At 42.1% G+C, this 70,945-nt stretch overlaps 1 protein-coding gene across 1 annotated transcript; it reads left to right on the top strand.

Annotated features, from left to right (window-relative positions):
* Positions 1-27,719: 27,719 nt before the first annotated feature.
* Positions 27,720-66,874, top strand: BAALC (BAALC binder of MAP3K1 and KLF4). The gene is made up of 3 exons (XM_084622010.1): positions 27,720-28,022; positions 62,088-62,257; positions 65,962-66,874. The coding sequence occupies exons 1-3, from the start codon at positions 27,845-27,847 to the stop codon at positions 66,070-66,072; spliced, it is 459 nt and encodes a 152-aa protein (XP_084478136.1). The 5' UTR covers positions 27,720-27,844; the 3' UTR covers positions 66,073-66,874.
* Positions 66,875-70,945: the final 4,071 nt, after the last annotated feature.

Raw genomic sequence — 70,945 nt, 5'->3', positions numbered from 1 at the left:
TCTGCCTTCCTACTATGGATTGAAAGAAACAGTACATTTCCTTTCAGATGCTAAGGCCCCCCAAGGAAGTTCTATTTAGAAAATACCTAATATCACATGAAGACCACGCAGTGGACTCTTCTATATAGAATCATAGAAAAGGTACAGCTGCAAGGGAGATGTTACTTATTACATAGTGTGAAGCCACCTGTCTCCCTACTCCAGCTACACAGATTTTCCTCTTTTGTTTCTGATAGAAAGTCTGTTTCCTCAAACAATTAGAAACTGAACCTTTCCTGCACCCATACAGGAGTTTGAGTGGGTCTTCAAAACGATATTTTACTAATTCTCACCTCATGTGACTAATTCCTGTGTACCATGGTCACACTCCTATGCACAAGGCAAAATGAGGATTCTGGGGATAATTCTTTGGGACAAACCCTAAACATAAGGGACTCATTTTACGTATTTTACTGAGATAGGAATTCCTCAGACGTTGGTGACTAGAACTTGTCAAATTTGCAAATATTTTATCTCCATTTAAGTTTCCCCTCTCCCCATTTGTAAACATGTAATTTTGAACAATGGAGAATAATAATCATATTGGTAAAATGGTTTGTCACAATAAATTCTGGCCTATGCTCCCCTAGGAGTTTTCACTATTTGTGCAGTATAACTGGTACCTTAGATCACATGGTTTAGTGTCTTTCCTGATCAGACTGCCTATGTTTTGTAAACAGGTGTCTCCTCTTTCTGGTCACAAGTTGCTTCTGAACAGTTAATTGTTTGGCAAACCTATTGTGCAACCCAAAAGAGTTTTTTGTTTTTTAAGAGCTAATATATACCTTACATGTTCTTTTGAACAAGTCTACACAGAAAGAAGGCTAATACCTGTACTGTGTAGCGGTAAAAATAAACCCACCTGTTTCAGTGTTCTCCATTAAGTAAAAAGAAGCAGCAATTTGGTTCACTTACTGTTTTAAGATACTTAAATCTCAGGAACAGAATCTTTGCTTTTAAAACACTAGAGGGTACTCCAGTGCTATTTTCAAATAATTTCAGGATGAAGCATTAATTGGGTATGTAACTGGTTAAATTATTTGAATTAAATTGATACTTTACAGCTTTCAGAGTAATAGCCATGTTAGTCTATATATGCAAAAAGAAAAGGAATACTTAGTCTCTAAGGTGCCACAAGTACTCCTTTTCTTCTTTTTACAGCTTTGTTTCCCTAATTATTTGATGTTTCAAGAACACAAGATCAATTTTATAAAAATTACTCTTCTACTAAATTTTGTGCAGGTTATTTTTCCCTCTAACCATCCAGAGAGGAGTATTTGTTGCTGTGACAATTGATACTTACTTGTTGCTCAAGAAAAACTAGAGTTCTGATTTACAAATTGTTACCTTTAAAGTTTGAAATGTAAATAGAAGGCACCCCACAGCACACTCATGTCCGAAGGATTCACCTTTTAGAATACGCTATTACTGTTTCAAGTGATTTCACAAAACATTGAATTAGGGATTGTTATATTTACTCATTCAAAACAGTGTTATGTTTGACTGGAGATGGTACGCACATGGCAGTGTTATACATTTTGCAGTTCAGTGGTGTTATTGAGGTGTCAATTATGACTCCATAATTCCATCTTTTATTTAAAAACAGGGATTCAATGTCTTTGTTTTGTTGAAAAAAAAATACTTTCCCAAAATTTGCGGTACTTCTTTGGGAACAAAATAAATATTGATAATTTACACATAAATCTTAGTTTAGGTTAAAATTAATTAAAACCAACTCCTTTAATACATACAACATCTATCAGTCTGTTCCAAATGATCTGAACAGAACAACACATACACTTCACACTTTCCATATAGTTAAAATGCAGTTAACTGAAATCTTCTGCATAGACTATATTTGAAAAAACTAGGTTGTAATTAATCTAATTTATTGTATCTAATTGCTTAATTGTATTACCATATTGTGTAGGAGCCCTGGTCACGAACCAGGATTCCATTGTGCTAGGTGTTGTACAAACACAGAACACAAAGACAATCCCTGCCCCGAGGAATTTACAGTCTAAGATGAGAGACAACAAATGGATACAGGCAGGCGGAGGGAGTACAAGATAATGAAACAATATTGGCCAGCATGATAGGCAGTGATACAGCACACTGGCAGCTTAACTGGTAAGTGTTTTTTGTAAGTATCACAGAAAAGGAGAAATTTGAATGAAGCTTTACAGATGTTTGTGTAAAGCTTCTCCTAACTGTGAGGGGCAGCATGGGAGAAAGTTTGAAAATTTAACAAGTTGGCAATGGAGGCTGGAGTCATGGATTGATGAGAATCAAGAGCTGACATCTCTCATTCACTATCAAGATGATAGGTAAGGTGGGAATAGCTTATGGTCGATGCAATAGAGAAAGGGGAGCCAGTGAAGGGAGAGGTGACAAGGTCAAAACAAGGGGCTAGGAAAATGATCTTTGCAGCAGCATTCTGAATGGATGTGAGCAGCACAAGATGGCATCTGTCAAGCCCAAAGAAAAGGATATTGCAAAGTAATTAAGACATGAGAGGAGGAGAACCTGAAAGAGTTTTAGCTGCATGGATGGATAGGAAAGATCATATCTCAGATGTCATGCTGAAGGAATCAGCAAGATTTAGATATAACTTCAGTGTGAGAACCTACAGAGGTCTGAGTCAAAGATGATGCCCAACTTATGGGCCCAGGAGATAGGTGGAATGGTGGTATTGTCCACAGTGATAGAGAGAGGTTGGGGTGAGAGAGGTAAAGGTCTTTTGGGGTTGGGGCATGGGGACAAGGTTAAGGTTTTAGCCATGTTGAGCTTGAGCTGGCTGCTAGATGTCCACAGGGAGGTGTCAGAGAGAGAGAGACCTAGATTTTACTTTGGACAGAAGAGGGCAAGTCTAGAGTAGAGGTTGATATCCTGAGTAGTTGAATTTGTGTTTGCTAATTACCCAGAGATAAGGTGTAGAGGGAGAACAGAAAGGGATCAAGATCAATAAGCCCTGTGGAAACCCCACAGAAAGCTGGAGGGGAGATGAGGAGGATCCGGGGCACGTGCAATTAGAGAGGTAGCAGGAGAATCAGAAGAGGACAGAGTCACAGAAACCACGGGAATATTTTTAGCCTATTAAAAAAAAAAATCAGTCTGAGAGGCTCAGATAATTCTCAAGTGTGCCAATTGTGACATTAGAACTCAACCAATCACTACACTTCTTTAGAGCTAATTTGTATGCAAAATATGGTTGTAATGACTCAATGGTATGAGAGACACTGGACACGTCACTAGTAGATTATCTTGCCCAAATGTCATTACTCTTTAAAGATCCTGTGGCTGTACACTAGCATGGGCATCAGTGCTTGGAAAGCTCCATACCGCACTGCTCTCTGGGTTCTGCTGCGTATTGCAGGAGCACTGCTGGAGGCAGACGTGCAGGAGGGAGCCCTTAAAATGCAGAGCCATTGGGACTTGTGGTCTTGGCTCTCTTTGCTCCTCCTGCACATAGTGCCAGTCTCACTAACACAACTCTGTAAACCAATAAGTCAATTGCAAATTAGGGCCAGATTCGCCACTACTTTTTGGCAGCCTTCTGCTGCTCTAGTGCTGTAAGTCAGCTGTTAAGGATTACGTGACATCTATTCTAATAATTTAAAAATTGTATGGTCACATTCTTTTTAGATGTCTTGCTCAGTGTTTGTGTATTACACTTTTAATTAAAACTTAAAGAAATTCCCAAACTACATTAAGATAAAAGTAAGGTTGAAAGTGTGAATCAGAAATTTGAGTTAAAGAATTACGGGGATGTTGTAGTTCTCCCCAAACCATTACAAACTCAGGAGATTCAGAATTAAGGAATTAATTAAGGATTAAAGGAAATCCAGACATGTTTGGGTGCCTCACCTGTGCATTTCTTACCCAACATCCTTAACTCCACCTGTAGTGATGCCATCAGGAGGGAAAAATATATTTAAAAAAATCAAATATCTTTAAAAATCAATCTAATGGAGTCACAAATAAAACTGGTGTGGAAAATTTTGAAGTTTTTCATCAGAAAGTGCTGATTTGTTTAAATGGAAACTTTTCATGGGAACATACCAATTTCAATGAAACTTTAGTCAGGAAAGGCTTCTCAGATCCAGGATGGATTTTCAGGGGGAAGAGGGGAGAGACACCTCCAACACAGCATGGTTTGGGACTTGAAGCTACATCTCCCACATCATAGGTGAGTGCCCTAATCACTGGGTTATACAGTCTCTCAGCTTTTTTGTAGAAAAAACTTTGAAAGGTGTTAGTTTGTCCTGCTGCAAAATAGGAAATTTTTTGAAATTAAAAATCTTTCCAGGATGGGAAAAATCACTGCACCTTTAATATTAATGTAATTATTTCTACAGTGCCAGAGGTGTTTGTGGTACTTTATAGAGACAAATACAAGAAAACAAGTTCCCTGCCCCAAAGAACTTGCAATCCAATGTAAATATTCAAAATCTAGATTGGTCAGTTCTGTTTGTTGGGGTGGATAGAATCCATCAGGCCTGCTGATCCCTCCCCCAGAACAGGCGCTTCTTGGCAGCCCCACAGTGGAGGGTTTCAAAGAGAGCGCGAGGCATGCTGAACAGCTACTGTTCTCTCAGCTAGATCCATGGTTGGAGGGAAATATGGAGACAATATGAAAATATCAGTTATTTAAGTTTACTCCTAAGGGCATGTCTATACTACCACTTTTGAAAAAAATCACACCCGAATGACACAAATTATGCCGACAGAAGTACCAGTGTGGACAGCGCTATGTTGGCAGGAGAGCTTCTCACAATATGGGATAGCCCCTCTATAAGAACCAAGACCCGTTTTCATGTTAGAGCAACCAAGGACAGAACGACAGTTTCCTAATATAGTTTTTATCTGTTTTATCTTTCAGTAACTCATTGTATACCCTTGATTGAATCTTTTCTGCCTTTTATTATTCACAGATTTTTCTCTTTTCTTCACAATCTACACCTGTACTCTCATTCAGTTTCCCTTGGTCATTGCTTCTTTCTCCTTTTTTCCTGAATTTAAAAACAAACACTTTAGCAAAGGTTGCAGTTTAGAACAGTTTATGTTGCTAAGCAACAACCTGCCTTTCAATGCAGTCTACTTTCCATATAAGCACTCTGTGTTGAATCATGGTCCATGCTCCTCTCCTAGTTACGTGGCAGACTTACATGCCAATTTCACCAGCTCATTTTCAGATGGTATCAGTAGAGCTGGGTGAGAATATGGGGGGAAAAGATTTTCACTTATGTTACTGATTCAGTCTTGTGCGCAGACATTGGGCTGGGTGACTTCATAAGAGTCTTCAGAGAAAGCAAACATGCCATGAACATTAGTACAAATCTCTCTACAAGTATTTGCACTGGAAATACTTTTTCAGCTCTTAAAATAAAAAAAAAAGCTCTTTTGGGTTGCACGATAGGTTTGTCAAACAATTAACTGTTCACAGACAACTTGTGACCAGAAAGAGGAGACTTGTTTACAAAACAGGCAATCTGATCAGGAAAGACACTAAACCATGTGATTTAAGATACAAGTCATACTGCACAAATAGTAAACTCCTAGGAGAGCATAGGCCAGAATTTATTGACAAACTATTTTACCAATCTGATCATTATTTTCCATTGTTCAAAATTACGTGTTTACAAATGGGGAGAGGAGAAACTTAAATCGAGATAAAATATTTGCAAATTTGACTAGCCCTAGTCACCAACATCTATTGAGGAATCCCTACCTCAGTAAAATATGTAAAATGAGTCTCTTATATTTAGGGTTTGTCCTAAAGAATTATCCCCAGAATCTTCATGCTGCCTTGTGAATAGGAGTGACGCCATGGTACACAGAAATTAGTTACATGGGGTGAAAGTTGGTAAAATGTCATTCTGCAGACCCACTCAAAAACTGCTGTGTGTGTGCAGGAAAGGTTCAGTTTCTAATTGTATGAGGAAATAATAGACTTTCAGAAACCAAGGAGGACAGTCTGTGTAGCAAAGGAAGGAAAGACAGGTGGCTTCACACTATGGAACAAGCAACATGCCACCTAATGAGAGACATAACCTTTATAAATAGGGTCAAAGAGAGTAAAAGACTTCTAGTGTAATTGTTTTATTGAAACAGGAGTTGTATAGAATGAACTATCAAGGACATCTCCAAAGCCCTGTAGCTTTTAAAAAAGGATTACACAGGTATTTGAAGAAAGGAAATATTTCCTTGTGAAAAATTTAATAGGAAGAAGAAAAACTTAGTTCTAAATAAACTACCTTTAAAAACACGTAGGATACCACTCTCTATTAAATTATTTCTATAAAAAGCTAGAGTATGGATAGAACTGGATCCTATAATGCAGGTCCTTATCAGCTTGCCAATTAAGTAGTGTGCACATTGAGTTAAGAGACTGTCTGTGGCAGTTCAACACAAGTAATTCTGAAGTTAGAAATGTAAACAACTGCTTTGCTATGGAAACTGCCATTTTTAAAATTAGCTTCCCAGCCAATAAAAATTCATAACCATCCATCTTTTCACACATATTCAAATCTACTTTTAATTTCTTTAGTCTAAGAAGCCATCCATTTCATGTTACATCATAAGTCCATGTTAGCTGAGAAATCTCTGTGTGAAAGTTGCTCTGTTAATGAATGCTTACTTTCTGTTGCCTTCTAACTCCCTGTAAAGTATCCAAAAGTATTTCTACATTGAACTATAGAGTCTCTCACTCTCTCTAGCTCAGTGCCTATTTGATTTACACACAGTGGAATGGCTTCAACAGGAAAGAGTGAGAGCTCCCCACATCAGAACATCCTGTAGTCCAGTGGTTAGGGCAATCACTTGAAAGATGGGAAACCCATGTTCAAATCCCTTCACATCAGGCAGAGGTGGAAATTGAAGCAGTGTGTCTCACAGCCCAGGTGAGTTACCCAACCACTAGGCTAAAGGTTATAGGAACAATCCTCCCTCTCACCCTGTCTTGTGCAGGCTCAGGCATGTACTGCTGCCATTCTTTTAAGAAACAACTTATGCACCTGACTTCAGGAGTGGGTTCTTGGCTATGGTTTGCAAGTGGAGTATAGGTGCCTCCCTCCAGCTAGGACTTAAGTGCCTAACTTCCTGAGAAGGGCAGGGCAGTGCCCCAACCCCTCTCCTTGGCTTCAGCTATTGACTAGCTTAGGCAGCTCCCTGCCTAGGATGCTGGCTTTTATGGATCCCATTCTTAAGCACGAATCTCTCCCCAAGTGTCGCATATGGAGCCTGGGCACCTTATTCAGACTTTGTGGATTCCACTGGGTAGCTACATGCCTAAAAGTTAGGCAATGCAATGCTTAGCATAGCAATGCCCCAAGGTGCTTATTTTTGACAAGTCATCTTTACTGGGAGGAGCAGCTCTTAGCAGCCATCTCAAAGATCCAGTTCTTCACGTGCTAGTCCATATGCATATTCCTCATTAGGTGAATGTACATCCAGTGTGCGTGCATCTGAGAATTTTCTAGTCAGTAGCATCCTTCAGGGCAGCAGATGCACCCTTCCCTTCCTCGTGTACTATGTAAGAGTATAAGGGCCTGAGCTGCCTCACCACACCCAGTTCGTTCTCTACTGCCTATGGTAGGTATCGGAATAACTCTCTTTGGGATTTACCTCTGCTTAGTTAACAGTTCACTTAGGTCTCTGAATGCTTCAGGGGGAAAGAGTTTGTTCCCTCGGTGGTTGCTGGCAGTGTCAGCCACTGTGGCAGAGCATGGAAATGCCTGCCTTTAAGAACTGCCCGGCTTTAAGAACTGCCCTTTCTGTGAGGCAGTTATGCCTCTGAATGATAAGACACACACACATCCAACAAAGTGGGTATTCACCCACAAAAGCTTATGCTCCAATACATCTGTTAGTCTATAAGGTGTGTGGCAAGACGGCCAATTTTAGTCTGGGGGTCCTGTACTTTTCTTGGCAGGGAGCTAAGATGCTACCCTTTGCCCTGCTCTTGGGTGCCAAGGGCCCCGCTACTATCCCGGGAAGGTGGTAGAGGAGGGAAGCAGGGGAAAGGGTCTGGGTTTGCTCCTTGCTCTGAGTCCTAGCCCCTCTCAACCCCTGGGGGTTTCTTACCCTCATCCCCCTTAGGTGGGGTTACCCTCAGTCCTTAGATGCTGGGGGGAAGGGAGTCTCCCTGTCCTGCTAGGCAGGATCTCCCTTACTTCAATTTTTAGGTCTCTAAACTCCAGTCCCTTCTCCTTCCTCCTCCTTTTTTGTCTGCCTGATGTAGGGGGTTTTATTAGGTTCCTAAGAGGGCCTTAATTGACTGCAGGTGCTCCAATTAACCTGCAGCCACCTTCCCTAGTCTACAGGGAACCATGCCTTAATTAGTTTTGAGCTTATATATTTCCCCTCTAGCACTCTCCTACTGCTCTCTGTATCACAGGTGCTACAGGACTCTTTGTGGTGCTTACAGATCCAGATTAACATGGCTACCCTTCTGATACAAGACACACAAGGTATCTCTTCTGTCTTAGGGAGAGATATGTCCCAGAGTGCTGTGAAATCTGCAAGTCCTTGAAGTGGGCCCAGCTCTTGAGAGAGGTATGCCTGAGAGCTATCCTTAAGGAGCAGGCAATGAGGTCAGTTTCTGACTCTAGCCTCCAAGCATCTGGACCCGCAGGAGACCAGAGGCTGTAGAAATGCCCCAGCTTCAATGTCAAAACAGGATGAAGGGTCATTTAGGCCTGCGTCTCCTTTGTGTAGGAAGTACAAGGACAGATCAGACTCTGATCGGAAGTCCTCAAAAACAAACATAGCCCCCTCCAGCTCTGGGGCTGCATAAAACCACCAGGCTCTAAGACACTAAAGGTGCCTCAAAACATAGAAAAAGTTCCCCTGACACTAGACCTGGTGCCAGCCAAGTAGACCTGCACATTAAAGAGGCTTCACACCCCATGTCTTTGGGATGAGAGCAACCAGAGAGACTGCTGGCTGACATGGTACTGGCCAGAAGCCTGACTCTATTACTAGCCATTCTATTGCCTCCATGCCAGCTACAGTATGGTCACCTCCACATTTTGCTACAGGCTTTCCATCACCTCTGGTCACTGCTCTTCCTGGCTGGCTTTGGTAGGCATTCCTAAAGAATTACAAATGACACTGGCGGGACCTTCCTTGGGAGGACTGCTCACTTTTCCATGAGATCCCTCAAAAATTCCAGAGCAACATTCAGATCCCTCGGGATCTACTCTCTCCAGATAAAGGTACTTCAGACCCCATCTCTATCAACAGTGGTCATTCTTCCACTAAAAACTGCCCAAGCCCATAGGTCCCAGGCAGAGGGCAGAGAAGAAAATCCAAGGGGGGAGGGTCTACTTCTCGGTCATACCTCTGCTTTGGCTTTGACCAGGCAGCAAATCTGACTTATCACCCAAGGCAGAATACCTTCATTCCATGTTCTTCACCCTCCCCTTCTTTTCTGGCAACTGTCTGGCTCACTTCCAGTGGACCTGGTCATAGGTGCTGACTTTCCAATGTGCTAGAGGGTGCTCGACCCCTGGCTCTGCCCCAGGCCCCACCCCCATTCCACCCCTTCCCCCAAGGCCCCACCCTGCCTATTCCTGCCCCATTCGGCCCCTCTCCCGAAGGCGCTGCGTCCTCGCTCCTCCTCCCCAGAGCCTCCTGCACATAGTGGAACAGCTGATCGTGGTGGGTGGGAGGCACAGCACGGGGAGGGAGAGGTGCTAATTGGCAGGGCCTGCCAGTGGGCAGAAAGTGCTGGGAGAGGGGAAGGTGCTGATAGGGAGCTGCAAGTGGGTGTTCAGCACCCACCATTTTCCCCAATGGGTGCTTCAGCCCCAGAGCACCCACGGAGTCAGTGCCTATGGACCTGGTTCAACATCACCTCAGACTGCTGGGTCTTAGACATGGAGTAGAGAGTCTATGCTATCCAGTTCCTCTCTTTGCACCATCCACCTTCCTTGTCCCTCTTTCGGGATCACTCCCACAAGATTCTGCTTCAACAAGAAAGGCAGTCTCTCCTTGCTTTTAGGCATTGTAAAGGAGGTTCCCCCCCCAGCAAAGGAGGAGAGGAGTTTCTATTAAACGCACTTCCTCACCCTGAAAAAGATTAGGGGACTTCACCCTGTATATAGACCCCTCAACACCTATTTCAAGAAACTCCAATACAAGCTGGTCTCCTTCACCTCCATCATATCCTCCCTGGACCAGAAAGACTGGTATGCTGATTTCAGTGATAAATATTCCATATTGTGATAAACTCAGCACACAAATGCTTCCCAAAGTTTGTGTTGAACAACTAATACCAATATTGGGTTTTGCCCTTCAGACTTCTTACAGCACGCTGGGTATTCACAAAGTGGCTTGCAGTTGTGGCAGTGCACCTCAGAAGGATGGGCATTCGGGTTTTCTTGTGCTTTGGTAACTGGCTGGTCGGGGTCCCTCACAATCTCAGGTCCAAGCCATCAGTGTGTCCATCCTCCAGCTGTTCACATGTCTGGGCCTGCTGGCGAATGAGAAGAAATCCACACTGACCTCTATGTAGTACATAGAATTCATCAGGTTCTCAATGTGGAGACGGCGACTGCCTACCTACCACTTGACAGGTTTCTTATGAAACAAGACCTATGTTCCTGCCTACTGTCCCACCCCCTCATGTGAATGAGAACTTAGAATTATAGAAGATTAGGATTGGAAGAGACCTCAGAAGGTCATCTAGTCCAACCCCCTGCTCAAAGCAGGGCCAATCCCCAGCTAAATCATCCCACCCAGGGCTTTGTCAAGACAGGCCTTAAAAACCTCTAAGGATGGAGATTCCACCACCTCCCTAGGTAACCCATTCCACTGCTTCACCACGCTTCTAGTGAAATAGTTTTTCCTAATATCAACCTAAACCTCCCCCATTGCAACTTGACACCATTGCTCCTTGTTCTGTCATCTGCTATCACTGAGAACAGCCTAGCTCCATCCCCTTTGGAACCCCACTTCAGGTAGTTGAAGGCTGCTATCAAATCACCCCTCACTCTTCTCTTCTGCAGACTAAATAAACCCAGTTCTGTCAGCCTCTCCTCATAAGTCATGTGCCCCAGTCCTCTAATAATTTTCATTGCCCTCCGCTGGACTCTCCAATTTGTCCACGTCCTTTCTGTAGTGGGGGGCCCAAAACTGGACACAGTACTCCAGATGTGGCCTCACCAGTGCCTAATAGAGGGGAATAATCACTTCCCTCAATCTGCTGGCAATGCTCCTACTAATGCAGCCCAATATGTTGTTAGCCTTCTTGGCAACAAGGGCACGCTATTGACTCATATCCAGCTTCTCATCCACTGTAATCCTGAGGTCCTTTTCTGCAGAACTGCTGCTTAGCCAGTCGGTCCCCAGACTGTAGCAGTGCATGGGATTCTTCTGTCCTAAGTGCAGAACTCTGCACTTGTCCTTGTTGAACCTCATCCGATTTCTTTTGGCCCAATCCTCTAATTTGTCGAGGTCACTCTGGACCTTTCCCTACCCTCCAGCATATTTACCTCTCCCCCCAGCTTAGTGTCATCCACAAACTTGCCCCACACTGCTTGGTCTCATGGCAGCATGTACGTTCATTACCCAATTTGTGGGGTTGTTGGTCCAATCGCTACCAAAGATGAGGGGTTGGACCACGAAATTTGCTTGCTGCCATATGTCCTAACAATTTCCTATAGAAAATGCAGGTTACTTAAACATTGCTTCCAAATAGTGTCCAAAAATACCTAAAAATTCTTGAGATCCTTGTATTGGCCTTATGTGAAAGGTGTCAGAGAAGGAGGGAAGACACTGGGGGCAGAATTGTGCTCTGTCAGATCCACCTCCTACAGGGCTTCCGCTACTGAATAATATTGGGAGCTTCAGCCCTTCCTCCTGAGCTCTGCAGTGAAATAGAGGCACCAGGTGAGTAAAATAGAGAGAGAGATTTCATGCATCTTGTACACTGGGAGTGCAATGTTCTTTTTTTAAGATGAGTATTAATACTAGCTATCTCACCTTTCTATGGAAATCTAATTTTTGAATTGTCCCTTTCATGTCCATAGTTATATTGTCATTGGAATTGTTTACCTGTGATTATGCAGTCCTTACTCAGACAAAACCCTCGGAGGACAGTGGAAACTTTGTTTCAGTAAGGACTGGAGGGTTCACAGATTAAGATCAGAAAGGTCTTTGAAATTTTCGTATACATTTTCACGCACCTGGTGAAGAGTCAGAGTCCATAACTTCTAGTTAAGTTAATGTAGACTTTTAAAAATAAATATCCAGTTTTACAGATTTCAAGTAACAGAGACCATACACCACTGTAATTTTTCCATTGGTTAATTACCCTCACTTTTAAAAATTTGCCCCTTATTTCTAGTCTGCATTTTTATAGCATAAGCTTCCAGCCTCTGGCTAATGGATAGGTCTCAAAATGTTACTATAAACAGGGAATCATCATCAAGCGAGTGTGTTTTCAGTGGCATCCTGCAGGGATCAGGTCTTAGCCCTATGCTGTTTAACATTTTTATCAGTGATCTGGAAGGAAACTTCAAATCATGACTGAAAAAGTTTGTAGGTGACACACAAATTGGGGAAGTTTTAAATAGTGAAGAGGACAGGTCATCCATTCAGAACAATCTGGATTGCTTGGTAAACTAGGTGCAAGCATAGGTGCTAGGGGTGCTGCCGCAGCTCCTGGCTTGAAGTAGTAATAACAACCCAGTAGAGGGGTTTGGCCGGGGTTTGTTCCACTCCGGGGTGGCGGGGGACCACGCTGTCTCGGTACATCCTTCCAGTTGTTGGTGGGAAATTAGCCTAGCCGCGGGAGTCTCTCGCCGCGGCAGCAGTAGAAGCAAACAAGATAGTTATTCACGCCCGGCCTGTGGTCGGCAGGCAATAGTGAGTCCAGGGCTCAGGTCTTCAGGCAGGAGCCCTGGACTCACTATTATATATTTATATTATATAATTAGCAGGCCCAGGCCCTGGTTCAGGGCAGGGCAGCAGAGTCAATGGCTCAGGTCCTCAGGCAGGGCTGAGCAAACACAGGTAAACAATCAGCCCAAGCTCTCAACTCAGAGGGGCCTGGGAGAGGAGGAAACATACCCTGAAGGGATAGGCTCAAGGAGCTCAATCTATTTAGTTTAACAAAGAGAAGGGATGACTTGATCATAATCTGTAAGTAACTATGTGGGGAACAAATACTTAATAATGGGTTCTTCAATCTAACAGCAAAAGGTATACACAATCCAATGGCTGCAAGTTCAGACTGGAAATATGGTAGACATTTTTAACAGTGAAGGTAATTAACCATTGGAACAATTTACCAAGGTTTGTGGTGAACTCTCCATGGCAGACAATTTTTATATCAAGATTGTGTTTTTCTAAAAGATCTGTTCTAGGAATTATTTTGGGGAAGTTCTATGGCCTGTGCTATCCAGTAGGTAGACTAGATGATCATAATGGTCCTTTCTGGTCTTGGAATTTATGAATCTGTGAAACCTCCCATTGAGGTTTGCTTGACTAAGGCTCTCACGTCAGTACAGACAAAATGGGCAGCACAGGTGGGGGAAAACTCCCTTCACAGGAAAAGGATTTAGCCAGACAGTGAAGAGAAAGGAAATTATCTTTGCTGATACTGATGGGCCAGAAATACTATGATGTAACTAGAACAGGAGTACTTGTGGCACCTTAGAGACTAACAAAATTATTTGAGCATAAGCTTTCGTGATGTAACTGACACACACTTGGTTTTACTGAATGAAACCACATTCAGAAAGTTCATAGCCCTCAGACTTACAGTACATCTGATCTGATATTAAAACATACACCGAGCATCGTCATACAGAGAAGGATTAGGAGGAAGGAATAAATAATTTTCTGGGACAGGAATGGATAACGGAGATATATTTTGATACTGATGTAAATAAATCCTAATCAGTGACACTCTGATGAGTCAGCACAGTGGGTGGAAGTGATTTTTATATAATAACAGTATCATCCTTTCTCTTCTACTGCAGTGTCACACAGCAGCAAACACAGGCACTGCACAGCAACCAATGAGTCAGATCCTGTGTACCAAACTGACATGGATGAAACCAAAATATTTACAGTTACATTCGTTATATTTTGTACAGTAAAGAATTAGTAGTTGGTCCCAAGGGACCACTACCTCCTGCTTCCCTAGCAGCTGACCACACAGCAGCCAGAACTTTTGTGGTAATCTAACAGAAAAGATGCTGTGGATTCAACCAGTGTCAAATAGAGAAAGAAGGAGAAATTATTGAGGCTTTGGGGAAACAAAGGCTTTTCCTGAGTCAGGTTTTGTTTTTGTTTTTTAACAGCAGCCAGAATAACTACAGTATGGTAAATCCCCAATTCCATTTACCCCCTTCCAGTGATGAGCTGCTAAAATCTTAACGGGTTCCCTCCTCACCCCCCGAAGGGGTTGTTGCCCACCCCCGCCCCCCAGGACTCCTGCCCCAACCAACCCCCCTGCGTTCCTTGATGTCCCCACCCCAGGACCCCTGCCCCATCCACCCCCTTTCCCTGTCCCCTGACTGCCCCCAGAACCAGGCAGGAGGGTCTCGTAGGCCACCATAGTCGGTGCCCACGCCGCCCCGCCCCTAAGAGCCAGAGGCGCCTGCCGGGGAGCAAGATGGGGAGTCCCAGAGGTGCTTACCTGGGGCAGCTCCCAGGAAGCATCTGGCATGTCCCTCTGGCTCCTAGGGGCAGGGGAATGTAGCTGTGGGGGAGCAGGGGGAGCGGCCGCTCCCCCACTGATCACATCAAAAATGGCGCCTTAGGCACTGACTCCCTGGGTGCTTCAGGGCTGGAGCACTCACGGGGAAAATTTGGTGGGTGCAGAGCACCCACCGGCAGCTCCCCACCCCAGCCCCAGCCCCAGCCCCCGCTCACCTCACCTCTGCTCTGCCTCCTCTCCTGGATGCACCGCCTTCCTCTGCTTCTCCACCCCACCCCTCCCCCGGCTTCCCATGAATCAGCTATTCGGCAGGAAGCCGGGGAGGGCTGAGGGTGGCGGAGGTGAGCTGGGGCGGGGAGCGGTTCCCCTGCACGCCCCCCCCCCAGGTTACCTGCTGCGGCGCGGGCAGCCCTCCTCATGCCCCAGCTCACCTCCCCCTCTCTGGGCCTGAGTGCGATGCCGCCGCTTGCTTCTCAGCCCGCCCTGGCTTCCCATGCAAACAGCTGATTCGCGGGGGGGGCGGAGAAGCAGAGCAGGGCGGTGCTTTCAGAAAAGGAGGTGGAGGTGGAGCAGAGGTGAGTTTGGGGTGGGGAGCTGCCGGTGGGTGCTCTGCACCCACCAAATTTTCCCCTTGGGTGCTCCAGGGCTGGGAAGGGTAACCACCTTTCTGTATACAGAACTATAAAATCCCTCCTGGCCAGAAGCAAAACCCTTTCACCTGTGAAGGGTTAAGAAGCTAAGATAACCTCGCTGGCACCTGACCAAAATGACCAATGAGGAGACAAGATACTTTCAAAGCCGGAGGGCGGGGAACAAAGGATCTATCTGTCTGTGTAATGCTTTTGCTGGGAACACATCAGGAATGCTCTTCATAACTTCTCAGAACTTCTGTTGTTAGTAAGTAATCTAGCTAGAAGTGCATTAGATTTCCTTTTGTTAAATGGCTGGTAAAATAGCTGTGCTGAATGGAATGTATATTCCTGTTTTTGTGTCTTTTTGTAACTTAAGGTTTTGCCTAGAGGGATTCTCTATGTTTTGAATCTGATTACCCTGTAAGGTATTTACCATCCTGATTTTACAGAGGTGATTCTTTTACTTTTTCTTTAATTAAAATTCTTCTTTTAAGAACCTGATTGCTTTTTCATTGTTCTTAAGATCCAAAGGTTTGGGTCTGTGTTCACCTATGCAAATTGGTGAGGATTTTTATCAAGGCTTCCCCAGGAAAGGGAGTGTAGAGCTTGGGGGGATATTTTGGGGGGAAGACGTCTCCAAGTGGGCTCTTTCCCTGTTCTTTGTTTAACATGCTTGGTGGTGGCAGCATAGGGTTCAAGGACAAGGAAAAGTTTGTACCTTGGGGAAGTTTTTAACCTAAACTGGTAAGAATAAGCTTAAGGGGTCTTTCATGCAGGTCCCCACATCTGTACCCTAGAGTTCGGAGTGGGGAAGGAACCTTGACAGGAGCCCAAAGAATTGAATTGTCCGGTACCAGTACATGCTCAACCTATAACTAAGCCAGCATAGTTACGGGGATTTGCATTGATATAGGAGATTAGTAGCTGCCTTGTGGTGTTTGTGTCACATGCTGGACTGAAACCAAGACACAAACCAGCATCCTGGTGTTTCACAAAGCTACCAAGCCAGAGATTCTCTGTTAGGCAGTTGCCTAAGGAACCTTCATTTAGGGGGTGTTATGATGTTAGTGTTTTTTTGCAATTAAAAATAATTCACAATGTTAATGCAAAGTTAAGTTTGACAAATTAAAGCCACCACAGCCAGGAAATTCATTTAAGGGTCCAAATCTGCCTTAACCCACTTGAACATATGCAGCATATTCAGGTCTTTTCAATACATTATCACCTATGTGACATACTACTGATTAAATACCACTTGCAATGGAAATAGAAATGGCTGAGGTGGCAGAGTCTGGATCCAAAGATATTTTAGGCTAGTATTTCTTTTCCAGATTAAATGAAAGCTAAGTTATTAATTGTATTACTATAGCCCCTAAGAGCCTTATTCATGGACGAGGACTCCATTGTCCTAGGTGCTTAGAAACAGAATGGAAAGTTCCTGACCCAAAGGGCTTACAATCTAATTATAAGACAAGAGACAACTGATGAATCCAGACAAATGGAGTATTACAAGGAAACAATGAGACAATGTTCGTCAGCATGATAGGAGTGGTCTCAGCACCCTAGCAACCTAACAGTTGTCAAGATTTTGGTAAGCATCATGGCAAAAAGAAAGAGTTAAGGAGAGATCTGAAGAAGGATATTGAGGTAGTTTGTGGAGGTTGACAGGGACCTCCTTGCAAGGGTTACCAAGCTCTCATCATATCATGGCTTGATTACTTCAACATTGTTTGAGTTGTATGGTGCCGAAAACTTTGGGGCTGTCCTTGTGAGATTCCAGTCCAAGGCGGTGATGTCTTGTTAGAAGAAACTACTTACATGAGGTGATCATTCAAGCTGACAGTATTTGGTCTTGTTGAATAGAATAAATCTTGTCAGATCAGCTATTTTAACAAGACATCTGCCATTTTGGGCTGTGTCTAAACCATTTCTGGAAAAGAAGCCTCAACCAGTCTGGGATCTGATCCTGGACCAAAACTCAAGGAACAGGGCAGGATCCAGGAAATCAAAGTCAAACCTCCATATTAAAATTTGGGGGAAATGGCTCTGAAGTTCTGGTGTGAGCTTATTTCTGGACAGAAGACTACCACATGGAAAGATGCAAGTCTGAAAAGGATTATGGCTGAAGTAGGACGTCGGTAGGTCCTCATCAAAAACAGAATGTCTAAGCTTTCCAGTGGCTGTATAAGGGCCCAATCATGCAACCCCTAGCTCAGATGAAAAGTCCACAGTTCTTCTGACACATTTCTTCCCTTCTGTTAAGCAGGAAGTATGGGAAAGAATCAATAGACTTCTAGGGAGTAAAGAGAGCAATTAGGAAAAATAAGGACATTGCTGAGAAGCTAAGTGATTTCTTTGCATCATGCTTCATCACAGAGGATGTTGGGAAGAGACCTGCTCTTTTCTGGTAAAGAATCAAAAAGTTCAAGGTAAGTGGAATGTTTAGTGGACATTTTGAAATTCATGTTTGAACACTGTTGTTGTCAATGAAATTAATGAACTGACAGTGCTCAGAATTGTCATTGTTTGATCTTTGAGTTAAAAGTCTATTTTTATTCAGACTGGGCAAAGTGATTATTGATCAGAGCAGGGCCATATTTGTGGACTAAATCACGTATTTTAGTTACAGTATTTCACTACAAAATATGACAAACTGTGACATAAGCGTTTTTATTTGCATTCTTCTATTTCAGAAATTGCTCAACCAAATTTAATCAAACCTTTCCCATTTCTCTGTTCATCCCTCCATCCTCCTCACCCTCCCACCCCAAAAAGAAGACAAAGAAGCAGCTCTGAAACAAAAGAATGGCAGGGTTATTTTTGCAAAGTTTATGTGTGGTTGACTAAATGGTGCTTGTATGAAATTAGGATACCCCCTTTAGCCTCACTAATGTAGTGCTGTAATTACTGCAGTGTACCTATGTGTGCATTACCCTGTTACTGACTGGATTTATTTCACTGACTTATTGCTTTATGAAAGAAGCAAATAGATTACCAATAAATAATCAAGTGAAAACATGCCTGTTTATTTTTAAATATTAGTAAATCAGTGGATGTGTCTAAAGGTAAAAATCAAGGATATTTAACTTTTACCAATTAGGAACATAACACTTCTGAGATACCTAGTCAAGAACATCCTAAATGATCAATGGATTTAACGTGGTTGCTTATTTACTTCAAATGCTAATTTCATAATGATGTTTTATAATATTATATAATAATTAATAATAAAACCCTAGTCCTTGTGAAGAGCTTGAGGTAAGCAGGCTCTTTGCAAAGGAGTTCTGCAGACGCAAGGGGAAATAAGAGAAAGTGAATCCTCTTTCAGGCAGTGAAGCTATTCCACAGTTGATACTCCAGCCTCACCTCTCCAGTAACCCTAAGGTGAGTTCCTTTACCCAGCCTCTACAGGCAGACTGGTGAGTATGTAACACCGACGGACCCTGTTCATCGGGTGGGCAGAATTGAACCTAGGGTCCCTGGAGCCTCTACTGCATGAGCTAAAAGCCATGTGGCCCTTAGCTAAGGTTGTAGAGCAGACTCATTAATTTCTCTCTAAGTGGTCTCAGTGCCACTACATGGGACAGAGCACCACACCCAGGAGGTGTGTGGGTTACAAGTAGGTCTGCATAGTGATGGATTCACCATTCTTAGCCCCTGAGGTCTGCTTCCCCAGAGCTCTGTACTTGAGCAGGAAGCCTGCAGAGAGCACATATCTGAGGCTTGAAGGAAGCTCCTATGTGTGAGATCCTGGCTCTGCTGGTAGGAATTGCATTGGCTGGGCAGTAGTCAGGGCCCCCTTTGCACTCAGAGGCCACTTTCAACCAGTATATAAACTCTATCAGATACTTACAGCAAAGTAGATATCTAATCTGTCTTTGTTTGCAGAAAGGACTGCTTTCATCATCCATCAGTTTAAGTCTTTACTCCTGAGGGCATTCTGTGCCAAAAAATTAAAAATTCTCTGCACAGTATTTCAAAATTCTGCAAGCTTTATTTGTCAATAAAAAAATATATGGAGAGGCTCCAGCATGGCAGTGGGGAGCACAGGCCACTGGTTGTACCAAGATGGGAGATCACCCTGCAGCCTCCCTGTCCCCTACCCACAGAACATGGACTCAGCGATGAGGCTGCACCTGACCCTGACTCAGCGCAAGGCCTGGGCCTACCCCAGAAACACCCTGGAGCCCTATCCCTCTGCACCATGTGTGGGGCAGGAAGGCTCAACCAGACAGGATCCAAGTGTGGATGGGCTTGGTGTGGGGTGAGAGGATTCTGTGTGGGACAATCTGGGTGCAGGCAGCGAAGTGGGGGAGGGGGGTCTGGTGTGGGGGGATCTGGAGGCACAGAGGCTCATTGGGGGGTTCCAGGTGCAGGGACAATGGGACTCTGGAGGGGCTTCCAGGTGAAAGTGGTTGGGTCTCAGCAAAGGGGTGTGGGTGTCTCAGCTGGGGGAGTGGGGCTTGGTGGGGTGGGGGTCTGGGTGCAGCTGGTTGGAGGTAAGTGGCATGGGGGTCTGGATGTGGGGGCTCAGGGTGGGGGTTTGAGTGTAGGGAGCTCAGTGGTGGATGGTCTCGGTGCAGAGGTGGAGATCCAGAGGCAGGGGGTCTGGGTGCAGGGGGATTTCAGATCAGATGCAGTGGTTAAGGTTCAGTGGGGTGGGTTTCGGTATGGAGGGCTAGGGGGGTTCTGGGTATATGGGGTGAGACTTGGCAGGGGTGTTTGGGTATGGGAGGTCTGGATGCGTGGGGTTGGGAGGATGGGGAGCAGCTCCCCCTACAGTGACCTCTCCCACTGCAGCTGAAGAGCAAAGGGGGCAGGAAGCAAGGGAGGGTGCTGAGCTTCCTGCAGCTGTGGGAGGTCTGACACAGCCCCAGACACCCTTTTCAGGGGAAGAGGAAATCGCATCCTCCCCTGCCTCCAGCCCAGCCAGGACTAGCAACTGATCCCAGCTCAGGGTAGGAACCACTGCTCTGAGTGCTTGAAACAACGTACCTGCGTAGCTAGGGTGTGGTGCCTAACTGCTCTTGCAGCTTCCCTTTGCTTCTCTGTCAGAAAGTCATTTTTCTGAGGGAAAGCAAAGAAATCTGCCAGGGACATGAATTCTGCACACACGCAGTGGCGCAGAATTCACCCAAGAGTGTTAGGTATAGGCCTAGATTCTGACTGTCCCTGTGCCATGGGTACACCAGGGGGAAGCGAAAGAGGGCTTGGAGTGCTTTGCTCCCCAGATTATTTGAGTAGGATGCATCTAGAATGCCAGTCCTTATGTACCTGCAATGTAATGGGAAAAGGGAATGGCTACCTAGAACAACCAACAGCTCTTAATACTACAAATCTGTGCGGCCAAAGCATCATCTTCATTCTCTCCTTACCTCCCTTCTGGACCTGCTTGCACTCAGTGGCAGGTGCTGTGAGAATACATGCTGCACCTTTAAAAAGGAGGAATAATTATCTCATCAGAGCACACTCCTTGGGCCTTCATCTGTCTTTCACAGGCAGAATGCGTCCGGCTATTGCCACTCCCTCCTCCTCACTACGGGGGGGTGGGAGAGAGAGAGAGTGAGTGTTCTGGCTATGAAGCCAAAATGCAGCTCATCATTTGCAAATCTCTTTTAGTGGTTGAAAACAAATTGAATTACAGCTCTGAGTAAATATATTGTATTTGTAATGCAGAAAAAGCACATTGAATTTTCTTTCTACATAAAGCATTTCTTCTTGTTCTCTTTAAACCATTTAAACTCCCAACTTTATGCATAGAAGTTAGAGATGGAAAAATACCTTTTAGGCCTTATCCTTCCACCTGCCAATACTGGACATTTCCCTACAGATAGCACTGAAAAAAGTGATATGCAACTCCATGCAAAATATGCATTCCAAACCCAAGGGCAGACAAACATATCGATAAAAATCTTTGGCAAAATATCCCATAGTGATGGAACTTCTAAGGCTGCTGCACATCAGTTTTGCATTATTTGCACAGAAAGTTGTGATTATTTCCATATAATTCAACAGGGTATGTATTGTCTCTAGCAACTTCCATCACTTAGGGTCCTGATTCTGTACTCCTTGTGTATCTAAAACTTCCACTGCCATCAATATAATAATTATTTGTAATACTTAATGGAAGAAGAGATGGGGCAGAAAGGTGGTGACCAGAACTAGGGATCAGAATTTAAATTCAAATCTGGTCCAGAGCTATGTTTCAGAAATCTCCTGAGCTGTCCTTGTGAGAGATCAGCCCAAATTGGTGGGATTTCCATGTTATTAGCCATTCTCATGAGATTTCCACCATGTTGGGCTAAACTTTAACTGGATGTGAAAAACAGTCCCTTTTTTGTTTTGGATTCAACTTGGAATCAAAAGCAGTGTGGCAGGCCCAGATCTGGGAATTCAGATTCCTTCTCCCTAAACATCTCAGTGTTGGGATTTGAAATTCTGTTTTAGTCTGATCTCTAAATGGGAAACTATGAAGTGAAAAGGGTGAATTAATTATTTGATAACTTTAACTTTCTCTTCTGTATATTAAATGTCTGCTGACAGATTACAAATTCTCTGACTTATTCATTAGTCAAAACTTGCAAATTTCTTCTGCAATTAATTTTTGGCAATTTGCAAAGAGTTGGTTGCCAATAGTCACAATTTGAAATTCACCGTCTTTTGATTAGTTCCATAAGTCACATGGTATCGGTGCTGTTTCCTGGTTTAAAAACATGCATATCTAACATAGCACAAATTGTAAATTGTAAATTACACAAATTGAAATTCATTTTAGGGAAATATTTGAGCAATCAAGTTAAAAAAACACAAAACAGTTCACAAGTATCCATGGCATGCTATGGTGCTTGAATTTCCAGTCAAGGCAATTACATTTATTGGTTCCTTTCGTTCCCATCTTTCTTTTTTCCATGTTTCTTTCCACAGGGAAAAAAGAGATTATCCACAGCTATGAACAATAAAGCAAAATACAGTATTTGTAATGGCACCCTTCTCTGTGCTAATAGGTATTTGAGCCAAGAGACGATGCTCAGGTTAAGCTCATTTGCCTGTTAGATCAAGAAGAAGAAATAAAAGAAAACAAACAAACAATTGGTTGCCTATATAAATGCTACAAAATGCAAAGGCAACCGGATTTGAATTCAAGTCATTCAGCTCCAAAATCATAGTCCTGGTGTATGAGATACTTCTAACCCATAGACTAGCTTAGAATCACAAAAGTAAGAAATGGAAAGATGCGGTCCATCACCCTGCAAATGCCATTCCATATACCTGTCTAGGTTCTTATGTGCCTCATCCCACATCACTGTACAGTAGTGAAGGGAAAGAAATATACTTTTAACAGTGTAGTGAAGAGAAGTAGGGTACTCAAATGACATCTGCTTAGAATGTACAGAAAATGTTGTAGGAAAAAAACACCTGGTTCTCAAGTGATCTCATATTTGGAATATGTTGACACAGCTGTTACTGAGAAGTACAGAGTAATTGCAATAGTGGCTTTAAGCTACCCCAATCGTGGGCTGTGTCTGGGGACTGCTTTTAGTTATACCTAGCTGTTTATAGCCCCAACAGACCACTCCAGCAGCTGGAAACAGTTGGGAATGTAGTGGTGCTTTGACCACACCCTCTATACCAGTGGACTAGAAGAGGGAAAGTGTCTATATTCCCCAAAGGAATCCTCAAGTAGCTAATTAACTGGCTTTCTGACTGCTTTCCATTACAAAGCACACTGATCATAGGCGAGATCCGGGGGCTACATGTAAAAAAAGATGTGTATGTTAAACACTATGTAACTGAATGAGGAAACATATAATCTAGAAATTCTAAAGAGAACATGACAGGTTTTGGAGTAGCAGCCTTGTTAGTCTGTATCCGCAAAAAGAAAAGGAGTACTTGGGGCACCTTAGAGACTAACAAATTTATTTGAGCATAAGCTTTTGTGAGCTACAGCTCACTAATCTCCCCACTGTATTTTCCACTGCATGCATCCGATGAAGTGAGCTGTAGCTCATGAAAGCTTATGCTCAAATAAATTTGTTAGTCTCTAAAGGTGCCACAAGTACTCCTTTTCTTTTTAAAGAGAACACGTAACATCTTGTACCTTATTTCAGTAACTACTGTTTCTTCAGAACATAATTATCAAAGGAAATATAAAAGGTCAATTTCATCCATAGTGTAACTCATTTGACTTCAGTGGAGTTACAAAGTGATGAATCTGATCCAATAATTTGGGAGAAAATTATTATTAATGAGACTCATTGTAATTGTGCATGGTGCTTTACAGAAACACCTCCCCCTCCATAAAATCCAATTAAAACCCATTTTGAAAAATTTAAAATATGAAATGATTGAGGGGGTTTTTTTGGTTGGTTGTTTCCCTCCCCTTACCCCAAGCCTTGTGAACTGTTTGGAGGTAAATGTCCCTTCCTCAAAAGACAATGATAACAAACAACATCTACAGAACAGCCTTTACTGACCATCTTTACTCAGGTGAAACATTTGCCCCATGTAACAGGATGGCTTGCCCATGAACTGGACAGCCTGGGGCTAAGCCAGCACTGATTACACAATGTGACTCACCTGGTAGGAATCAGAGGTTGCCAGTATAAAAGGCAGCAGGAAGCTGTAGGGGTGGATAGGGACAGAGGAGGGGAGATTGAGTGCTAGACAGCTGCTGAGTGGAATACGGTCTCCGTGGCTGACAGGAGTGTTGGAGATGGGTATGAACTATGGGGCTACTATGGTGGACTTTGTATTTGGGGCACTGAGGACTATTTTCAGTTAGGGCTATTGACCCAGTGGAGTGCTGGTGATAGTCCTTAGAGAGACTATATGCTGTTCCCAAGGGCTCCTAAGGAGAGGAAGGACCTTGCTAAGACACCTCTGGCCATAAGGTGGTTCCTGGGAAATGGCACCCGTATTACACCAAAGAACTGAACAGGCAGCATAAACATAAAATGGCTAAAAAGCTATGCAGATCACATTAGTGTGCAGTACACGATTGTACTTGTGTTAATGGCTCAAAGAGAGAAATCACAATTTACTTCTATGGTAGCTTCCTGGCATTGTGGCAACAGCATGACAAATGAAAGGTGACAATGAGAAAATTTTACATTCTCAATCTCACTTTCTGGTCTGCTAAAACACCTGGGGCGTTGAAGCAAGGAGAGAAAACAAGCTGTGAGCTTTCTCCACCACAATCTATTCAGATTGCTCTTCTATAGTCACATGTAGCTCCCATTCTTTCTTGCTTCTCACTGAATGCTCCCTACCTCTCTTCACAGTGGATCAATGGTTCACTCCAGGGATGAATTTGCCTTTATATGCAAGCATAAACTTTCTTTTTATGATGATATTACATCTCCTTTCTCCATTAGTACAATTGTGATCAATGCTCTTATTTCAGAAGTGCTGTAGCTCATGAAAGCTCATGCTCAAATAAATTGGTTAGTCTCTAAGGTGCCACAAGAACTCCTTTTCTTTTTAGAATGTACAATGTAATTCTAGAAGACTAACTCACTTGTCCCATTTATCACACTATAACCTCTCTCTTTCTTTATGTAATACATAAGTTCTTTTCCCCACACTTCTCAAGATACAGTTAGGTTTATTTTACTACTTGTTTTTCAGGCTGGAATAAAATAAATGCTATTGTGTTGTCTTATTAAGTATCATTAAACTTTGCCTTTATGCTTGTCTCAACCAACTAAAAGACTGCATTTGCTTTTGACATGTTGTGCTTTCCAGACATGGTCATGGACCACTCAGAAAGCGGTATTTGTCCCAGAAGTCCCTTTTTAGCTTGGGGACTAAATCAGAAGTGCACATATTGGAAGTTCTGTTTTAGTCCCACCCCGTGGGCCAGAAGTCTGGTTTTGATGTGGAGGTATCTTTGATTCCTATAGGGCAGTTTTATTAAAAGAAGGGTACTGCTGAAGGTACAAAACTTAACATGTTGTTTATATTATTTAGTAGAGTTAGTGAATGTAGGTTGTTAGCTAAGGTTGTCTAAGCTTTTTCATTCCAATATTTTTAACTGTTTATGATCTTAGTCAAACTTTCATCTTTGAGTCTGAAAGTTAGCAGGTCTTGTCTGTCTTCTTTTCTTTCTCTTTTTTTAAAGTTGGTATAAAACTATTTAGCCATTTGAGTCTGAAGGCAGTGAGGGGAAAATACACTTTTATATTATAGAAGAAAAATGCAGAGGTTTTTAAAAATAGCTTCAGAGACTCAATAACATTTGGTAGAAATCTGCAACAGAGTGAGATAGCACTTTTAAGTGGTCCGATCCAGTGAAAATTAATTTTGATATGAGCAAGTCATAATGGTTAAAAACCTATTTCACCTATGTACACTAATTCTACCCTAACACAATCTTTTTGTTTTTAAATAACCTTCCCACTGTTCTGTCACTTCTTCTTTCTTTTGTCCTAGCAAACTGAATGGAAACTTCAGTCTTTGAAGGAACATATGGAACAGTATTCTATATGATGACTGAAGACACCTATGGAATGAGCCGGGGCCACATAGGAAGCCTTTGATGTTTGAAGGTGAATATGGAATAAGGCAGGGCTTACAAAAGGCACACTCAGGTAAAACACCCTCTTCAGGACCCAGTACTCTACTGCTGTCTAGAAAGTAGTTCCCTATGAGTACAATGTACTTAGATTTGAAACATGATTAAAATCCACAGTAGTGCACAAATTTTCATTCAAAATCTTAAACATTTCCCCGAGGAGCCTTTCCCTAGAATCTCCTGGTTAGAGGCATATGGGGTGCCACCAGACTCCACTGTTCTGCTTAGCTAATCTGACCCACTGGGTAAGGTAAAGAGTCAGAAGGGGTCCTCTTTAATTGTACCCACAGGGAACAGAAATGTCTGCAATGGCACCATGTGTCAGATCTCATGAGTTCAGCAGAACTATAGTGAGTCAATACTTGGATGAGAGCTTGCTAAGTGGTTGGCTGCTACTGGAACAGTTGTGTGATTCAGCAATACGGGTGGCACTCTTCATTCTGAGTCACTTCTGAAGCAGAAGGCACTATTGGATGAGATGTAAAACTGAACCCCTTTGTTTATTAAAGATCTCATACCATAGTTTGAGGGCTGCTGACATAGATGACTTAGTGTGTTTAATTCTAACTGTTAATTATATTCTGGTGATCTAAATTTCCCCAGGGTTCTTATTGGATATATTCCCTTGCCTACAATTGTGTAGCTTTGCTGTGTGCTGCTCCTGCATTTCAGTAGTGGATGAAGTGATCCCTGTGAATAATTTGTATTCCCTTTTATAAAGGGCTTTAGGAGGAAAGGTGATCTTTAAATATGACAGGTTTCAGAGTAGCAGCCCTGTTAGTCTGTATTCGCAAAAAGAAAAGGAGTACTTGTGGCACCGTAGAGACTAACCAATTTATTTGAGCATAAGCTTTCGTGAGCTACAGCTCACTTCATCGGATGCATTTAGTGGCTCACGAAAGCTTATGCTCAAATAAATTTGTTAGTCTCTAAAGTGCCACAAATACTCCTTTTCTTTTTTCTTTAAATATGAGTATCCTATACCTGGTTTGCAGCCCTGTACTGATGAATGATTATACAAGAGAGAAATTATCTGGGGAAAAACCTTTCTCTCCTACAGCTCCCCAGAAAATGGGGCCTCTGAGAGTTGTGGTAATATAAACATGAAATAACAATAACGAGTCAGAACCCTATTCATTTCAGCGGTTCCCTCCTCTGTCACTATTCACTATGGCAGATATGATTGCTGGTTGCTATCAGTGAAAGTCTTAATGACCCTTACTCATGAATGGAGTGACTCGTTGTCTGTTGCTCTGAGAGAAACGGGTTGAAGTGCACAATCCAGCGCACGAAGGAGCTGGCATTAAAGGGCTGAATTACACGTGTTGCCCTTTTAACAGCAGCAACAGAGTTAATGCAGCAATCCAGCGCCAGTCGCTGTTGCCCTCGCATGCTAGGAAAAGGAAGGGTGGATTCATGAAATGGGGCGCCCAAGGTTTGTTATGGCTAGTGCCTGCCAGGTTTGCCCATCCCAAATATTAACAATGGATCACCCGTTAATGTAAGGAACCAGCATCTCTGGGCGGCCGCTTTCTCCCATCCCCGCCTCTTCATGGGCTGGAGGCTGAGGAGTTGCGGAGGTCAGACAGCTCGCTGAGGAGCCTCTTCCAGAGGCGTCGCCGCAGGCTGTGCCGCGTGGGCCAGGGCTGCGCAGAGCCAGGAACTCCCGGGGAGCGAGGCGGTGCAGACGGCGGGGAGGCGGGAGACCCCAAGGCCGAGGAGCGGGAGGGGGAGGCGAGGAAGGGAGGGGCGGCTGCCTGGCAGAGGGCACAGCGGCGAGGACCGGCGCGCTGCTCCGGCGGGTCTCGGCCCCCGGGCGGGCTGGCGGGCGGAGGCGGAGGCGGGATGCGGTGCTGGCCGCGCCCGGCGCACTGGCACTGAGCGGCGGGCGCTGGGCTGCAGCCGGCCGGTCCCGGGGCCGGCAGGATGGGCTGCGGGGGGAGCCGAGCCGATGCCATCGAGCCGCGCTACTACGAGAGCTGGACCCGCGAGACCGAGTCCACCTGGCTGACGAACACCGACACCGAGCCTCCGCCGCCGGCCTGCGGCCACGAGAGCGCCCGCGCCGAGGCCGGACTGCGGGAGCAGGGCGCGCCGCACCCGGGTAAGTGCTGGGTTGGGCGGGGGGGTCCCCGGGGCTGCCGCCAAAGCCCCTCACCTCCTGTCCCGCTCCCCTCCCTCCGGCTCGGTCCCCGGGGCGAGCTGGGGTCCCCCGCCGGCTCTGAGCTGGGGCGGGTGGGCTGCCCAGCTGTCGTCCCTCCGGAGCCTAGGGGCGGGGACAGCTCCGTGTTCGCGAGCCGCAGACCCCGGGCGGACCGGCAGGACAAGCGGCTCCGACTAATGCGCCGGGAACCTGGCCGGCGAACAGCGTCTGTACGCCGCGCTGAGACAAATGCGAGGGGTCGGGGAGATCGCCGGTTAAGGCTTACTCCTAGCGATCTGTGAAGTGTGGGCCGTTTCTGTCTCTCATGAGTACACCACGGTGCTCCCCAATTCACCGAGCCCCAGGTATTGGAAATTCCCGCTGAACCCTAACATCGGGCACATAGAAAATGTCCTCACTTATGTGAAACACCACATTTGAATCCAGCATCCCCAGGCTGGACGGACGAACTGTCTGAATCTCTTTATTGTTCTGTTAAGAGTTTAATCAAATGCGTGGACACGGGTTTGCAACTAGCACCAAAGCGGTATTCTATAGAGTCTAGTTCTCTTTTTTCCCTTGGGAAAAGATGCTTTTTTACGCCTATGCAGGCATCTAAGTCTGCACTTTAAAAACTTCGTGTTTGCTGCAGCAGCACTGCATCGTGTATCAAAAAAACCCTTCACTGGTCTCATAATTTCTTGTAGTTTCCAGTGGACATGGAAAAGCAGGAACATTCCTATGCTTTTATTAGAAAAGGCTTGTTCTCTACCTACCACACTTTGATAATGATGCTTAATTTTTTGAGGGAGAACATATAAATGGCATTAGTTTTGTGATAATCTCACTGGAAGAGAATGTGACTGTATGGTCTCTTGGTGCAGAATAAATGACCATGCAAAACAAGGTATTAAGGAGTATATTTTAAAAGTGGCACAAATCAGCCAACCCTCCCTTCCTTAAAACCCCCATGAAAATAAAATTCCATGGACCATGACATTGCAGAAAATCAAGTTGACCCAACTGTGTGAAATAAGGCAGTTGGCCTACAATTTCACTTTTTATGTTTAAGGTTTGTCACATTGTTAACCAGCAGTGGACCTAAGAATTTACAGTGGGGAAAGACAGAGTGAGGGAGAAAGGGGAGGAGAGATTCAATATGCAAGTGTTAGATAAATTAGATTCTGAGGGCATTTCAATCTGCTTATGGAATCATAGAGAGGAGAGAGAAAAAACACAAGTTGTTTTTCTGTCAGTTTGGCATTGTTCATAGAATACATTTTTTTGTATTGTTGGAGCTCTGTTGGTCCCAGGATGTTAGAGAGACAAGATAGGTGAGGTAATACCTCCTATTGGATCAACTTCTGTTGGTGGGAGAAACAGGCTTTCTAGCTCCTGGAGCTCTTCTTCAGGTCAGCTATAACTTCATACACCTTCTCTCTCTAATATATATAGTCTAGTGTTTTGTCCACTCAAGTTTTAAATGCTCCAGATGATGGAACTACCACTACTTGATGGTAAGTTCTTGGGGTGATGTGCCACTATGAGACAGGGTTGCTGGTTGCTGCTCCTAATACATTTTAGGTATTATCACAGTATAAATACCGCAATAATAATAATAGTTAACTTAATTCTATTGGGAGACTATTCCTTAGCTATATCTCACTGTCAGGAATTTTTCCTAATATTCAAACCTTGATTTTCCCTTTCCTGGTATCCTGTCATTCCTGGTAATACTCCCATGTACCACAATAAATAATCAACCCCATCCTTGGTATTAATAATACCTGTCAAAAATATTTTCAGAATGCTAGTACATCTTTCTTTCTCTCTGCCAGTATATTTAGCTCTGTTTATGTACTTGCACTATAGATAAATGTGTGTGTAGCCAAACCTATGATATTTCATAACATTTTGGCATAACTTCTTATTAAATAAAATTACAATTCATTACTGTATGTCTTTTTTAATCTTCTGTCCCCCTCCATATTTCATCTTTTCTTTCTTCCTGTTCTAGTTTTTTTCTTTTTAGCATGAATGTTTAAATAAACTAACAGAGATGTTGAAATTTTGTATTTTTCCCAAGAGTAAATACAGAACAATATTCATTGTTAAAAACCTGTAAGTGAAATACTGAAAACTGTAAAAGAACAGATCCTCTGTCCTCTGACCAGGATCATAACAGAAGTAAAATATACTCAGTAGCCATTCATGAAAGTCCAAAGCTGAGCTTTTGATAGCCCCAAACAGCCTCACATATTGAAGAGGGAGAGAGAGATAAAAATACAAGTAACATTATGAAGCATTGCAGGTGGTGAAATTGAAAGAAACCTTTTAAAAGACAAACTTGTCTAAACTTAGGGTGTGTGGTTTCCAGGAGTGGGAAATGAGAGTTTCTAGCAGAATACTGATAAGAGCCTCCATTTAATTGTAAGCTAAGAACTTGTCACAGAATCTTGGTTTCTCAAACCTCCACCAATGCTCAGTCTACAGTTGGGCATAATAATAGTACTGTTTTCCCATAGAAGTACATAGGGCTTCATCATGCAACTCATTACACTTGGTTCTCCTCTCTTGAGTTGCCTCATTGACTTCAGTAGAACTACTAGCATGAGTAAGGGTTTACAGGATCAGACTCAGTCACCAATAGGCTAATCCCCCACAAGAAAACCACCGGGTAAATAATTTTTGAATAACCACCAAAACTGTAATGTCTCAGTTCATATTTATGTATAACTTGCTGCAAAAACTATGATAAACATCTAGTGGGAATGTAAACAGTCTATTAACTGCAAAACACAAACCTTTATCAAAAACCCTTAAGAGTTCCATTAACTCAATTACAGCTGAAACCAAACTCAGTATTATTGCTCAGAAGTAGCTCCTTTTAAGTCATTCTATTCCCACTCTCTCCCAAATCAGCAGCCGTGTTAAACTCAGATTTTGCTTATTCCGGAAAATGACTTTGACTAATAAAACAAAATGCTGCCTCTTGCTCAAAAGGTCATATAGTCATGATCTGTCCCTTTTGATTGACAGCTCCTCAGAGCAGATACCGGCTCTTACTATGTATTTTTACAGCATCTATCACCAACGGGCCCAAATTTTGTCCGAGGGTGCTGCTGCATTATAAATAATAATTCATCTTTAATTGATCAAAAAACTTAAGAGCACATCAAGTAAGACTTCTTTTTAATTACTTGAGTAATTTTGTTGTTTGACTTGGGAAAAAACAAATAAACCTTTCTGTATTAGTTTTTGTATACTTTACAGTTGTAACCTATCAAAGAACATTATCCACAGTATATTTTATGCAAATCAGCCTAACATACTGTAGAGCAGTGGTTCTCAAACTTTGTTTTTCCATGGACCACTTGAAAATTGCTGAGGGTCTCAGCGGATCACATAATGATCTTTCCAAATGTTGTTTGTACCATTAGCTAACTATTGTAAAGCGCTTTGGATAAATGCGCTATATAAAACCCCCCTTAATTAACGGTTTTTTTGTTCTACAAATAAAAGCACACAACTCATATTAATATCAGTAGTCTTACCTTTCTAATGCAATGGATGTGCCCTCTCTGCCCCCCTGCAGCAGCCCTGGAGCTGGGTCTGGGAAGGAGGGCCATCTCTCCCTAGCAGCTGCAGCCCTGGAGCTGGGGAAAGTTGCCTCTTTCTCTAGCTGCTGCAGCCCTGCACATCCCAAATTGCCCCCACCCTCTCTTCTCACCCTACTGCCCCCTCCCACCTATTTCCCCCAAGACCACCACCTCACCTTACATGTGCATCTTCTCCAGGGTCCAGCCACCCAATTAGTGAAGCCACGCTGGTGTGGCTCCACTGATTAGGTGGGTGGCCCTTCATTCTCTTGTGTGCGGCCACCCAGGTGCGCACCTTAGAAGGAACTATCTGCGGACCACCTGAATGGAGCTCACGGACCACCTGTGGTCCACGGACTACAGTTTGAGAACCTCTGCTGTAGAGGAAAACATATTCATGATGTTAGCAAAGGTGCCTACTCTCAGTGGGCAGACTTATTAGCAGAAAAAAGTATATACCATGGGCCAAATCCTTCTTCTGAAATCATTGGCAAAATGTCCATTAAGCAGGATCAGGATGGGGCCCTTCATGAACTTGTAGGGAAATTCCACCAGAATAATAGGAGGGAAAACTCAACAGTGACACAAAAAAATTAATAAATTAAGATCAGCTAATCAACAATATCAGGCTGATATTTGGCATAATTGTCTCTATTTAGATGCATTTGTGTGTGTTTATGAAAAAATATTTTTGTTCTGTTGCATTTACTTAAGTAAAATACCAACTGAGAATGATGTAGTTGTTCTACAAATGTGTGATCACTCACAGCGCCAGGAAAGGCTGATAGATATCACCTTGGCTCTTAGGCTGAGGATTCCTGCTCAAGAATCAGCATACTTGAAATAAAATAAAGGGGTTCAAAGCACTGGCCAATTTTTTTATGGAAGTTTCTGAAAGTTGCCCTTCCCTTGTGTGTTGCTTTACAATAGGAGAAACTGAAAGGAGTTGTAGAAAACCAGGGCTGTTTGAACACTAGTTGCCATAACAACAGAGAGCAGTATTGGTTATAACCACAGCTGCAGTCATCTGCTGTTCCATTGACCAGGTAAACATGAAATTAAAAGTTTAACGTGAGTAAACAACCATGAGGTTGCAAATGAAAATCTCATCTTGTGAAAAAGAAAGATGCTTTATTAAATCATTATATCTTTAAATATATTTTACAATAAACAATTTCTGCTGGAGAGCCCATTAATGCAATGTCCAGTTCAGTAATGCATAATAAGGGTATATCTATGCCGCTCTCTGTGTTCTTATACCTGCCTTTTCCTCCCGCCCCCCCCCCCATAAGATCATTTAAACTCTGGAATATATAAGGAATGTGTCATAATAATTACTCTGATGTTTAATCGCTAAATAAGAAGGGGTGACTTTATTACAGTCAAGTGTTGTAGTGACCAGTGGATAATTAGGACATCCTTACTGAGTGTAAATGTGTTCCAGAACTTTAGTATAAACTTTACTGTTCAATTAAATTACTAGATAATGTGGCCCATTTTTTATTGTCAATGTATTTTATTCTACACACTCTTTCAACTTCCATTCCCCATAACTTCTGCTGGGAATATATTGTGTTGAACAGGCCCAGTTCTCAGCAATGAAGAAGAGAGCAAAAGGGAGGAGGAAGAAAGGAAGAAGAGATGGCAGGAAAATAGTGTCTAGTTTTCAGAAAGTGGCCATTTATGTGTACGCAAAGTTGAGCAGACACACTTTTCAAGCATTAATATTTATAAGTGCAGGTGATATGCAAAACCTCGGTAAATTTTATTTGTACAGTGGGTTAGTACAGATGTTTGTGCGTGCATAAAAGGATGGGTTGCGATAATGCATGGGTTGAGACCCCTTTGCAAATCAGTCCCTTAAATCATAATTTGATGGGGATGTTCTCCAGATCGGCATGAATGGCACCAGGGTTTACAGAATACTTAGCACCCAGGGAAGAACATATAAATAAACCTCTGTGCTGCCAGTACTGTAAGTACAAACACCGTATTAAACATAAAAGCAAGCCAAAAGCAATCTGAAAGAGTGCAAGACCCTGCTGCTTCAGAGGAATTAATCTGAACATGTCATTCACATATATACCTCATCGTTCAGTGACAGCAAATTCAATTTTTCACAGACTGTCCACTAAAGATTGATGGGAAGTACTGCATGGACTGAAAAGAAATAACACTGATGCACAGCATAACCGCCTTTCTCCCTCAGTTTTCCTGCCAAGAACAAATCACATCTTTAGTTCAGCCCATGAATCAGGGAATTATAAATAACCTTAAATGGCAGTAGATGAAAAGAATAGTTAACTGGATATAGTGTGTAATAACTGATGGGCGCAAACCAACCGGAATTGACACTACATTGAACATTTGCATTCTTCATTCAAATATATATATATATATATTGTATTCAACTTGGAATCCAGTTAAGGTTTCCTCTTTGTAGCCTAAACTTATATTTACAACACATCAGTTTTAAATTAGATGTTGTCCTAGCAGATAAAGAGGAACTGATCACTGACGTGAAAGTTAATGGTAGCTTAGGTACAAATGATCATGACTTCATTACATTTATAATGTGCAAACAGAATAAAGTTTAGACCAGTAATGTAATGTAATCCCCCCACCCCACCCCACCTCACCCCCGGCACACACACACATACACACACAGCACTTTAATAGGGCCGATTTCACAAAGCTGAAAACAAGTACGAGCCAAATCAGCTGGGAGAAATAATTTAATTAGAAAAAATATGAAAGATAATTTGGGAATCACTTAAAAACACCTTACTAGATGCCCAAAGAGCCACAATTGAGGAAGATGGCCATGCTAGTTAAAAAACCAAAACAAACATGACCGAGTTTACAGGGAAATGAAGGTAGCTATACAACAAATGGAAAAAAGGGAAAGTTGATAGTAAGGAATGTAAATCAGAAGTTAGGCATTGTAGAAAATGATAAGGGAAACAACGGGACAAAAGGAGAAATTTATGGCCAGCCGAGGTAAGGACAATTTTAAAAAGTTTTTAAAATGTATTAGGAACAAACAGAATTCTGACAATGGTATTGGTCCATTAGCAAATGGAAATGGTAGAATCATCAATAATAATGCAGAAAAGGCAGAAATAGTCATTTATATTCTCTATTTGGGGAAAAACAGATGATGTAGTCTCATCATATGATAACACTCTTGCCATTCCACCAGTATCGCTAGAGAATGTTAAACAGAAGCTACTAAAGTTAGATATTTTAAAATCAGCAGGTCTAGATAATTTGCATCCCAAGAGTTTTAAAAGAGCTGGCTGAGGAGCTCACTTGATTGATAAGGTTAATTTTCAATAAGTCATGGAGCACTGGGGAAGTAAATGGGATAACCCAGGTAATGATGTCATTCTGATATCAATCCTAGACATGATAATAGAGCAGCTGATATGGGAATAGATTAATAAAGAATTAAAGGGGATTAATGTAATTAAAACAAATCAACATGGGTTTATGGAACTCAATCCTGTCAAACTACCAAGATATCTTTTTTTGATGAGATTACAAGTTTGGTTAGTAAAGGTAATAGTGTTGCTGTAATGTACTTAGACTTCTGTAATGTGTTTGACTTGGTTCCACATGACATTCTGATTAAAAAATTAGAATGATATAAAAGCAACATGGCATACATTAAATGGATTAAAAACTGGCTAACTGATAGATCTCAAAATGTAACTGTGAATGGGGAATAGTCATTGAGAAGGTGTGTTTCCATTGGGATTCTGCAGGGATCAGTTCTTGGCCCTGTGCTAAGTAACATTTTTAATAATGACCTACAAGAAAACATAAAATGATCACTGATAAAGTTTGCAGATGACACAAAAATTTGGGAGGAGAAGGTCACTTATTCAGAATAATCAGGATCACATGGTACACTGAACACAAGCAAACAATATGTATTTTAGTACAACTAAATGAAAATGTATATATCTAGGAACAATATTGTAGGCCGTACTTATAGGATCGAGGACTCTATCCTGAGAAGCAGTGACTGAAGAAGATTTGGGGGCCGTGATGGATAATCATCTGAACATGAGCTCCCACTTGATGCTCTGACCAAAAGAACTAATGTAGTCAGGCAACACGTGATCAGGGGAATCTCGAGTAGGATTAAAAAAGTTATTTTATCTCTATATTTGGCTCTGGTGCAACCAGAGCTGGAATACGGTGTCCCGTTCTGGTGCCTGCAATTCAAGAATGATGTTGATAAATTGGAGACAGTTCATTGAATAGCCATGAGAATGATTAAAGGATAGACTAAGAAAATAAGAATGGCCATATGGGGTCAAACTAATTCTCCATCTAGTGAGTATCCTGTCTTCTGACAGTTGCCAGTGCCAGATGCTTCAGAGGCAATGAACAGAACAGGGCAATTTTGAGCGATCCATACTCTGTTGTCCGGTCCCAGCATTTGGCAGTTGGAGGTTAAGGACTCAGAGAGCTCAGTCTATTTAACTTAACAAAGAGACAGTTAAGGGATGACTTGATTCCAGTCTATTACTAACTACATGTTAATAATGGGGCTCTTCAATCTAGCAGAGAAAGGTATAACACAATCCAATGGCTGGAAATAAGCATGACTTTTTAACAGTGAGGGTAATTAACCTTTGGAACAACTTACAAGGATCGTGGCGGATTCTCAATCACTGACAATTTTTCAATCAAGATAAAAAAACCTCTAAAGATATATGCTCCAGGAATTATTCTGGAGAAGTTCTGTGGTCTGTTGTGTACAAGAGGTCAGACTAAACATTCACAATGGTTTCTTCTGGTCTTGCAATATATTAAGCATGTGGCTAGATTCAACGTTTTGATGGCTCAGGGCCATAAATGTAAAACATCCATCCAATTCTCCATATATTGTACAGCAATTTTTCATGCCACTCTCAGTTGTATCTCTTCAGCGATCACACAGACACCAGCATCTCTGTGAAATTAAGATGGCATTATGTTAATGACCTATATTAGAAGCTGGAAATGTGTAGATCAGGAGAAGTAATAGTAATGTCTGCGTTGAGGAGCAGGGATAGTATTGAAGCAATATTTACTTGGTAAATCTGATTTTTCTGAAAAGCTTTTATATTGGTTTGATTTATTTATAGCTTCATAGATTTCAAGGCCAGAAAGGACCACTGTGATCATGTATTCTGACATCTGGTGTAACACAGGCCATAGAGCTTCCCCAAAATAATTCCTAGAACAGATCTTTCAGAAAAACATCCAATCTTGATTTAAAACTGGTCAGTGATCAAGAATCCACCACAACCCTTGTAAATTGTTCCAGTGGTTAATTACCCTCACTGTTAAAAAGTTATACCTTGTTTACTGTTTGAATTTAGCTAGCTTCAACTTCCAGCCTTTAACCTTCTGTTTGTTAAATAGATTGAGCTCCTTGTGTCTATCATTGTAAGGCATGTTTCTAATCCATTAATCATTCTTGTGGCTCTTCTCTGAACCCTCTCCAATTTCAACATCATTCTTGAACTGCAGGCACCAGAACTAGATGAAGTATTTAAACTCTGGTTGCACCAGTGCCAAGTTTAGAGGTAAAATAACTTTTCTATTCCTACTCGAGATTCCACTGTTTATGCATCCCAGGATTGCATTAGCTCTTTTGTTCAGAGCATCACATTGGGAGCTCATGTTCAGCTGATTATTCGTCACTTCCCCCAAGTCTTCTTCAGAGTCTCTGCTTCCCAGGATAGAGTCCTCTACCCTGTAAGTGTGGGTAACACTAAGTGAGGTTTACAGTTCAGGAGGTGGTACTCTTCCCTAAATCAGTGTTCTTGTTTTGAGCTACTGTGCTGGTAGAGGTGGGGACTTTAGGATGCATTGTATAATCAGTATCCTCATCATTTGTGGTTTATCAACAGACCATACCATTTTTCACAAAATCCCAGATGAATTCCAATTTGTATAATTACAATCTGTCTCCCTAAATTCCCCCTGCATTTCAAAGTAGATGGAGTGGGACTGATTCCACATGATCTTCCACCTTGTGTAGTCATTTGCACGTGGGTAAAACAAATTCATTGAATGTGCCTTGTGCATAGGCCCTCAGCAGAGGGTCTCCCTAGCTGTCTTGGTATCTCCAGGAGAGAGTCTAGTGGATACTGAACTACAGATTAAAAAAACAAAAACAAACAAACAAAAAAACCCCATAAAATTGAACTTGGAAATGTAATGGAAGTTAGTCCCAATCACAGAGTACAGGTGTAATGTGTTTCATATATAAACACTTCTAAGAACGCAGGCTGCTACATTCTGCATTAATGAAACTTCCTAATGGTGTTTAGGGATAGCCTCATGTTGAGCACATAATTGTAATCCAGTGTCAAGGTGACAGAGGTTTGGATACCTGTAACAAGAACAGCATTATAGACACAGAACAGTCAAAATAATCATGCCAGTCCCACTTTTGGTGTAATGCACACCTTAAAGGCAAGGGAACTTAATTGCAGTGTAAGAAATTCTGAGGTTGAAAGTTGTTTTTTATTTTAAGCTCTGATTCAGTTAATGTCAGGACTGAAAAGCTGTACAGCAATCCTGCTAATTTTTCTTTTACATCAGGCCTCATGTTTGGCAGAGATGGAGCAGTGCTATTTTGTTGGATTATGCCAGTTCTTCTTATCAAATGCAGAGCTTGCCAAGCCAGTTTGCGGCACCCTCATCAGCAAAGTGCAGAGCCCTCAGACCACCCTCAAATCTGGTCAGAGGGCAGCTGTCAGTGCTATGTGACGTTGTCTGTCTTTGGCCACAGCTGTATGTGAGATCCTCTCATTGTTCCTCAGGTGCAGGGGTGCTGGAACAATTTGTATAGTGGGGGTGCTGAGGGCCATTGAACCAAACTGCAAACCCTGTATATGATGGAAACCACTTCAAGCCAGGGAGTGCAGCAGCACCCCAACCACCCCTAGTTCCAGCACCTGTGCTTAGGAGTGAAGACTGGCTGCACATTGACCCTGGTCCATTCAAAATCTGTTCAGAAGGACCCATGAGCAGCATGGCAAATCAAAGCTGGGTACATGCACAGTCAGGTCAGTTATAGGAGAGTGGTTTCTGACATCAGCTCCAGACTATTCTTCATGCCACATCAATGTTACAGAGAAATCTGGGCACGGCAAGTAGGCCTGCAATGGGTGCTTTGAAGACAGGTGTGCTTTTGGGTAGTCAAAGAGGACTGTATGATGGCAGGTTTGGGTTTGCCCTGATCTTCTCACCCATTGAGGCTGTAGCATCCTCACAACAGATGTGTGGATGAGTGGCTTACCTCGGGGAGTCATAGTGCTGGGATGGACGAAATCATCCCAGTTACGATGTGCATGGTTGAATGTATCTGTGTGTCAACCAACTTGTTGTAAGACAGATGGAGCCAGACCAGAGTACAGCTGCAGAGTAACAGAGAGCTAACTCAGATGATCAGAGAATTTGAGTGTTTGCTCCCCATGAAGTCCTGGTCATTTTGCTTAGAAGATATGTTCTGAGTCCTCACGTTAGGTGCCTTTTCCTCAGGTGGTTAAGATATGTAAGAAATCTATCAAGGATTATGCCGAGGTAGTTTGGCTGGGATTCATATTTCAAGTGATGAGAAAGATGTTCAGCATTTTTTCGTGAACCCATGAGTACCTGGTTCATACCAGGGAAACTGATGATCCAACCAGCAGACAGCATTTGAAGTCCTTTCTAGGACTGAATCTTGGTCACTTGCCAGCCAACATTCCTGATGTAATTCTGCCTACCCCCCGAACATTTAAGCCTTTGAACTAGCCCTGAGAATACTACAGCTCAACACTGAGGGATTGTCGACAGCTAAACATAGCATTCTCAGTGATTAAGCCAATGATGCTACATGTTGTGTGAGTATGTATATTTCCCACCAATGGACTTGCATGGAAACAATGGCTTGTCCCTGTTTTGTACCGTAATCAGTAATGCGCTCTTCTCCAACAATTTTCTTGGCTATTGGCTTAAGTACTTATTATTTCTTTAGTATCAAAAACCTATTTTGCCTTTTTTTTCTATTATGATCAGTAACAGTGTATGCTTTTAAAAAAGGAAATGGGTAAATGAAGGTGCAGTTTTGTACTGAGGGAGTTTGTAACTGTGAGCTTCACTGCAGGAGGTAAGGTTGGGTTTGTTTTTTTTTAAAGTTGTTGGATTTATTTTTAAATCCCTCTAGTCAGTTGATTGAAGAGTCAAGTTTTCTGCTTTGCCCTCTGCTGGTTGACTCTTAAAGTCTTATGTACCTCATCAAGCAAAAGTTATCTTGAGCCTTTCTGTCTTCCCAGAAGATCATGGATTCTGACTGTGTTGCAGGGCAACCTATCCAGGAGAAAGACTGGCCATCTGCAGAAGAGCAAAATAATTTTCCAATCTCTCTTGTTTTGATTTTTGGCCCTCCATTTTTCCAGCAATACATTTTATTGTGTTTCGGTTCCTGCAGCTACCAACCTTAACATCCCATTCGTGTCCTTCCATTCCCAGCTCTGTGCCTCCCACCCTGCTGATCCTACAGAATGACTTCTCACTCCCAGTGCCCCAAAGCCTACAATCTCTTCTCATTCAAATCCTTCCTAAAGTCTCACTTCTGGAATTCCCACAAACCTTAACCCACATCAGTTGCCTTCCTTTTACCAGTCCTTTCACACTGCCTCTATTGCACCATATCAGGACTTCATATCAGGAAGATCTGACTCTCAACATCAAAGAAAAATTAAAGAACTCTAGATCTCACAAACTTCCAGCACAATAAGGTGGTTGGGACTAGCCTAATGGTATAGGGGTAGCATAATGTACTACTGTGCAATGAATCAGGATTCAGACAAGTTCTCTGATACCTGAACAACACATTCAGCTTTTGGGAAGATGGACTACTGTAGCCAATTACTTCATTTTATCATTCATTTATTGTGTAATGTTATGATTAACTAACATGTCATGTAATTGTAAGCAGAGTCAGAATGAGCTCTACCCTGACATCTGGTGGAGAGCTGTGGAAAAGGACTTCAAGGGCTGATCTCGTTTGCATGGGCACACCCACCCTGCCTAGAATGATGGACTGCTTGCCCAAATGGTAACTTTGGCTGCTGTGGGATCCCCAGTCTCTGTCACTGGGGTAGAAGTAATAAAGCATTGTTATCGTCGTTATGTGAATCAAGGACAGTAGAACTATACTTGGCATTTTATGAAAGAGGGACTCGCCCTCAACTAAGTAACACTCACTAGGCAACGAACATGGGTTCCAAACCCAGTGAATTGAGAGAGACTGGGGACAGGTATGTGTACCTGATAGTCTGGGACTCTTCTGAGGGCCTGAAACGCTATTTTGACCTCTCCTCTCTCTGCTGTGTAATAGCAGAGCTAATTTTTGCTCTATTAGGAGTCTCATTACATGCTGCAGAGCTGAAATCACTGATACCTAGGTCTAAGTATTAGACCTAATTTGGGGTAGTGGTGCACAAGCACTAAGGCTCCCCTACTACCAGCTAAAAATCACTGACAGCTGAAATCACTAAAGAGCTGAAGTTATTAAGAGCTGAGATCACTGAGAGCTGTGTTAAGTGTGTGTGGGGGTTTGAAGACAAGTTGGTGAGCGGACAGCAGGACGGCTAGTGTGGAGAGCGGAGCAGAGTGGCTAGCCGGGCAGCTGGCAGAGAGGAGCGGACAGGAGCATGTAAGATGTCCCCCATACCTCCCTCCACTTCCACCCAGGCTGGGAGGTAAACTCTGCAGATGAACTTCTGAACTCTGCGGGGGCTGCACTGACCAAGGACAGAAACTGTGTGTGTGTGTGTGTAGGGTGACTACTGGGTTGCTGGACTTAAGATCTTGAGGGGAAAAGGACACTGCCAAACTTACTTGGGAGTGGGTCTTTTGCTTATGGTTGGTGTTATGAATCCTGTTTGTGGTGTTTCCCCAACATAATGCCACATTGTTTCCCTCCTTTATTAAAAGGCTTTTGCTTCACTCAGACTCTGTGCTTGCGAGAGGGGAAGTATTGCCTCTTAGAGGTGCCCAGGGGGGTGGTATGTAATTGTCATAAAGGTCACTGGGTGGGGGCTCGAGCCGGTTTTGCATTGTGTTATTGAAACGGAACCCCTAGATACTGAACCCGGCCCTTGTTGCTGCCAGCTCTGATGGGCAAAAGGGTTACATAATGTATACTCATTGTATGCTAAATAGATTTAAATTGTAGGATTATAGAAGTATAAAATTGATCAGTAGTCAAAAGGGATAAGAATGCATTAGGTATCTAAGTAAGTAGGGCTGAAATGCAAGGCCTACAGGCAGAGGCATGTAAAATGTCAGCTTAACCATACTAGGACTTAGGCCTAAGAAATGCTTGACATAAATAAGTGACCAAAGAATGACCCTGTGCTACAAGATTACAGGAAAAGATGTGCAAATGGCTTAAAAATTAACCACAAGAGTAATTTTGACTACAAGATACCTGGTAGTCGCATTGTTCTAACACGGGCCCTAACTGCAGGGTATACATTATGCATAAATGCTAATGAGAATAACCAACCTATGAAAAATGGGGTACACCATTATTCTTGGGGGAACAAATACAAATAAGGAAAAAGAGGGTGGACACCTTCACACATTTGTGCAGAGTGTAGGTGTAGTCAGAATCACAAGATAAAAGAGGGCTCCCAGACTGGGTAAAATGAGTTCCCTACAGGAAAACTCCAATAGGAACTATCCCTCTACTGATGATCAATTGGCAAGGCATCCATCAGACCTTAGAAATATTGTTAAGCATGCGAGTATGACTATATTTGTAACTTGTGCTAGGTCTTTATATAATTTCTATATGCATGGGTAATCATAACCTTAATAACCTTTAATAAAACTTGTAAAACAGACCAGACCTTGTACTTGTGAATGTATGTATGGCCACTAGCCTTGGTCTTTATGTGTTCCTAGAGACTCTAAATCTGAAGCAAGTAGCAGAGGTGACTTTCACTCTCTTAAGCTTGAAACTAGCCACCAGAGCCAAACCTACAGTGGCATAATACCACATTACTAAATTCACTTTAAATAACATAAAAGGTTACAAACACCCTGCAGAGATTTCTAGTGATTCCAAAACACTCAGAAATTATATTTATGGGCTCCAGAAGAAGTGAGATCCAATCCTCATGAGTCAGAAAAGAGTCCAACACATAGTTGAAGGTGAGGAGGAGAGTCAGAAAGGGGGAATGTTGTGAGGGGATGCTATGGTGACTCTTACAGATCAGAGCCGGTTTTGTATAACCTCTCAGATTAAAAAAAACTCATTGTTTTGTAATTTAAGACATTCGAACTGAAAATAATTGTTTACCTCCCTCTGTAAAGAGGAATTAATCCCTATTTGCTGTTCTTTACCAGAGTAAAATAATTGATTTGACATATGGATGTGCAGAACATAAATGCAACATTAAGCCAGGATTATATGTACGTTACTATTGGAAGACTTTGCTGTGGTAGCAAGTGGAGATCTGATATTTCTGATAATGTAAATACATTTTCCAGTGGCTGAATAATGAAAATGGACTCTATTTTGTTTGCCTATGGATTATTTCCAAGGTGCACAATAGGAAATCCTTGATAAGAGTTGTTGATTGAAGTGTTACAGCTAAAAGGATTTCAGCAAGATAAATGAAAATTAATGTTATATTCTAGTACTTTTATAACCAGAAACAAGAAAAACAATCATCCCCAAAGTTACATTAATATTATTGTTTTAACCCTTTGATTATACCGAGGGAATACTGAATCCCTAGTATTTCTTTAACTGGTTTAAACAAATACATTTTCACCATAGCGACCAAGGAACATGTCAGCGGAGTGATTCAGAAGCACTTTCTCTCATTCAAAACCATGTAATTTTTCATCACTAATTGACTTATTATTGCAGAACCATTTGTGTTGCTATATTTAAGGCTATGAGAACAACATTGCCCAAACCCTGTGGGAGTACTCAGAAAAGTTAATAAAACCTAACACTGTTTAATGTTTCTGCTACCTCTCCCTGCACTGTGGAATCCCTTTTCACTCTTAAGGTGCTTCCAGAGGACACTCTCCAGAGAAGAAAGCCACAGAGGACTGGGAGACAGCAAAGAGACACCAGGCTACCATACAGGGGGCCCTGGCTTTCTGAGTGTGGCTCTCAGAGGATCCACAGAGGGTGAGAGATTGAACCCCTGCTCTTCCAGGAGCAAAAAGGGAAGGCAAATGCCACCCCAAAATGGAAGAATTAGGAGGGAACTGTTTTTGTTTCCTTCTTCCTTGCCCTCCTCCTATGGGCATATCAGCAGAAGAAAGGGGTCTAGGTCTTAGATGACTGCTGTATCCAGTAAATAAGAGCCAGAGTAAGGGACCAGGAGCCGGAAGGTCATGCTGGGATCTAGCCCTGTCTGGCACTGGATTCCTCTGTGGCTTTGGGAAAATCAGTGAAGCTAGTAATGTTTACCAACCTCCCAGAAGTGTTGTAAGTGTTTGCAGAGTTCTTTAATGACATAAACCTCTCTATGTACTAAGTATTTATTATTTAAGGCCTAATAAAAGGTTATTGTCAAGGCTGACTGGCCTCAATTTAACTTTGAAATTGTTTTTATTTTACTGCTCTCCTGGACCTGGAAAGTTGTTCCACTCCTTAAAATGAAGATCACAACTTAAATTCAAATTTATGTGCTAGATGATTAGACAAGTTTTAAGCCTGTTATTTTGTGTGTAGTGTGTGTGGGGTTGTGATCACAGGCAAGTTGTTAAGTTCGGTACCATCTGTATTTTCCTTCCAGAACAAATATAGCCACGATATTTGCCTCTTTATTTCTTGATGGTGTATCAGTGCATGGGGGGTGTTACAGGGTGGCACCCACCTCTCGCGAGCATCCCAGGGCAGGTGTGCATCTGCTCCACTCTGTCTGTGGTAACCTCTGTCAGTGGTTTTTCAGGCAGTTCTTTTGAGACTCAGCCCTCTGACCGAGTCACGCATTGTTGGTGTGCAAACAAAACAAATCCCTTCTGCAGCATACAGTCCAACTGGGTCTATTTCAGGGCCCTCCATAATGTCCTGCAGCCCTCCTCAGGCTCAGTCCTTTAATAGTATGACAGTCTTTACCTGGCCTGGGTATTGAGCCATACCCCAAGGCTTCCTCCATGGAGGCAATGGCTTTGCCCTCTCTGGATCCTTCTGGCCCCAGCTCGCCAGCTGAGCCACTAAGCAGTGCAGTTCCCCTTCTGAGAGTGTATCACATTTCAATATTCAGGCCACTTCCCCGTGGCTAATGCGGGGGAGGGAACCCAGACCCACCCACTACTCCTGGTCTCAGCCCAGGACCCTCTGAATAGCAGCTATGTGCCACTGTGTCCTCTTTAACTCTTCACTATGCTGCTTCAATTCCCTGGGAAACTTCTCCACAGCCCCAGCACCTTCACATATGCTTCATTCTTACTGTAGGGTTGAAGTCTTGTACTCAGTCCAGCAGCCAGCCAAGAGCTCCTCCTTGATCCCCTGGTCCCTGCCAGCAACTGTTCTGTCTGCAGTCCTGTAGTTCCCTCAGCCATCTAAGAATGCCATCCACTCTCCTCCAGCTCCAGGCAGCAAGTGCTTGTCTTGAGCGTTGCAGCTCTTTTTATACGGCCTACCTGGGCCCCGATTGACTACTCCTTGCAGTCACTCTAGGCAGCCTGTAGGAATTCTTTACTGCTTCTTTCTGGGACGGTGTGTGGTAGTATCCGGAGCCCTCCAGAAAGGGCCTCTGGGCCTGATACACCCCATCACAGGGTGCAACACCAAACATATCAGTATCAAGGCATTATTCTGTATCCAGACATATCAGTGGGGGAGAACCCGGTCCCAAAAATTTGCAAAGAGCTCCATGTTGTAGATGCCTGTACCTGCAAAAGCACAGGGATGAATCCACATGGAGCTCACTGCAAGATCAGAGTCTATACGTGCTTGATCCTGTCGTCGGTCATTCATTAGGTATCACCTGTCATACTATATTTAAAAATCACCAATTGCACTGCAGGGGATGCATACACTTCATATGACTCATGCTGAAAATGCATGAGCTACTTTCCAAACAGAAAAGGTGGCCCTGTCCAGGCTCTGGAGACAAATTAATGTCGGACAAACATACAGAGGTTAGTCCAAAGGGTATGACACACAAGAAGAGTGGTGATTGGCCATATCTTGATAAGTTATTTATTTTGTATACACACAAGTTATGTAGCTTCCTGCTGCTTTCCAAGCTTTGTGGTATTATGCTGCCAGTCAGAAAGCAGCACTGAGCCCTAAATGTTTGCAAAGGTAGGTGGAGTCTCCCCTCCATAAATATATATGAAGGGGCACAACCCCAGGCAGATTTCCCTCTGTCTGCACAGAATGCCTTCTCCCTGGCATGTAGTGGAAGCCCTTCCAATGGGGCTCTGTACAGAAGGGACTCCTCAAGGGTTTGGGACAGGAGAAGGTGCAAATGGCGCTTCAGGATTTCATACAGATCAGCTTGATTTCCACAATCGAAGGATCCAGCAAACTGCAGCAGGGTTCCTAACAAAGTCACATGGAGGCACAGCTGTCCTTCTGGATGGGTCCTATCTCTGTGGATCTCATGGCTCCTTTCCTTCTGGATCCCAGATTGAGAAGCTTCACCTGCTGCCAAGTCAGCGAGCCCTCAAATTCTGCCCCCTTAGAGGATGCTTTCCAGGAAAATCTCTGACGTTATCCTCATGGAATGTTCCTGCCTCTCTGCCCCCTTCCCTTAGGTTTGTCCATGGTAAGAAGTGACCTGATGCTTCTAAATTTACCTCTCCTTGCATCCCCACCTACACTCATTAAATTAAGGGTGGGAGTATGATCCACAGATCATTTTAATTTGAACAGGAGAAGCATATAATATGTATGTACCAGTCCTCATTTCAGCAGCTCTGTAAAGTTTACCCAAACAGCAATAGCTTCTTAGAGAAGCAGAGGGGGAGAAATAGGAATTCCAACTTGTAATACATAAACTTTGCTTATGTCACTAAAAATATTTTAAGACTAGAAGAAAGAAACTTAACTAAAGTCACAGATAAATACTTTCTCTGGTAGAAACTGTCTGTGGTAACAAAACTAGCTATTCCTTCTTAGCTGTGAAATATTACTCAAAATGTTCATCTTTAATGTCTAAAGCTCTACAATACCTTTTTATGACTACACAGCATGACACATAAAAGCTTATACATTGTTCATGAGACATCAACCACAATAAATAAGTGGTGCTGCTGAACCAGAAGAATTTAACCTAACCAGACTGTACCACAGTCAGTTCCAAAAATATAGCATTGTTAATTAAATAACTCCACACTTCCCATCATCTGGAATTAAAGAATGCTAGGTGGCACATATGCCAATATTCAGTCACTTTAAACACAGGTATGCCTTTAATTCAGTATTATAGTATCATGTTTATGATATCATTGCTTGATTATATAGGATCATAAGAATTGCTGTACTGGATCTGACCTATGGTCCATCTACTCCAATATCCTGTCTCCATGGCCAGCACCAGATACTTCAGAGAAAGGTTTAAGAACCTTGCAGTCGGCAGATGTGAGATAATCTGCCCTTAAGAAGTTCTCATCCTAAACTCTAATAGTTAGAGATTAGAGATTTAAACCCCGAAGCATAAAGTTGTAAATGCCTTCTAAATGTTTTGTTAACATTAACTTTTATAACTCTGACTATTCTTGTTATCCATACAAACATTCAATCCCTTTTTGAATCTTGCTAAATTCTTGGCCTCCATGACATCTTGCAGTCAATGAGTTCCACAGTCAAATTTTGTATTGCATGAAAAGGTATTTTCTTCTGCCAGTTTTGAATTTTCCCTTTCAGTTCCATTGCATGTCCCCTTGTTCTTGTGTGATAAGACAAGGAGGATAGAAGCGCCTGATTTAGTTTCTCTAGACCATTAATTATGTTATATACTTTTACCATGTCTCCTGTTATTTCTTTTTTTTAAGATAAACAATCCTAATCCTTTCAATCTAATTATTCTCATTCCCCTTCTCTTCTTCTGCATTATCCTTTTTGAGATGAGGTGACCAGTACTGCATATGGTATTCAATATGAGGGTACATCATTGGTTTATATGATGGTGGTATAATATTTTCAGTATTATTCTTGTAATGGGGTCAGCACCCATTTCTCGTGTGTGCCCCCTTTTCTCTGGCCAATAGTGCCTGCAAACACAGTTCTTTTCATGGGGGAGGGGCAGACAACACCCACCTCTCATGGATGGCCCCCTTTCTCTCGGTTACGTGTGAGCCTGCTTTTCTTTTCTGGTGATACATCAGGGTGGCTCCTGCCTCTCGCAAGCGCACCCCCGGCCACTGGTTCTCTCAGCTGGTCTTCAGCAGCTCAGTCCTCAGCTGAGCCACACATGCTGTCCCCCTTCTGGGGTATACAGTCCCAAGTTCTCATCATAACCTTGGTATGGGGACGTTGTTCTAAGGCTTCTTCTCTGAGGGACCGCCTTCTTCAACCGCCTAGCTGGGGCCCACCTCAGTACCCTTGAGTCAGCTGGTGTCCTTTTCAGCAGCCCTTCCTGGGCTAAGTCTGCAACCAGACCAGTAGCGCCCATCTCTGTACCCTCGCCTGGTCTGGCCAGGTCCTGGACTCAGTCCCCTGGGCTCAGTCTGCTCTCACTGACCTTTTCATAGTCCTGCTGCTGTTCTATCCAGCCACTTGGTCTTGGCAGCCTTCCCTGGGCTCAGTTCTGCTGGGTGAGCTCTCTGCAGTGAGCTGTCCATGGCCGGCTGCTTGTGTAGCCCACCAGGCACTGAGTCCTCCCTCGTCAAGCTCCACACAGCAACCGAAGGCTCTGCTCTGCTGCTGCTTGCCTTTTATCTGGCCCTTCTGGCCCCTTATTGGTCACTCCAGCAGCCCCTCTGATTGGCCGCTCTTCTGCAGCCAGGCTAGGCTGCCTGGAGGACTTCTTGCTGCTCTATTCTGGGACAAGGTGATACACAGCCGTGAGCCTCCAGCAGGGGGCCTCAGACCTAGTCGATCTTGCCACAATTCTCCATTCCATTTCTTAAGTAGCCTTATTGCTTTTTGCCCATAGCTGAACATAGAGCCATGGTCTTCATTGAGCTGTACATAGTGATGCCCAGGTCACTTTCCTTAGTTGATACAGATAATTTATAACCCTAAAGCTAAAGTGTATTAATAATTCAAATGTTTCTCTCCAATGTGCATTACTTGGCATTCATCAACTTTGAACTTCATCTGCCATCATGTTGCCCCATCACCTAGTTTGTCAGGCCTGCTGAAGTTCCTCATATCTTTTGTGGACTTGACCAGCCTAAGGAAGTGTCATCTGCAAGCTTTGCTATCTCACTGTTCACCTCCTTTTCCATGTCATTAATAAATATATTAAACAACACTGGACCTAGTATAGAACCTTGAGGCATCCTGCTGTTAACTTTTTGACATGATGAAAATTGACTCTTTATTCCTACTCTTTGTTTCTTGTCTTTTAGCCGGTATCATCCATGACAATACTTTGCTTCTCACCTGATGGCTACTTTACTTCTTTTGCAGCATCTTGTAAGGTGTATTGGCAATTGTCTTTTGAAAGTCGAAATAAATTATATCAACTGGTTCTTGGTCAGATATGTGAGGGTGGGACACTGCTGCTTTGGAATTTCAGAGAGCTTTTTTTTTTTTTAATTAGGATTTATATAGTAAAGTCCCATCCTAAGCATCTTTAAGGATGTCTCACATGACAGAGTGGGGAAAGGGACTTGGCGTACATCGCTGTTCCAAGTTTAAAGTGCAGCATGAAAGAAGAGATGAGCGTAGCAGTTGGACAGGGTGAAGGGAGCAATCGGAACAGAAGGTCACTGGCAGTATACAGAGCAGTAAGTGTGAGATGGGCAGTGCTCCACTCTGGAGACGTCTGAGAATTTCCATAACACATTCAGATGGCATTTGATGAATTCTATGAGTGGGATTATTTGCTGATTAGAATTTTGTAAAAGAGAAGTCTTTTGTGCTCTTAGAAAATGGGATGTTCCACTTGTCACTGATACATTTCTTTTTAGTCTGAAACACAAAGGATCTTGATGACAATGACTGTGGTTAATCAATAAAGACTTTTAAAGTAGAGATACAACTAAGAATGCACCATGGTTTATGTATTAGGATTCCTCCCCTTAAAAGCTCTTTTTTTTCCTCTTTTTTTTTTTTTTGGGGTAGCTTTCTAGGCAGGGCACAGAATGAACTCAATACAACAGCTGACTGATCAGGGCATTATACTGTGCACTCTAAATTTTGTGGACTGGAGTTGTATTTAGTGATTCCTGCTAGGAAATGATAACAAAATGACCACATGCCTATAGTAAGCCAAAGATACTCGGCATAATTTTGAGATTTATTTTTTTCATTCAGCTTGTAACGCAGTTATGTGACTATCCCAGAAAACAGAAAAGTTTGAAGTCCTACTGGAAGTTTTCATAGATTCCAAAGCCAGAAGGGAGCATTGTGATCATCTAGTCTGACCTCCTTTATAACACAGGCCAGAGAACTTCTCCAAAATAATTCCTAGACACATCTTTTAGAAAAATGTCCAATCTTGATTGACAAATGGACAGTGATGGAAAATCCACCATGACCCTTTGTAAGTTGGTCCAATGGTTAATTAGTCTCACTGTTAAAATTTACACCTTATTTCCAATCTGAATTTGTCTAGCTGCAGCTTCCAGCCACAGGATTGTGAAACAGTCAACATTATGATCAAGCATTGGTTATGAATGGCAGATGTTTCTGGAGAGACTATTACATTAAAAAACTTCCCCTTTCTATGCTATTCACACTATTTACATAAACCATTTGAATATGCTCTTGACACCTTTACAAATATATTGATAACTTGAGTTTCACATTTGTGTTTGCTTTAGGTTTTTGTTCTTATTAGATTATACTATTTTAATGTATATATCATAGGGAAAAAACAATAGACATGTTAGAAGGGCCAATATCTTGCTGTTCTTGGTCTTCATGTTGAAGCACATTAGATTCTAAGCAGATTTCTCTGTCTATTGCACATGAGCACATTTGTAAAACTAGTACAGTGGTATGCTTTTTTAAAATTGTGTGTAACCCTTCTGCCCGTCAGAGTTGGCAGCAACAAGGGCCGGGTTCAGTATCTAGGGGTTCCATTCCAATAACACAATGCAAACCGGCTCGAGCCCCCACCCAGTGACCTGGGACAAATATATACCACACCCGCTGGGCGCCTCCAAGAGGCAATACTTCCCCTCTCGCAAGCACATAGTCTGAGTGTAGCAAAAAGCTTTTTAATAACAGAGAGAAACAATGTGGCATTATGTTGGGGAAACACCACCAACAGGATTCATAACACAACCCATGAGCAAAAAATCCACCCCAAGCAAATTGGGGCATGCCCTTTCCCTTTGGTTCTTGAGTCCAGCAACCCCAAATCACCCAAAGTCCCAAAAGTCCAATGACCCAAAAGTCTCTGTCCCTGGTCAGGGCAGCCCCAGAATTCGAAAGTTTATCTGCAGAGCTTTACCTCCCAACCTGGGTGGAGATGGGGGGGGAGAAAGAGAGAGGTAAGGAGCACCTTACATGATCTGAAGCTGACCGCCCCACAGCTCCATAGGCCTTCGCTCCGCTCCGCTCCACTCCACCAGCTGCCCCATGAACTGTTTCGCTTGGCTCAGCGGCCCACAAGCAGCTCCCGCCAACCCACGAACTGCTCCACCAGCCTGTTCACAAGGCACTCCAGCCATCCCGCAAACTGCTCCACAATATATCTTCAGGCTCCCCCACTAATTAACACAACACTCAGTGATTTCAGCTCTTAGGTGAATTCAGCTTGTAGTAAGGGAGCCTCAGTGCTGGTGCACCATTAGCCCAAAGTGAGCTCAGCAGCCTGCAACTAGACTCCTAATGGAATCAAAATTAGCTCTGATATTCCACAGTGGAGAGAGGAGGAAGTGCAATCAGCATGTAAGGCCCTCACCAAGGGGCCCATACCACCAAGTATTAATACTTGTCCCCAGCCTCTCTCAATTCACACAGTTTTGGAACCCATGACCCTTGCCTATCGAGTGCTACTTAGTTGATGGTGAGTCCCTCCATCATAACAAAAGGCCAAGTACAGTTCCAAGCACAGTTCCCATAATCAGGGTAATTACAATTTATTCTTCCTGCCCCAATAACAGAGACACTGGGGATCCCACAGCAGCCAAAGTGACCATTTGGGCAGCTATGGCCTCATTCTAGGTGGGGTGGGTGTGCCTATGCAAATGAGATCGGCCCCCGAAGTTCTTTTCCACAACTTGCCACACCTCACCACCGGATGTCAGGGTGCAGCTCATCCTGACACTGCTTATATGTGGAATTGTTGAAACATTACCCAGAGCTGAGGTTCTCTCTGAAGTTCTATAAGAACTAAAGTAGTGCTAAGGAGGACAGGTTTTAGTTTTGGTTTTGCAAAAAAAAAAAAATCACTGGCCAGAATTGGTTTGAATCCATGTTCTAGTTTTTCCAATCCACCAACATTTGGGAGGTTTGGATAAAAGGGTCTAGGTTCGTCCTATCTCTACTAGAGACAAATCTGGGAGGGGATGGGGGCCTTGGTTCTGCAAAACATAATTCAAGTTTTCAATTTGTAAATACCAAAACAAGGGATAGTTTGCAAACAGGCCCCATTTGGTCCTGTTTTTAGCTGTGAGGGAAGTTTTAGATAAAAGGTTATTTTTTGGTGTATTTGTAATCAGAACCAATACTGGTCATGGCTAGTGCTCTAAATATTTCTGGAGATTTATAATCTGGACCAGAAACATGTTAGAAGATGATTTGGGCCATAGTATTGTTTCTATTATGCTGTGTTGTGCTGCCATCAAGAAGGTCTTTTATTTATAGACAATCACAGACCTCATTAAAGCTGATGGGTAGTGAACCATCCTTCATTCAGGCTAAGTGGAAGGAGCAATTAAAAACCACTTTATATAATGATAACTAGAAACAATAGTGACAGGTTTCAGAGTAGCAGTCATGTTAGTCTGTATCCGCAAAAAGAAAAGGAGTACTTGTGGCACCTTAGAGACTAACAATAACTTTGTTAGTCTCTAAGGTGCCACATGTGCTCCTTTTCTTTTTGTAGAAACAATAGAAAACCACCACCCAAGGCAACTGGCTACATGGCAAGGTTAAAGTCAGAAGTTAAGCCACATGGTCTCGGGATTCTCTGGGACTGATTGCAAATGCAGGGGCTAAAGGATTGTCTGATGTGTGTCTGTGTGTGAGAGAGACTCAAAAAGTTACCGGTAACTGAGAGAAGCAGTGGTGAGCATGGTCCTGGGAGAAAGTCGAGAGATAGAACTTCTTTTGGGCACAGTACTTGCTGGAAAGGCAGATGTGGCTGCTGTTGGTTCATACTGTGAACAGAGAACCTAGAGTTTGCATACATTTTTTGCAAATAAACTGGATTGTACCAAAAGAAATATTTGACTATCATCGATTTCTGCTTCTAATGGAAACAACTCAGCAAGGCCCCAAATATTGGATATTTGTCAGGATAAAAGGAGCAACGTTACATTATTTGAGGTTTGATAGTCTGTCAAGGGGTCAGGATTTGGGAGAAGAACTACAGAGTCTGTCAAGCATGCTAATTCACTTAATAAAATAGATGAGCTTCAAAGAGCATGTTATGGACTATACTACTTATCCAGGCCCTGGGAGGCTCTCAGACAATTTGAGTGGGCTTGTCCTGACAGAGAGAATTGGATGGTGATAAGGAAAGCATAATTATGCTTCAATTCCTGCTTTGAGAGCTCTGCAAGCTTACAGAGAGGAAGGGGTGTGTGAAAACAGGCACTCTGATGATATTACTATGATAAGGACATAACAATGGCCATACTGGGTCAGACCAATGGTCCATCTAGCCCCATATCCTGTCTTCTGACAGTGGACAGTGCCAGATGCTTCAGAGGGAATGAACAGAACATGGCAATTCGTTGAGCGATCCCCCACCTGTCATCTAGTCTGAGCATGTGGCAGTCATAGGTTTAGGGACACCTGGACCTATCCTCCATGAACTTATCTAATTCTTTTTTGAGCCCAGTTATACTTTTGGCCTTCACAACATCTCCTGCTAATGAGTTCCACAGGTTGACTGTGAAGAAATACTTCCTTTTGTTTGTTTTAAACCTGCTGCCTATTAGTTTCATTGGGTGACCCCTAGTTCTTTGTTATGTGAAGGGGCAAATATACTTCATTATTCACTTTCTCCACACCATTCATGGTTTTATAGACCTCTGTCATATCCCCCATAGTCATCTCTTTTCCAAGCTGAACATTTTCAGTCTTTTTAATCTCTCCCTATACGGAAGCTGTTCCACACCCCTAATCGTTGTTGTTGCCCTTCTCTGTACTTTTTCTAATTCTAATATCTATTTTGAGACGGGGTGCCCAGAACTGCACCAAGCTGTGGGTATAGGGCTTTATATATTGTCATTATATTATTTTTGTCTTGTTATCTATCCCTTTCCTAACATTCTGTTAGCTTTTTTTGGCTGCTGCTGCATATTGAGCAGATGTTTTCAGAGACACAGTGACTCCAAGATCTCTTTCTAGAGTTGTAGCAGCTAATTTTAGACCCCATCATTTTGTATATATAGTTTGGATTATGTTTTCCAATGTGCATTACTTCGCATTTATCAACATGATGATCATGACATAAATGCCTAAGCAGTTTGGTTTAAATTATACTTAGGCAAGACTCAGATACAGGATGTTTCTACCTTAACAGCTTGCAACTTCCAGATGGTGAAAGGAAAAATATCTAACCAGTCATTCCTTTATTTGTGACACGGCAGTATTCTGCTTCTCTTATAACACTGCCAAACGCTTGCCATCTGGAGAGCAAGAAGTTTTGTGCCTAGTCCTTTCTTTAAGACCTTGTCTGTTCTCTAATTAGGATTCATATATGAATTCATGAAATAGCTAGCATCTAAATTATGTTTCATTTTCTGATTTGTCAACAGAATCTTGTGCTCTAGCTTCCATTGCTAATGAATTGTTGTTCTGACTTCACACCAGTGTATATGAAGAGGAAAGTGAATACAATAAGTTCCTAAACTTGCAGTGGATGATGCTAGAATTTCCAAGAGTCTTTTTTTCTCTAGTCTTGTGAGTGTTTTATGCTTTGTTGTGTCTGGGTCTTCTGACACATAAGGTCTCACTCAGGGTTTGTTGTGGCTGCTTACAACATGGCTTCTTCAGCCTCCTGAGTTCTCAGACAGTTCTCCAGCAACTGTTGCTTCCAAACAGTTCCTCCCAGGAAACAGCATGCTGCCTGAAAGTGTCTTTCATATTGTTACAGCCGGCTCAGTAAATCACTCCCTTGTTGATGAACAAGGGTTCTAAAACAGTTTCTTACTTTTAGAAAAGCAAACATAATAGTGTCAGACTAAAATAAGGATAAAGCCTGCAGTACATCAATAGACCCCGATAATGGCAATGTAACTAATAACTGGGCTCAATGGAAAGAGAGAATGGAACTGATATTTGCAGTCCCAGATGCTGATAAGTGGTTAGTTTCAGATAAGTATTGGACAAAATGTCTAATCTCAGCAGAGTGTGGCACTTAAGCAGCAAATTAGCAGATACACAAATGAACCAAATCTACCATTTCCAGTGTTTATGGTTTTCCACAATCCCAAGAAAGATACATCTATTCCAATAAATCTGTTCCGTGAAAGACAGAAAGCGGCAGCACAATCAGCCGATGAATGGATAAAACAACTGTACCTAATAGTGCTACAGTAATACAAATCAATACAACTGTGCTTTTCATAATAGTACTAACACAATAAAATAGTATTGTTATGGGCTCAACCTCCAAATAGCTGCATGGTGAAAGTAGTGCAGGAGAATGAACCCACAGAAGAAAAAACTGATAACCTGTGGGTCATGGGACACTCCACTCATCACTGGAGCACCTCCTTCTGGCTGTATCTGGGAATTAGCTCTGCCAGTCTGATACCCTTCCTGCAGTTGCTCACGCCATCACTCTCTCAGCCTCTCTGTCTTGGGACTCAACTACTCTTGCTTCATGGCTTGGCCCTCCACCCAGGTCACTGTAGTCCTCACCTTCTGGGGTATCAAAGGACCCACAGTGCCAGGCATTCTTCCCTCTCGCTGCCTCTTAACGCCCGCTCCCCAGGGGCTGGTAGGGGAACCCAAGCCCACTCTCAACCCTGGGTTCCAGCCCAGGGATCCTATAACAAGCAGTCAAGGTCTGCACTGTCCTGAACCTTGCACCTGTCTCCCTCAGGTACTTCCTACCTTGCCTTCTCTCATCCTGAGAGTAAAGCCTCCTTCTACTCTCAGGTCCTGGGCTTATGCCGGCCCCTCTTGTTCCTGTCCAGCTAAGCTTCCTCTTTAATTAACTCTCTTTACTCCCTGGCTTCTCCTCCAGGTGCAGCCACTGTGCCACCTAGCTACCTTAACTCCTTCAGGCCTTGTGTGGGGTGGACACCCCATGACACCATATGTTTGAAATGTCCATATGTCCAAATACTTAACACTTAAAGCACTGTGCATCTTCAAAGACCTGTAGTAACACATGCTTACAACACCCCTGTGAGATAAATAAGTAAGTATCCTTATCTCTGTTTTCAGATGGGGAAACTGAAGCCGGGAGTAGAACCAATATACACAAGACCACACTAAGTCAGTACCAGAGTGGGGCATAGAACTTGGGAGTTCCTGGCTACCAAGCCTGCATTTGTTTCCATAGGCTATGCCATAAATACATAAACAGTTCTTGAGCCCTTGTTCCTAAATAACTAACTGGCTCCTCATGTCCCTTCCCACAAATCATCTGAGTGTGCAACAGTAGTCTAGAATCCTTTGTAACCCTGACCCATGCCAGGTGACTGGGACCAAGAAAAAAAGTATCATATGACTTTTAAAAACCAGCTTTATATCTGTGGATAATCTAAGCACTATACCCAGATGTACAGACACTCTTTTCCAAAACTATGTCTTATATAGTTTTTTTAACATTCGTTTTAATAAATTTTTTACTACTCTGCTGCACACCTTAGTCTGGAAAACAGCAGGGAGGTGTGAGATTTAAAATGTAACCTGCTTGAGTAGACTTCATGGAGGTGCAGGAGAGGAGATGTTTACTGCTGAATGAGGGGAGGTGTCAGTGCTGTGGAATAAGAATATAAGAGCTATCACACAGGATCAGAAGATGGTTCATCTTGCCCAGTATCTTTACTCCAACAGTGGCTCATACCAAAGGTTCAAGAAAGAAGAAACCTGAAGGGTTTCTTCAGGTATGTTGGCAACAAGAAGAAAGCCAAGGAATGTGTGGGCCCCTTACTGAATGAGGGAGGCAACCTAGTGACAGAGGATGTGGAAAAAGCTAATGTACTCAATGCTTTTTTTGCCTCTGTTTTCACTAACAAGGTCAGCTCCCAGACTGCTGCGCTGGGCATCACAAAATGGGGAAGAGATGGCCAGCCCTCTGTGGAGATAGAGGTGGTTAGGGACTATTTAGAAAAGCTGGACGTGCACAAGTCCATGGGGCCGGACGAGTTGCATCCGAGAGTGCTGAAGGAATTGGCGGCTGTGATTGCAGAGCCATTGGCCATTATCTTTGAAAACTCGTGGCGAACCGGGGAAGTCCCGGATGACTGGAAAAAGGCTAATGTAGTGCCAATCTTTAAAAAAGGGAAGAAGGAGGGTCCTGGAAACTACAGGCCAGTCAGCCTCACCTCAGTCCCTGGAAAAATCATGGAGCAGGTCCTCAAAGAATCAATCCTGAAGCACTTGCATGAGAGGAAAGTGATCAGGAACAGCCAGCATGGATTCACCAAGGGAAGGTCATGCCTGACTAATCTAATCGCCTTTTATGATGAGATTACTGGGTCTGTGGATGAAGGGAAAGCAGTGGATGTATTGTTTCTTGACTTTAGCAAAGCTTTTGACACGGTCTCCCACAGTATTCTTGTCAGCAAGTTAAGGAAGTATGGGCTGGATGAATGCACTATAAGGTGGGTAGAAAGCTGGCTAGATTGTCGGGCTCAACGGGTAGTGATCAATGGCTCCATATCTAGTTGGCAGCCGGTATCAAGTGGAGTACCCCAAGGGTCGGTCCTGGGGCCGGTTTTGTTCAATATCTTCATAAATGATCTGGAGGATGGTGTGGATTGCACTCTCAGCAAATTTGCGGATGATACTAAACTGGGAGGAGTGGTAGATACGCTGGAGGGGAGGGATAGGATACAGAAGGACCTAGACAAATTGGAGGATTGGGCCAAAAGAAATCTGATGAGGTTCAATAAGGATAAGTGCAGGGTCCTGCACTTAGGACGGAAGAACCCAATGCACAGCTACAGACTAGGGACCGAATGGCTAGGCAGCAGTTCTGCGGAAAAGGACCTAGGGGTGACAGTGGACGAGAAGCTGGATATGAGTCAGCAGTGTGCCCTTGTTGCCAAGAAGGCCAATGGCATTTTGGGATGTATAAGTAGGGGCATAGCGAGCAGATCGAGGGACGTGATCGTTCCCCTCTATTCGACATTGGTGAGGCCTCATCTGGAGTACTGTGTCCAGTTTTGGGCCCCACACTTCAAGAAGGATGTGGATAAATTGGAGAGAGTCCAGTGAAGCGCAACAAAAATGATTAGGGGACTGGAACACATGAGTTATGAGGAGAGGCTGAGGGAGCTGGGATTGTTTAGCCTGCAGAAGAGAAGAATGAGGGGGGATTTGATAGCTGCTTTCAACTACCTGAAAGGGGGTTCCAAAGAGGATGGCTCTAGACTGTTCTCAATGGTAGCAGATGACAGAACGAGGAGTAATGGTCTCAAGTTGCAGTGGGGGAGGTTTAGATTGGATATTAGGAAAAACTTTTTCACTAAGAGGGTGGTGAAACACTGGAATGCGTTACCTAGGGAGGTGGTAGAATCTCCTTCCTTAGAGGTTTTTAAGGTCAGGCTTGACAAAGCCCTGGCTGGGATGATTTAACTGGGAATTGGTCCTGCTTCGAGCAGGGGGTTGGACTAGATGACCTTCTGGGGTCCCTTCCAACCCTGATATTCTATGATTCTATGATTCTATGATTCACAGGGAGTGTACAGAACAGGGCAACTATGGAGTGATCCACCTCATCTTCCACTTCTGGGGGTTGGAAATGTAGGGTTGTTCTAAACATGGGGTTGTATCCTTGACCATCTTGGCTAATAGCCATTGATGGACTTATCCAGTTCTTTTATGAACCCAGTTATACTTCTGGTCATCACAGCATCCCATAGCAATGCATTCCCCAAGTTAGTTGTGTGTTGTATGAAAAGTATTTCCTCTTGTTTGTAATAAACCTGCTGCCTGTTAATTTCATCAGCTTTTTGTATTGTGTGAAAGGGTAAATAACACTTTTCTATTAACTTTTTCCACACCATTCATGATTTCATAGACTTCTATCATATCCCCCTTAGTCATCTCTTTTCTAAGATGAACCTCCCTAATCTTTTGAATCTCTCCTTGTATGGAAGCCCTTTAGCATCTTTGTTGCCCTTCCCTGAACTTTTCTCATCTCCACAATATCCTTTTTGAGAGAAGGGAACCATAACTGGTTCAAGGTGTGGGCGTACCAGGGATTTATTAGTGGCATTATGATATTTTCTGTCTTATTTTCTATCCCTTTCCTAATAGTTCCTAGCACACTGTTAGCCTTTTTGACCACTTGCACATTCAGAGGAAGTTTTCAGAGAACTGTCCTGGTGATGACTCCAAGATCTCTTTGTTGGTGGTAACAGCTAATTTAGAACCTATCATTGTAAATGTATATTGGAGATTATTTTTTCAAATGTGTATTACTTTGCACTTATCTATGTTGAACTTCGTATGCCATTTTGTTGCCCAGTCACTCCGTTTTGTGAGATCCCTCTGTAATTCCTCGCAATCTGCTTTGGATGTAACTATCTTGAATAATGTTGTGTTGTCTGCAAACTTTGCCACTTGATTGTTCGTTTCCCCTTTTCAGATCTTTAACAAATATGCCTAACAGCACAGGTCCCATTACAGATCCCTGTGGGGGCAGTCCACTGTTCACCTCTCTGAATGGTCAGTCTTAAAACTGACCATTTATTCCTCCTGCCCTTTGTTTCCTGTCTTTCAACTAGTTTCTGATCCATGAGAGGGCCTTCCCTCTTATCTCAATTGCTACGTAGTTTCCTTAAGAGCCTTTGATGAGGACCTCATCAAAGGCTTTCTCAAAATCCAAGTACAGTATACCGAGTGGATCACTCTTATCCACATACTTGTTGACTCCCTCAAAGAATTCTAAGAGACATGATTTCCCTTTACAAAATCTGTGTTGACTCTTCCCTGACAAATCATGTTTATCTATGTGTCTGATAATTCTGTTCTTTACTGTTGTGTCTATCACTTTGCCCCGTGAAGTCAGGCTCACGTGCCTGTAATTGCCAGGATCTCCTCTGAAGCTCTTTGTTAGAGGCAGATAAAGAGATGAGAGAAACATCAGTTTTTTCCTCTCACAGAAAATGACAACTTCCAAGCATTAAGGACTTTAAAACATATTTTTTACATAAAATGCAATATTGATGTTAAAAAAAAGCTAATTCCATTTTTTATTTGTCTGGACTTTTTTTTTTATTTTTATTTTTTTTCACCTTACAGTCCTACAGAGAAACTGGCACATGGAAGCTCTGTCACCATCTGTTGACAGTTTAGGAAACTGCAATAATATATTTTTATTCACATTTCTCACGCATTAAGTCACCTTCATCACTTTCAGCATCAAGACTGGAAATTTGGGTGGACCTTCTCTTGCAGTTTGGACAGCTGTTTTGGTATGTCCCCAGTTGCTATTTCCATCGTCTTTACTTTTCTCAGTCATTTCCTTTGGAAACCTGCTACTGAAAATTCTTTCTATTGATCAGGCAGCTTTTCCTGCCAGGTGTATTCCCTGCAGATTTCTGGGCGAGAATACAGAGCTACTTCTCTTTCATTTGTTGTGTCCTTAATGCTACACTTGTATTCATATCTGATTTATGAGAATGGGTTTGGTGATGCAATGCACAGTTCAAACAGCAATAAATGTTTTCCGTATAGTTCCTCTTCACATTTATTTCCCCTTTGTATCTATATACACACCCTTACTTCTCCATCCAGTGATCACAGCACTTGTACAGCCATAAAATAAGATTATACATTTTTTCTGTTGGCATGTAAACAAGCCTCTTTATAAATAGAATTTGTTAAGTATTTTTGAACAACGAAAGCTACAGTAACCAAAGTGACACATCCAGCCTTGTTCTTTTTTTCATTGTTGTTATAACTTTGGCCAGATCCACAACTCAGATTTGAGACCCAGAATTACAACTAGAAGTTTAATGAAGTAGGCTTATTGTAAATGATAGCTTAGTTCAGTTAATGCAATAAGATGAGGAAACTTTTTTAGGCTCACCCATATCATATTGCTCTATGTTTGCCTTGCAGTACATTCAACCAGAGCTGAAAAAAAATTATTCCTTAATAATTTGACTATTGATGGACACAATGTTTTGATAAAATATGTTTTTTGTGTCTATTATGCAACAAGTCCTCATAAAAATTAAGGGTACCCTTCTAAATAAAAATCATATTTTTATCAGAATATTTCTTACCTACCATTTTTATAAGTAACCCCTAAGATTACTAAGGTTAGAAGGAATTCAAGGGGAGAGGTGTCTCTAGTTATTTTCCAGTGTCTTCCTTTGTATGAATTTGATCGTACTTTCTATGCAGTCAGTGTCACTGTTTCCTTGTATAGTCAGTTAGGCCATGATCCTCCAAGCCGCTCTGCATTGGCAAACTCCTGTACCCATGAAGTCAACAGGCCTCTGAGGTAGAGAAAAGGTCTGCTCATGTTCAGTGGCTTACAGGACCTGGGCCCACCATAACTCATATCCCATTTTGTTTGTGTAGGACAATGACAGGAGAGGCATTTTTAAGACAGGGAAATGTGAAGGTAAAAATCACAAAAATAGGCAGGAGACACAGAGGCAACTTTACTATCTGAAATTTACTTTTAATTCCTTGTTTTATATAAACTAGGTTTCAAGTTGACAGTGTTCTAGGGTGACCAGACAGCGAATGTGAAAAATCGGGCGGGGGTGGGGGGTAACAGGAGCCTATATAAGAAAAAGACCCAAAAATCGGGACTGTCCCTATAAAATTGGGACATCTGGTCACCCTACAGTGTTCTTTAGTTAAAAGTTACAAAATAGTGATACAATGTAAGGGAACAATGACCATTAGTGTCAAATGTTGTTGGAATGTGATTTCATGTGTTCTTATTAGGTATGCTGGAGGATGAAAAGTCAACTCAGACCTGTGTTACCATGTCCTCGACTGCAAGTGGAATAATTAATACTGAGAAGAAAACTAACTGTGGTACTCAATGCACAAAACCTGCAGTCCATCCCTCTGGAACGATGACACAGAAACACAATAACTTCAGAACAGCAGAGGTAGGTTTATAATTATGTTCTGTGACTCTCAGGACTAGCTTCAATGGAACTACAATTATTTTTGTGACAATTCTCCATTTTACAGTCAAACCCCATTTAGCATCTTGAAATACAATAAAATACGTACACTGCAGCCACAGCATATTGCATGAGAAGCTGCAGATCTGGGCAGAGGCAGACTTTGAATCTACGTCTTCTGACTGATGATTAAGTGCTGACAAGGGACAGACCCAAAGGCCCCTACCCAACTGCACAGTAGGATCATCAGACAGGTTCTCTCAAACATTTACCTCTGGGATGGGAGAACAAGCATGGGAAATTTGAGCCCAAAAGGAATTTGTCTGAGAAAATAGACAGCAACTGGAAAAGGGAGTTTAGAATGGAAGCCAGATCTCAATCTTACCTCTAATGTTCATTAATAGCAAACACAATAGTATGTGTGTGTTTATTTTAAACCTCCTTGTACTGTATTATTCATCCTTCATTGCTTCTGCAGCATGGAAATATTTCCCCTGTGACCTACACCCAGTTGTGTCTTTCCATTTAAGTATTGCAGTAGCAGGAGTACAGGGACACATTCCACGTCAACATGACTTCAAGAGCCATAGGGGGATTGCCGAAAATGAAAAAGTGCAAATGCTTGTCATAATCATGAGTCCATTGAGAAATTTAATCAGTCAAATTGAATATGGTGTAACAGAATCAATGTAATTATAAAATCCAATTTGTAAGAGACTTGGCAGCATTTCAGAATTAGATTCTACAAATGATAGCTCTAATCTATTATTCTTATTTTTTTAGCAACAAGAATACAAACATTTTAAGAAGAGCTCTGTGTAAGCTCGAAAGCTTGTCTCTCTCACCAACAGAAGTTGGTCCAGTAAAAGATATTATCCCACTCTTCTTGTCTTTCATTTTATTTGGTGTTACTAGAGATGATGGACCAATTCCTGCAATCCTTAAATCATGTTACCATTGACTGCAATGGGGCTACTCACATGAGTATGGATTACTTAATTGGGCCCTCTATCATTGGCTTGGAATGCATTCTTCCAACTTTTTCTGTCAAACAAAGATGCATGCAATCAATTATTATATCCATGTGCACAGAGAACTTGGTTGACACAAAGTCAAATCTTGGTTATGTGATTTATGTGAGTACTCTCACTGACTTCACTTTGCCTTCTATCTTTATTGGGAGGCAGTGTTGCCTAGTGCACAGCACACAGGACTGGGGCTCAGGAGACCCGGGTTATATTGCTGGGTCTGCCAATAGCCTGGTGGGTGACCCTGGGGAAGTCACTTGTTCGTGCTGTGCCTCAGTTTCCCAATCTGTAAAATGGGAATAAAGCTCTTTGAGATCTACTGATGACAAGTGCTATCTATTTATCTATATAGCTATCTAAACTAGGTATTATTATTTATTACAATATCTATTCCTCCGTTGTCTTGCTGAATCAAACTGTAGTGCCAGCAAAGGTGTATGTCAGTAAGGTGAAAAGGATATGGGCCTAAAAGAAATTGATAATAAAAACAATTCATAAAATAATGAAGGAAATATAACGGTTGGACACTCAAGGGGTTAATGTTGGGTCCAGGATTATTGACTATATTGTATGAAAGATCTGACGGAGGAGGTGCACTGGGAGTTGAAGTTTGCTGACTGACATTAAATTATTTTGATTAACAAAATCTGTGGAGAACTGTGAGAAACACCAGATCGATATGAACACTTTGGATCATTAGGCAGCACAATGGCAGATGTAATTCAACTTCCATAAATATAATGTACATTGGCAAATGTAGGGGCCCAATTCTGCCCTTAGTTGCAGGGGTGTAACTCCCACTGGCTTCAGTGGGAGTTACACTTGTGGAAGTGAAGGCAGCATTGGCTCTGTAATCTAGATAATCTGCAGGAAAAAGATTTCAGATCCATTGTGAATGGCTAATGAAATGTTTGCCAGGTACATAGCAACATTTGAAAAGGCAAATAAGTGAATTAAAATAGAGAGATAATATTATAAGACCATTTCAAACACTGGTGTGCACTCATTTATCTTGTCCAGATATGGTTAGCACACTTTAAGAAAGGTAGAGTGAGGACTGGGAAGGTCCAGAGAAGGCATGTATAGATATAAACTGTGCAATAATTATTTAGTCCGGAAAGGCAGAAAAAGACTTGAATGAATTATTAAAATTATCAAGGGGAGATTGAAGATTTCACAAGAAGGAGGCAATCATTCAAAATAAAGGGCAGTAAATTTTAGATAATTACAATAAATATAACTTTAGATAGTGTACAGTCAGCCTGTTGAATCGACTACTGCAGTAGGTCACTGAGGCAATTACTATCGCTAGATTTCTAAAAGGTAAATCTTTATTTTGCATGGGGACTATATATACTGTACATGTCCCCAATATGCACTGTATTCAAAGCTAAACTTGAGGAAAAACATAGCTTCTCCTGTTAAAATAATCAGATTAATATGTATGAGCAGAGGTTAATGGCGAAGGAGAGTTCACATCTGTAAGGGACATATGCCTCACCTTTCCTTGTTCGCCACAGAAACTGCTCAGACTCTCTTCTTTTAGTGTCCACTCCATATTATTTATTCAAGTCCCTTCAACCAACACCTGTACAGTTCAGTACAACAATTCTAATTCCTGTAGCTCTATTACCATCAGACCCCTGTTCATCAGGGCCCTGGAAGGAAAAGAGATCTCCCTTCCTTGGGATCTTCTTCAGTTTGGGCACAGCTGCCCTGCCCCAATAACACTTCCTTCCTGCCTTTTATCAAGTTAGTCATCTGATGAGCCAATTAGTTCCTTAACTCACCCAGTTTCCCTTCTGATTAGCTAATTTCTCCCTATTTCCTCAATCAATGACTGCTGGGGAAACTAACTGAGACAACAGTGATCAGAGTGCTGTCCCATCTATTAGGCCTCAGCACTCTGTCACAACCTCATTTTAAAATGGACCATCTGAGCTATTATTTACATGATGGCACATACATTCTGGGACAAATCCTCCTGGCTCTACTTGCCCCAGGTTAGCCCACAGGGTAAAAAGGATTTGGCCCTCTATTTCCTGTATTTCACAATAGCCACAGGACAATATATTGCATTATGAATTTTGCTTCAGGGAGTAAATAGCCAGGGCTACATCACTACATCTTGTTTTAAACAGAACTGCCCAGGGACTTCTTGATGATTACTAAGAATAGAGTAATTCAGAAGGAAGCAACACATCTCCTACATCACAGTGATAGAACACCCCAGTTTCTCATGACATTTTTTATATATTTACTTAAGTGGAGATCAAGCAAAGTGTCGGAGAAATTGTGCTGGTTTTGAGTAACAAGTGTATGGGTTTTCTTCTTGTACAAAACTTTTTCAATCTGTGTACAGAGGTGCATGCATAGCAGTGTTAATGGCGGTCAAAATGATTTATTGGCCTGGTCCAATGCCCACTGGCATCTATGGGAGTCTTTCCCTTGATGTCAACAGGCTTTGGATGAGGCCGGATAGATATCTATTGTGATTAACTAAAAAATTTACCCCAAATCACTAAAATGGGTGGAGAACACTTGGTTTTTCTGTGTATTTAGCATATTTATTTTGACAAACCTCTGATAGCTGTTGTAAATGTCTCACAATTTGCTGCCAATGTCAAACTCATGATATTGTTTTAAACTTTTTAACAGGCTAAATGGGACACCAAGAAAATGCCCACAAAAGAAGGCACCATTAATGTTACAAAAAGCATCAGACAAATTGACAGCGACAGAAGAATCAGAAAGAACTGTGTCAATTAAAGGAGTAAAGCAAAAGTGAAGATGGACCTGACAATACTTTGCTGCACTTTAACTGTGACTGATCACTTAAGATTTGAAGATCTCAAGGTGTTCTGTGTTGAATGCAATGGGCAGCGGCTGCTGAGTGCCTTGAGAAACGTTGTCTTAACTAGCAGTAAATAGCTGCAAACACTGTTGGATGTTCAGACATGTATTTATCTATTGCAATGACACTGTACAAAAATATAACAAAATATGTACCATTTTTTCTCCAAATCCTATGCTATCTAATTGTAGATTTTCTATGCTGCATTGCTGTTAGGATGAGATTGGACAATTAGAGCTGCAGTTCATCTCACTTTAAAACAGAGAAAGAATAACTAATCTGTGTTATTAGTAAGTAGCCTGAAATGTGTTACTTTCTGTTTTACAAAGTTAAAGATCTGACTTTCATAAAAACTCAAACCCAGATATCTCAGAAGTAAAGAAACACAAATGGCTTCCAATTTTTGACTATATACGTGATCCATGAGTCATATTGTCTTCTGGTTAAATTACCTTGTTTTAAGTTAGTTTCTATAGCAGAAGAGTTTAGGTCTTGAAAGCAATAATACTCATGTTGTTTTCAGTCTAATGAATCTGAAGTACCCAGTTTAAGCTCATAGGTAGTGTTCAGTTTACATTCTGTCTTGGCTCTTGCTCAATTCTCCCTTCAGAAAGTCCAAACTGAGAACTGTTTTACAAGAGTTTGTAAGACACCCTTCACTTTCCAACTTTATATATAAATAATCAGACTTTCCCAAATAATTTCTTAATGCTGACAACTGCAAGAAGATGATCTTTATTTGATAATTAAATTTAATTTAATTTGGCTATATATTCTTGTTCTTCCAATATATAGAAATGGGCAGAACATACATTTTAATTGCATTATATTGTGTCACTGTTCTGTATATTTATCATAAGTATATTCCCAAGAAATCAATGTAAACTTTTGTACGGACCACTAATTAATACAAGACCCTGTTAACAACAAAGTCATGAGTTTGATATAAACCCACTGTGGTTTTGAATTTGGACTTTCATGGAGATAAGAGCAGTAGAATCATTTGACTTACCCATTATACACCTATGAGCATCTTTAAGGTGTCATTTACAGTAACTATTCAGCTACCATTAACGCTCATGACTTATAATAGGTGGAAGTGGGCAGAAACTGATCTATGTCTGAGCTGCATGAGGTGCTTCTTTTTTATAGACACAACCATAAATAGATTCCTGGAACAGCACCCTAATGTATTCCACATGAGAATTCTTTTAAGAAATCAACATCAGGTTTATGAGTATTTATTACTTTACTTGGAATACAGCAAATATATGCAGCAAAGAATTGTTTAAATAAGTAATTGTTTTTATAATTCTTACACAAAGACAAAGTAAAGTCCAGTCTTTGCCAGAAATATTTTGCATGCAGTAGAGTTTGTATAGTTTTAAAACCATTTATAATACGTAGATTTTCAAAGGAGGGGGCCAAAGATCCCATTCTTAGCAATTCTAATTTTTTTACCTGAGCTGTGCATTTATGTACAGTAACGAAGCAGCATTGAAAGTTGAGTGGAGTAGGTGAAAACAGCTGCTACCCACATTTATCTCACCTACTTAATGGAACCTGCCAACTTGCTGCACCTCTTAGACTCGCTCCGTAAAATAAGCAGTGGCTGTTCAATATTCTTCCTTAGCAATGGGTGGCCATTGTCGTCTTTGGCAGTATACAAATCTAACGGAAAATACAAATTAATGATTCTGTGTTATTTATGTAGAGCATAAAGTATAGATGGTATTGTCCATGGACAGCTGTGCCAAACCAATAACATTCTTGACCCACAGGGCTTACAGTCAGAGACAATACAGTACAATCCAGCAAAGAAGCAGTGGGTGGCCCATGTAGCCAGGATGCATCAGGGAACAAATAGATTTTAGAGTGTCTTTTGAAGAAGAGAGAGGTTGCTTTACATACGTTTGCTGGGAGGCTGTTCCACTGGTAGGGCGGTATGGAAGAAGGTAAGGAGTGGGGCATGAGCAAAGGAGACAAAGTGGGCAGAAGGAGTTCAGGTAAGAGATAATTTGTAAACTAATAATTTCAATGGAAACATTGCTTTTGTTATTTTGATTTTTTTTTAAGTTTTTATAGTTTGTGTTAACCAAACTCAGAAACTGAAGATCTACTGTCCAATAATGTAAACTGAATTCAGAGGAACTTTTTGTATTAAATAACTGGAGATACTCATAGTACTACAATTTAAATGTGTAACTTACTAATGATTAAACCCAGTGTAACAGGAAAAGACATGGAAAAGAAAGGCTGCAATCTAGGTGTTGTGTGAAGATCCTACCACAAGCATTACCTGACTTTTGTGACCCTTGTATACATACTGGGAAAGTGCTATGTGTAAACTGTTCCACACATCTTTTTCTCTAGAGATGGGCCCAAACTAAAATATTTGATCCAAACACCCATGAATTTTATGGCTTTTGAAATCCAGATTCAAATTCTGTGTCTTGTGCCAATCACTAAGTTATGACTGTTTGATAAAGGCCTATGGAAAAAAACCTATTTCTCTAAAGGCTGGATACCCTTTGGATCATACACTCTTATGGTTATTACTTAGAAAGACAACTACTATAAACGCTCAAATGGGGGTCTCAGAAATCTTCATTCAGTCCATGTGTGACTTTCAAATGGTATAAGGTAGTAGATTACAGCCCCTAACAGTCCATTCACTTTCTGACAATGTGAGTTGAGCTGAACTCTGTGAGATGCTTTGTTTTTAACTGCTTTATTTTACACCACCTACATAGTATGATAGGATTTTTGTTGATGGGAGAAGAGAAAGCAGTCTACTAGATACATTGTTCCTGGTAGGGAAGTTTAAAGTATCAGATGGAGGAATTTTGCCTCTGTTCTGAATGCCCAGGATTGGATCCATCTGCCTATATTCTGTCATGCAAAAGCAGGTTGCATATTTTCTATAGATGAAAGAGTGAAAGTCAAACCATTTTACCAATGGTTCATTCAGCAGATTATTCAGTCTGTCAAGAAACTGTGAAAGAAAATAATTAATATCTAGTCTATTAGTCTATTAATCTCTCCTCATACAGAAGCCTTTCCATACCCCTAATCATTTTTGTTGCCATTTTCTGAACCTTTTCCAATTCCAATATATCTTTTTTGAGATGTGGCGACCACACATGCACACTAGTCAAGAGGTGGGCGTACCATGGATTTATATAGAGGCAACATGATATTTTTTGTCCTATTATCTATCCCTTTCTTAATTATTCCCAGCATTCTGTTGGCTTTTTTGACTGCTTCTGCACATTGACTAGATGTTTTCAGAGAACTATCCACAATGACTCCAAGATCTCTTTCCTGAGTAGTAACAGCTTATTTAGACCCAATCTATATGTATAGTTCGGATTATGCTTTCCAATGTGCATTACTTTGCATTTATCAACAATAAATTTCATCTGCCATTTTTGTTTCATTTGACAGAAGCACATGGGGTTAGTCTGTGTCTAAGGAATTGTATCGAGGTTATCCCCTTGAATTTTTCATTGCTGTTCTTTAGAAGAGGTACAAAAGCATATTCAGTCAGGCGTGTGACAGCAACAGTGGCCAAACTCAGCATGGTTCTGTCACAAGAGACTTGCAGTCACAGAGCTCATAAAATAAATTTACATACATTACTGCTTAGAAACTGTATAGGGAAGAGAATCCAAATTTGCCCAATCTGTAATTAAAACAACCTTAATGGTTAAAGTGCAACTAGATGCAATGCAAAATTAGGTGACATTCATGAAGTGCACGGTTCTATATCCTTTGAAGGAATTTCAGCAGGTGCATATTGAGAAACCCACTTGAGACGAAGTTGATGAAAGGCACCAGACTTCTAGTTTTTGATCTTTGCAAACCTTTAACATTACGGTAAAATTACAGCCAGTCAGGTCAGTTTTGGCCTCTGAGTGAGCAATTCTCTACATTGGGATTAAAAGCTTCTCTTGATTTTGAAGAACTGGTGGTTATAAGTCCTCTCCAGAAGCTATTCATTTATGAATGGGTCTGTTTCTCTGGACCGGCGAGTGACTGGCATACTGTCTATGCATGTGTATAGACCAGGGTAGTGAATAGGCAGACCATGTGCCAAATCCAGACCACCAGATGCTTTTGAATGGACCATGAAATCTTTGTATTTACTTATCATTATTTATTTTTTTAAATTATTTTCTCTGGAGTCTGGACCTTCACTATACCTTGACCAAGAAATTTGGACCTTGACAAAAAATAATTGACTATCTCTGGTATAGACAACGTAACATGTGACCTGAGCCTTGCTGTGACTACCACCAGCCATATAAGACTCTGGGTGCAGACGGTGAATCCAAAGGAAGAGTCTTGTACAGGCACTGTAAGATCTCAAACCCAAATACTCTGTCTTTGTCAAGCTGAGGATTATGTTGGTTTGGAGGAAAATTTATCAACGTTTCCTTGGAAGTTTCTGCTCCAGATTTTTCCCTCTACTAGGGCAATCGTCCATTGGATATCTTGGTGTTGGTAGCAATCAATGGGTTGCTATGCTGGCTTCGACAGTGAGGTTTGCAATCCCAGTAATTTCTCCAATGTTTCTTCCAGTAGCTCCTCATCAGCAAATTTGCACACAGACAAGCTAATCATTTAGGATGAGCAATGCATATCCATGGGTGTAACATGGCTTCCTTGTAGTCACCAAGTTGGAATCCATTGCTCACAAATCACATCAAGGTTTTCACCAGGACGGAACCCAAGACACCTCACTACAAGCAAGGATTATATTTCTAGACAATGAGCCACTTGTTT

Source organism: Lepidochelys olivacea, assembly GCF_965140295.1.
Source record: "Lepidochelys olivacea isolate rLepOli2 genome assembly, chromosome: 2".
In the NCBI taxonomy this organism is placed as follows: domain Eukaryota; kingdom Metazoa; phylum Chordata; order Testudines; family Cheloniidae; genus Lepidochelys; species Lepidochelys olivacea.
The sequence above is the reverse complement of the archived record's forward strand: the minus strand, read 5'-3'. Positions and strand labels throughout refer to the sequence as shown.

What these genes read in the sequence shown, in the direction of transcription:
- BAALC (XM_084622010.1), top strand. Translation starts at nt 27,845, where the DNA reads ATGGGCTGCGGGGGGAGCCGAGCCGATGCCATCGAGCCGCGCTACTAC. An exon ending in GCAGGGCGCGCCGCACCCGG is followed by an intron (nt 28,023 to 62,087) that starts GTAAGTGCTGGG and finishes TGTTCTTATTAG; the next exon opens with GTATGCTGGAGGATGAAAAG. An exon ending in ATAACTTCAGAACAGCAGAG is followed by an intron (nt 62,258 to 65,961) that starts GTAGGTTTATAA and finishes ACTTTTTAACAG; the next exon opens with GCTAAATGGGACACCAAGAA.